Genomic DNA, 61,479 nt, shown 5'->3' on the forward strand with positions numbered 1-61,479 from the left:
AGCATGAAAGATTTGTTTCCAGGCTTTCCAAAAAGAAAGATCTTAATCTTTCATTTCTGTTCATTTGAGAGCAAGGATTTCAGAATTAGGTGAGTTATTGTAAGTTTATGGTTGAATGTTGTGGGGTTTTTTTTTCTTTTGTTTTGGCATGGATGAGTTATATATAGAATTGTTGGCTGAAACTGCAATTGCAGATGAAGACTTTATATGCCTAGATGGGCTGTAAAACTTGATTAAATTTGGTATGATAGGAACAGTTAAATACCAATTTAAAGATTGTCTCCTTGTTCTGAGCAGTGGGAAACAAACTATACAATTATTGCAAAATGGGATTCGTTTCTTAATTTGGAACATATTTAAGAAAGCAGACTCTGCTTGTAAATATACTGAGGTGACAGATGCTTGATAATTAAGTATATTCAATTAAGTATATTCTGTACTATAAACTTCTCTTCAGATAACACAAGTTAGGCAGACTTGCACTGAACGGCATCTGAAGAAATGTGCTGGCTAGTCACTGGTATAACATTTTGGAAGTATGCTGCTAGTTTTTTATTTCAAAATTTGCTATTGGAAGCAGATATCCTAAGGTATTTCAAATAAAATACATCTCAAACCTGTGCATTATAATTATTTTTAATAAGTGTATGCATGAATTGTAAGTCAAGTACCTGTTAAGGTTATTGGGTGTCAGAAGATACTTTCACTTGTATCAGCTATGCAGTGGTTGTTAGAACTTTTCATTATTGAATGGCTATCTTCAAGCTATTCTTTGCAATTCTTGCATTATAATTTTTCACACATGTGGAATAGTCTGTATGAATTTATTTATGTATAGTGTAGTCTCTTTACAGAAACTTTGAGTGCTGTGTTAGTTTAAATATTGTCATTCCCTGGTTACATAATTTTTTACAAGCCTCAGTATCTTTTGCAAAACAAGTACTTTCTTTTGCAGTTTGGGCAAAGTGTAAAAGTGTATTTTTTTTCCTTTTAGAATGTTTAGCCTGAAAGTAATTAAAAATAATTGCAAAGCGGGTTAGTTTAAGTGTATGAATATGATTTATAATAAATGTCAAATATGTTTACATTGATGAAAACTCAAAGTTGGAAACAAAAAATTACTATAAAGATTGAACTGATATTGTAAAAGGGTATTTCTGGCAAAAGAATGTTTTTTGAAACTCTGTTGAGGGTAAAGTATGTACAAGTTATAGCCAAAATGCATTATATAAGCATTTCTTCTTTAATTAAACTTAGCCTATATCTCAAGCTTGCAGTATTTTTAGTTATTCTCTGCACTTTACTTTTTTACAATCTTGGTGTGCTGATCTATGAAAACTTAATGTTAGAGAAAAAATGTGATTCCTGATCCATTCACTGTATGACATGAAGCTCTTTGTTCAAGGTCAAGAGATGTAAAATTATTGAAGATCGATGGATTGCTGACAAGAAGAGAAAATGTTCATTTAAAATATTTGAATTTGGTCTATGCTGAATAATACTAGTGAATCAATTTTTGCTGATAGATCTATAAAGTTCCATTAAATGAATGAGTCAATAACTGTGACTCAAAATCTATGTCCAGTAAACCAAGAGCAAAAGAGCAATAATTGATTCAGATGTAAGAAGGGTGTAAAATTAATACAACTGGTACTCAAAACTGATATTGTAAAGCCACCTTCAAAAGAGAAAAATGCCCTTAAATTGAGCTCAATTCCAGCTACTTACATGGATTCAGCAATGCAATTTTGGGGAAGAGTACAGAAGCATTTTGCCACTCCAGCCTTTGTGGCAGGAGTGAAGTCTAAATTTTTTTTGCTACCGGTTCTGTGGGCGTGGCTTAATTAGTGGGCATGGCTTGGTGGTAAGGTGACAGTGGGCGTGGCCAAGTCAATGTCACTTCTTTGCCCTTTTCTAACCTACAAAACAACACAACTGGCTCACCCACAATGTAAAAGCAGCTGTGCTAGACTCAAAATGGCCCCGCAACAAGCAGGAACCTCACACAGCCACAAAAAGCCCAAAAAAACAACTTTCACACTTTACACACACACAACACAACACAACACAACACAACACAAAACAACTGGCTCACCCACAATGTAAAAGCAGCTGTGCTAGACCCAAAATGGCCCCTGCAACAAGCAGGAACCTCACACAGCCACAAAAAGTCCAAAAAACCAACTTTCACACTTTACACACACAAAATTCCACATAAAGCTTTGTGAGATTTTGTGTGTTTGTGTAGTTAGAGTGCAACACTACAGAAACACATTAAATCTCAGAAAGCTGCACAAATGTTATTTTATTTTAATTTATTTTTATTTTTATATAAAAGCAGCTAAATTTAAAACTTCCTAAACTTTAAATGGCTAGGTCTAAAAAAAGAACAACTAAAAAAAACCCCAATTAACTATTTTAAAGCTATTTTAAAATATTTTAACTATTTAAAGCTATTTTAACTATTTTAAAGCTCCAAAGGGGGAAAAAACTTACCCAATAGAACAGGGGTCACCAACCTTGGCAACTTTAAGACTTGTGGACTTCAACTCCCAGAATTCCTCAGCCAGCTTTGCTGGGAGTTGAAGTCCACAAGTCTAGGCAGGAAGGCAGAAAGAGCTGCTCACCGATGAGCTTGATTGCAGGCAGGGAGATTCAGTTGCTTGCTGATGCATGGATTGCGATCGTAATGCGATTAGCAGCCAAGGTAAGCAAGCTGGAGACTGAGTGGGGGGTGGGGGGGGAGAAAAAAAGAAACCTTTTTTCTTTTACATGGCTCTGGTGATCCAAGCTGAGTTGCCTGATTACCAGGCAATTCAGCTGGGATGTCAGAGCTTGGCTGGTCAGAGCCATTTAAAAGGAAAAAAAGGCTCTGGTGATCCTGGGGCTCAGCTGGGCATGGGGGGCGGGAGCAGGGATTTTTGCTACCGGTTCTCTGAACTGCCCGCTGCCATCGCTACCTACTCGCCCGAGCAGGTCCGAACCGGGAGCATTTCACCCCTGCTTTGTGGGTATTAACTTGCTACAGCACTGGTATCAGTCTCTGATCCAGATATTAACCAGGTCCACCTGTGCCTCTAAGCTCAGCAAAGTGCTGCCATCCACAATACCTTTGATTAAACCAACTGTTGGGACCTGGAAGTACACCTTTTCTGTCATAGCATTTGACTTTAGGTTCCTCAAGAGATTTGAACAGTCTCTATTCTTTTGTGTTTGAATGGCCCTGAAGCCTGGCTTTTGGCATGTGTGATTGAAGCTTCCTTTAGATTGCATTGGTTGTTTTTCTTTGTTCCCATCCAGGTTTATCATTTTTTTTGGGGGGGGGGTAAATATCTTTACTCTTTTTGCTTCCTTATTAATATTTTAAAACAATTTGCAAACTGCCCAGGGTCAAATTTAATACATTTACCAGTATTACATTTATATGCCCTGGATGTATGTATGTGTATATGTATGTATGTATGTGTGTGTGTGTGTGTGTGTGTATATATATATATATATATATATATATATATATATATATATATATATATATATATGTATCCCGAATAACCAAAGACATATATATATATATATATCTCCATGTTAATAAAAATGTGAACACCACATTGTTGTGATTACAAAAGAAAAAAAAAGCAAACAAAAGCAGTCAAATATCTGGGGAAATCAAGTAGCATTAAATAGTCCCACGCCACTTTTGGTGCTCAGCAACTTTAAGCTGTGGACTTCAACTCCCACTATACTGACTGAGGAATTCTGAGAGTTGAAGTCCACATAACCTAAAGTTGCTTAGGTTGAGAAACAGTGGTCTAAGTCACACTTCTATAGAGTAGGTATTGCAATTTGGATTTTGCAGGAGAAAAAAATACCGGTGTGCCCAAAATTGTACAATAGAGCGCCTTATAAATAAAGTCACAAGGCAGCTAGTATAGGGAGAAGCAATTCTAAACTCTTTCAAGTCTTAAGTCATATTGAATTTTAAAGGAAAGTGCATCAGATGGGGTCAGAAACAATTGGTAGCATGTGCAGCTCCCTTCAAGGAACAGCCACAACTGATGAATTCGCCCAAATGCCCTAAACTACATAAGTTAAATTAGAGCAACTAACTCTGCATTTTTTTCTCCAGAATAAACTCTAAGGCCTGGTCCAAATTGATACTATACATGGAGAAATAAAGAGGCGTTATCAATTTTAATTTAAAATTTATGTCATCCTAGAGCCTTGGTGGTGCAGCAAACTAAAGTGCTGTTAAGTAGCACTTAACTGCCAGCTGCCTGCAATTACTGCAAGTTCAAATCTCACCAGGCTCAAGGTTGACTCAGCCTTCCATCCTTCCGAGGTAGGTAAAATGAGGACCCGGTTTGTGGGGGCAATAAACTGACTTTGTATAAAAAAGAACACCACTTAGGGGGGGCCAAAAGCCCTACTAAGCAGGTATATACAAAAGTATGAAGCCATTGCTTAGCGCATTGTAAGCCGCCCTGAGTCTCCGGAGAAGGGCGGCATATAAATCAAACCAATCAGTCAATCAATCAATAAATAAATAAATAAGGCAATCAATGCACAATACTAAAGCTGATGCCATACTAAATGATACCATGTAAAATGTAAACGTTTCCTTGTTGTTTTAGTTTCATATTATTGGCCTTCATCCAGAATACAAACACTAATTCAGCATCTGCATAGATATATCATTTGACTCTGATGATGAAATTGACTTAAGCATTGTCAAAATATTGACTAATATGTTCTATTTGATTTCAGTGGGGCTAAAACATAATTGAATTTAGATCCAACTGATTGATAATAACGTTGAATTTTCACTTAAAGATGAATTAAAATGTAGTTAAACAGCTGTGAATTTCTTAAACTTCATTCCTCCCTTGCTGCAGTAAAGGTACATATTTATCTCTTTGGAAATAGATGTCCAGGTGTTCTATTCAAGAGAAAGCAATTTTGCATTAAAGCAATTCAGTGGTTTCAGATTGGATCCTAAAGCTTGCTGGAGACACATTCAGTTCCAAATGAAGAAGCTGATCAAATTTGTACATTAACAACTAAAGCAAGTCCACATCTTTTTCAATGCAACTATAGATCTCCATGAGTAGAGACATTTTGTAGGTTTCAGTTCTGCACAATCTCAGGAACAGTGACAAGGAAGAAGGTTAAAAATAGTTTAATTTTCAACAAGGTGAACTTTAATACACCACTAATTAGAGCAAACTTCCTAAATTGTTAATGCACAAATTTTCTTGATACATCTTGAGGTAGACTCAAACTTAGGAGAGCAGTCTTAGATGACCCAGTGCTTCCTTTATGAACAAAGGGCATAGTTTAATAAGACAGAAGTTTCAAGAAATAGCTAGAGGCCTATAAACAAAATAAGCTAGTGCCAGGAAAGTCAGAAAAACTCCCACATATTATGAATAGCAAAGAGGTTAGGGAATTCGAAAAATGTCTAGTTAAGTGCCAGAAGCTAAGATCAATGACATTATGCATTTTTAGAACTCTGTAACTGCCCAAGGAATAGTGGTAAATAATGAGAGGTAAATAAATGTTACTGATAAAAAGATCAGGCACCACCTGTTATGTCTGTTTTAATTTCTTTCTTTCAATTCACAATTTTATGGCAGAGGAAAACTAACTTTTGCAACTTGGCTTTCTCTTTGTTGGATTGGATTTGAATTGTTGTGACTGAAAAGCAGGATTTCTTTCTTAGCAGAATCCTGTTGAGTGACACTAATGAAATGAAACAGGTTGTTGCATTTTGCTCAGTTTAATTTCCTGGCAATCTTTTTTGTGAAGTGAAAAAAGCATGAGAAGCATTACCTTCTCTTTATAATGGCCTCTTTTTAACAGAACTATAGGTTCAAATAATTCTACCTAATATAGCTTATTTGAATTTATAACCATTTTCATACCTTCTCTCTCTCTCTCTCTCTCTCTCTCTCTCTCTCTCTCTCTCTCTCTCTCTCTCTCTCTCTCTCTCTCTCTCTCTCTCTCTCTCGATACACACAAACACCACTCACACTATCTAGGTACTTTTAAATGTAAAAGTTGTGATGCTTGTTTTTTTTAAATGCAATTTTATTTTAAGAAAATAATTATTGGAATAAAATGTATCTAAAAGTTTGCAGTGGTTTAAAGTTGTTTAAATATTTAGAAAGGGGGGTTCATAAATGCTTTTTTTCAGCCACATTTTCAATGCACATTTTCATCTTATTTTGTATATTATTTTGAAACATAGGTGACTTTAGTGTGGCTTTTTTTCAAACCGTGTTGTCTTAATCTTGTTTTCTTTTCACTTTTATTTTTTCTTAATAAATAAAAACCTTAGACCAGAGAAAAAGTCACTGGGAGATGTTTACCCATATCTAAAAGTCATCTTTACTTGAGTGAATGCAAAATGTAATACTATATTTAAATGTAGACATGATTACAGGTAGACATGATTACAGGTTTTCTTAAACTTACAGGGTATTTCTGTGCTTAAAACAAGAGTTTTCAGTATTGCAAAAAAAAAACAAAAAACAAAAAACAACCCAGTATTTTATGGAAATTGGAGAGAGAGAGGGAGAGAGAAGAAAAGAGAGAGGGAGATTACCACTATATTGCTAGGTTTTGAATAAAGTCCGAGTATACTGTTGATATACTTTTAGAAGTCATTAGCTGGACCAGTTTATTAACCTTCCTTTAAACAAATATCTCTAGCCATATTGATTCAGGAAAAGCTGGGGAAAAGGCCAGGATATCATCAGTCCAAATACTCAGTAGGAACCAGACATTTCCATCCTACTCCAGGGGAAGGATATTGCAATATCCTTATTCCCTCCCCACTCTGAGGCCAGTCAGAGGTGGTATTTGCCAGTCCTCTGAACTGCACAAAATTTCCGCTACTGGTTCTTCAGAACCTGTCAGAACCTGCTGGATTTCACCCCTGATTTTCCCCTATTAACTTTAGGCCCTGAGGATTCCAAACTACACCAGCTTTGTGAAGCTGCATTGATGTTTCTAGGGCAGCTTTCCATTGTACAAAACACCTTGTGCTCAGTATTCATGATTGATCAATTCAGTATTTTTATGGCTCAATACCAGCAGTTATCAAACTGTTCACCAGCAAAAAGCTAGTGCTGAAAAGTTCTTGAAAGGCCCATGTTTAGGTAGCAGAGTTTCTCCTTCAGATCCTGCTCCATTTTGATTCCAGTTTTGCTCTGCCAAACAGTAATCCTCTCTCCAGCTCAGGGGTGAAATGCTCCCGGTTCGGACCGGATCACCTGATCCGGTAGCGATGGTGGCGGGTGGTTCGGACAACCGGTAGCAAAAATCCCTGCGCCCCTCCCCCCACCATGCTCAGCTGAGCCACACCATCATCAGAGGCTTTTTTTTTTTTTTACTTTTAAAAGCATTTTTTCTACAACCTCTTCCAACGAAAAAATGCTTTTAAAAAGAAAAAGAAAAAGCCTCTGATGCGGCTCAGCTGGGATCGTCAGAGGCTTTTCAAAGCATTTTTTTCTGCAACCTCTTGGCTGAAGAGGTGGTAAAAAAATGCTTTGAAAAGTCTCTGTTGATCCCAGCTGAGTTGCCTGATCGGCAGCTCCAGTGTGGGTAAACAAAATGACCAGATCCATCCCAGCTCTAAATTCTGGAGCTAAGACCTAGCTGTTCCTAGCAACAAAATCCACCTCATCTCATTATTCCCCTTTCTTTTATTCCTCAATACTTCAACAAGCGTGTTGTTATGTTAACACTCTGCCTTTTTTTAATTTAGGTTTTTTTTTTCCTTCCCAAAACTTTACAGGCTACCAGAATTTTAAAATATGGCTGCAAGCAGCAGAAGCAATGAGTTTGTAGTTCTGAGCAATGGCAGCATTCCATTTGGAGCAGCAAATCCAGATCTTCTTGCGACCAAGGATGGCACCATCCTAGTCTACAATCTCCCATCATCAAAAGAAACTGTAAGAAGAAAAGTGACTGCAAATGGATGCTTTCACGTTAATGGCACACTCAAAGCACCCTTCCTAGCAGCGGACGAGCCAAGGACACCACAGGTGTTGCTGCAGTGTTGTCATCCTTGCCCATATCGTCAGGCATTAAGTAACCAAAACAGTCAGCAAGAATGTCTTTCAGCGGCTGGTAATGCAGCATCACCTCCATTGCCTTCTGGTTCGCCAGACCTACACACTGAATATTCGGCAACTGCTTGCCAGAAGCATACACCTTTGTATCAGACTGCTTGTTGCCTTCAGTCCTTGCCCTCCTTCTGCCTACATCATCAGTGGCCTGAACATTTTCAGCACCAGCCTGTGCAACAGCATATAGCCAACATGCAGTAAGTAGAGATTTCATTTCCTGTAGTGTCTAATGCAATCCTATATACAGGTCGTTTTCAACTTGCAACAGTTCATTTAGTGACCATTCGAAGTGACAAGTGACTTATGACAATTTTTCACACTTATGACCATTGCAGCATCCCCATGGTCACGTGATTTACCCTTGGATGCTTGACAAATGACCCACGTTTAGGACGGTTGCAATGTCCCAGGATCATGTGATCCCCTTTTGCGACCTTCTGACAAGCAAAGTCAATGGGCAAGCTGGATTCACTTAGCAACTGTGTGGCTAATTTAACAATTGCAGTGATTCACTTAACAAATGTGGTAAGAAAAGTTGTAAAATGGGACAAAACTCACTTAACAAATTTCTCACTTAGCAACATTAATTTTGGGCTCAATTGTGGTTGTAAGTCAAGAAGTACCTGTACTATGTGTATCATTACATGTGCAGATTTTACAACAGACAATTGTGGCACTATAACACCAACATAATTTGATCTTGCTGGTTAAGGCTTGTTGGAAGCTGTATTCAGTAATATCAGTAAATACCCAAAGGTTCTACTTCTGCCAGGCATAATGAACACAGTTTTTCTTAGTGTTTTTACATCATATATGCTTCATGTACTACATATAAATGCATAATTAAAGTCACAGGCTAATAGGTGGATATTTGAAGATCTCTTACAAAAGTTAAGGCATCTCTAAAAGCCCTACCCTTAATAGGACATTGAAAGAGTGTCTGCATTTCCAGCCTCAATCTTGCGCATCTATATTGACGTAGAACTTATTTTTAAGCCTATCTTTATGTTACGAAACCTAATGCAATAACAATAGTGAAAACAGTGTAATGTATTTTGTGGTTAGATTGATAAGGAAGTATTGTACTAAGCATTTAGAAGGACGTGTTTTGCTAAAGAAGGGTCAGCATGTCTGGCCCATCCCTGGACTCTGTAGCTTCATCCTGTAAACCAATGTCATTTTTAGAGTGGCCACAATTGATTGTGGCCTCTCCAAAAATGGCACCCACGTGAGCTCTGAAGCTCCAGAGAACTTCCAAAGGTAAGTGCACAATGGGAGTTGAAAAGTGGAGAGCAGTGAGTGGGCTGAGACGGAAGGGAAAGTAGACCAAAGATCTCCATGGACCTGATGGGATAGGATTGTGTGTGTGTGGGGAGATAGTTGGGGCCACTGCAGCGTCAATCATAAGAGCAAATGATCACAATAGTGCTGCAGCAGCCATAACTTCAAAACCTGGTCATAAGTAGCTATTTGGGGGGTGGGGGTCTGTTGTAACTTCAAACAGACACTAAGTGACCAATCCTAAATCAAGGCTACCTGTAACTAAATAAAGAACATAAAATCAACAGCAAAAACAGAAGGTGAGTCTCTTTACAAGAGAAGGATAGTGACAACTGGAAGGATTTCCTTGTGATCTGCTTTTTCAGCTTCTCCATAAATTATGTGGAGCTAAAAATGGTTAATAATGTGGCTAATTTTTCTGGCAACACCGAATTGTTTAGGATAATTAAAATGATGCAAAGTCATTTCCCCACACTGGAAATAGAAGAATGGACAATAAAATGGCAAACATAGTTTAGTATAAATGACCTGCGGTATACAGTACTATCCATTTTCACAACTATGCAAATAGAATCTGAGCTAGCAATGTCTGGGGTAAAAGGTAAAGGTAAAGGTTCTCATTGCACATATGTACTAGTTGTTCCCGACTCTAGGGGGCGGTGCTCATCTCCCTTTCAAAGCTGAAGAGCCAGCGCTGTCCGAAGATGTCTCCGTGGTCATGTGACTAAACACCAAAGGCGCATGGAACGCTGTTACCTTCCCACCAAAGGTCCCTATTTTTCTACTTGCATTTTTTACATGTTTTGGAACTGCTAGGTTGGCAGAAGCTGGGACAAGTAACAGGAGCTCATCCCATTATGCAGCACTAGGGATTCAAACCGCTGAACTGCCGACCTTTTGATCGACAAGCTCAGTTTCTTAGCCACTGAGCCACCACATTCCTTAATGTCTGGGGTAATGATGAATAATTCTGTGAAAAAAAGAATGACAAAGTTGTGGCTGCTACATAAGAAAGGAATTTCATGTTGACTATTGGAAAGGGAATGAAACAATAAAAATTAGGAATCTGATTAATCATTTATTCAAACCTGTAGGATGGATTCAGTGCAGAAAAGAGCAGCCGAAATTATCAAAGGGAGGATGGGTTGCAATATGTGGTTTGTTAGCTTAGGAGAAATAAATGAGTGAGGAGCACAATAGAGAGTTATGTATCAAAATAGTTGTGAAAAAAATATCTTTGTGTGTGTATTCCAAAATGAGATTGATACATAAGACTGTTGTGCTCTCCCCTCTTGTCTTGCACACATCATGCGCACACACACACACACCCAAACACAGATGCTATTTTATGAATACTTTTTTGTCAGATTTTTCAGGGGAGTATACTGAGGATATACGGCATGATAAACAGTATGTAAATTTTTTAAATAAATACTGTGAAAATTCCATTGAACTATATTTTTAAACAATTCCTTGTTAAAAGGACATTTACCACACCATTCAGAATATTTTATATGTGATCATTTTGTTTGACATTTTCTACAGTTTGTACATAATATTTTACAATGTCCATTTCATCATGTGTTAGAGCATGGAAAGCTGTTAAAAACAGTGTGTAAAACAGCCCTTGTTGGAAGTCTTACAGCATACAGATTTTGACAGAGTAATATTAAATGCAGGTGTTTTCCATTCTAGTGTGACCTGTTAATTATATTTAATGTATAAATGAATCTGTCTTTCATAACTGTGTGTCCATATTGTTAAATTTACATGAAAAACTGAACAAGAAAAAAACAGTACTGTGAATGGTGAAGGATCTCTTCCCAACTAAAAACTGAGCTTTGGCATGTAACCAGATCAACATAACAGGTTACTGCAAGGTTCTCAAGCCTGCAAAGTATAAAATGACTTCACATTAAAAGAATGAAATGTTGATACTTGGTGTTATAAATTGGTTCTTAAAAAGCAAAGTAACATTTTGCCTTTGGTTTCAAAAGTTTGCAGTGTTTAGGTTTGAATTATGGAAATTATGTTGAATTTGAAATAAAAATATATACACTTCAAATCAGTTTCACATTTTGCAGGAATGTAGTCAGATACATTTAGTTAATACTTCGGAATTGTGAGTAAAATAAATCTTGGGAACTATTTTTTTGTCTTTTTCAAAAGCTGAACTTTATTGCTTTTCATTTAAAAAATATAATTACATCCTTCAAAGGATGCTAAAGCAGAAACAAGGAATCTGTAGTACATGTGGGATTCTAATTCTCATCAGCCCAACCAGTATCAGCAGTGACAAAAAGGTTTGGGATAATATCTAAGAGACAACAATTTCTTTTTAAAAAGTAAATGTAAGCCGTACAGCTAACCTAGAAAAGTCACAGGTTGTGTTGCGATTTCTCAGTACAAAACTATGCATAAGTTTATACTGTTTTTTTTTTCTTGATGTGTTTTGGAAAATTACTAATTAATATTTGTGGTTTAGGATGTTGGCTATGTAATCATATTGCTAATGAAAACAAGACGGAGGTATTAGGCTAACAGCTAAATCTGTAACAGTGCCCCATCCACAGTAGTTTTCAGAACAGGAAGTCACGTTAATAGCATTTATGTCCCCCTCTCCTCATTTCCTCTAATGAAGAAAAACTTACTTTTCCTTGGAAATCCAAATTATTAGCATGTTTACAATATCAGAAATCTTGGGTGGGTTTTTGCAGGCTATGGGAATGATTTCTTCTCCATGGCAATGTTTTTTCAACATGCTTTCTGGAGCCTGAATCCAGGTTTAGAATTCTTCATTCTTGGAGCTTTCAGGTCCTAGTGCTTACAATGGATCTAATTTTATTTTTCATTTGGGACTGCTTCATTCAAAGGCCTTATGTAACACCACTAAGTTGTAACCATTTGGAGGTGCTTCTCCCAGCAAATTTCACCACATCTTGATTTTTGGAAAGATTAGTTGTACAACAGAGATGGGTTTCAGCAGTTTCTGACCAGTTCTGGAGAACTGGTAGCAGAAATTTTGAGTAGTTTGGAGAACTGGTAGTAAAAATTCTGACTGGCCCCACCCCCATCTATTCTCTGCCTCCTGAGTCCCTGGGAGGAAATGATTGGGAGGAAATGGGGATTTTGCAGTTATCTTCCCCTGCCACACCCACCAAACCATGCCATGCCCACCAAGCTACGCCCACAGAACCAGTAGTAAAAAATTTTGAAACCCACCACTGCTGTACAACTATTGTATCCAGTGGCATTTAGCTGCATAGTTAGAACCAATCTTTTTTGTTACCATTGCACAAAGATTTTTATTGCAAATCACTACACAAATGTAGACAACTGCAAATTTCATAGGGGTTGGGAGGAAAATGTCATAATTTTTTTTGGGGGGGAAGAAAAGTGATAAAGGGAGGAGGGCCCAAGCCAGAGGGAGGGAGGGAGGCAGTGAAGGAGCAGCAAAGATTGTCATTTATTGGCCAGCTTCCAAACTACAGTGATTATTGTTGGTCATCTATCAACTCATTCTACTGTCACATTGCCTCACAGAAAGTACTATGAGAAGAAATGCATAGATATAGAAACCCATGTTTATAAAGCTTGATAACTACCATACCCAAAACTGTTTCATGAGAACTGAGTGTGCTCAGTAGCTACCAAATGCTACGAGTAGCTCAGATTTGACAGCAGGAAGTGCTTTGGAATGGGAATGAGTGCACATTTTTAAATAAGTCTTTTCCAAAGTGTAGAAAGTAGCCCTGGAAGATGGCAGCAATATTCTGAAAGAAGACATAGCTGGCATTCACCTCTCTTCTCCTCCCCCCCCCTTGTTCCCTTCTAGTTGGCATTTGAAGACATGCTACCACCAATGCAGAAATAATACTGAGTCTTGAAAAACAGTCCTGGCCTCCATGTAGTTGTCCTTTTAAAGAGATCCAAGTTTATGGTCACCACACGTGACAATGAATTCCACAAGTGTGCAAATAAGTTTTTCCTTTTGTCTTTTTGAAATGTTCTTCCTATCAGTTCCAGGGATTGTCTTCAGTCCTATTAGTTTGGGAGATGGAGGAAAACATATCCCTATTCATTTTCTCCATGCTGTGCATTATTTCATACATCTCAGTCATATCTCTTCTTGCATGTCTTTCTCCAAAGCTAAAAAGTCTTAAAACATTCTAGCCTTTTTATTTAGACCCCAATCATTTTGGTCCACCCAGCGATCCTATTGGCCCCAACCGTGTTAATCTTTCACAAAGCATTGAAAGTGTGACTATCTTCCCAGACATTTGGGTCAAAGGTAGATGAGTTGTGCTATTATTGATTGTGAGTGGGTTAACTATTGATCCCTTGTGCCAATAGGTTGTTTGGTGGGTTGGTTTATTTGTTTTAAGCTTGTATGTCCTCAGCCACCTGAGTGAAATGGGCAGCTATATAAATCACATAAATAAATGTAGTATTAAAAATATGACCTCTACTCCACATTCTGGTGCATAGATCTATCTTAACTTGTAATTAGGCATTTTCAGATGGTGGTAATGAATTGTTTGAAAGTTATTTCCCATGCTCTGTGACTCACACTTTGTAAGTCACAGCAAAATACTGGTACCCTGAATAAGCAATGAGCTTCATAATTTAAGACCAAATTTGGTGTTTTTGGTGACATAAATTAATGTGTTCTTTTTTCCAAACTCTCTATCAAGAAAATATTAGACAATAAATAAAAGAATGTTCTCTCCAACAAATCCCTGCTTTTGGGAATGTGTTTACAAGTGTTCCATGCTTTTTCTGAAATTTATGGAAGATTGAACTGGAATACTTGTTCGCGGATGTATATTAAACAATTAAACTTGCAAGATTGCTTATAAATCTGGACCATTTAATCTTAATAAAGTTGTTACTATAATAAATAGTTTATATATTTTCCTAATCAACCAAAATGACCACATGCAACATTTACTAGCACTATTACTTGCTTTTGTTTCCTTTATTCTGTTTATAGGATCATGACGTGAAAGCAAGTAATTTATTTGTTTTTCAATTAAACATCCAGTCAGTTGAGATTGTTTGAAATCAAGAATTGAAGGAATAATCTTGATCTGGAAATAAAGTGTAGATCCATCTCCCTCAACTTAGTATCTACTAGAGCTACTGAGACTACAGTTGCAGTTTCAGTATATCTGGAAGAGATTAGGCTGTAGAAGATTGCTGAAACTACCTGATTAATATCTGCGATTTAAGCAATACTTTTTCTCTCAAAGGCTGTCTTCCCTCAAGGCTATGTGTGGTAGGTAAGTGAATTTCCTCAAGGCTACAAGGGAGGTGTGCTGAAACAAATGATGGGTCAGGCCACTCTGAGTTGTTGTTTTTTCTTCTTTTTTTTTCTTTCATCTCTCATGTTTTCCTTCTAAAATCAACTTCACAATCAGTAAGATATAGGGAAGGAAAGGCTTGTTCTTACTATACATAGAGCTCCTGACAAAGCTTTTTCCCTCCCTTTCCTTTTTTAACTTGAAAATGTTATAAATTTTTTTAAAAATATAAAATACAGAAAAAGCAGAGCAGTTAGAAAAAAAGGGGAATGGAATAACAACAGCAACAAAAATTAGGGAACACAATTTTTGAAATGTGGACAATTTCTAGCCTAAAGTTTTTGCTGTGGCATTGCAGACATTTTGCTAATTTATTGGTTAGTAAACAACTCCTGATTTGATTCAGAATTGACTTGTGTTTATGAATTTTTTCACTGGGGATGTGAGGGAGGCTTGTCATGGCTTCATTATAATAACTCTGTAATCAGTAGTGTTTAACTGTTGGACAAAAAATAAACTTAAATCAAAAGCACTCTTTGTGTGCATGCAGGACCCCATTTTGCATGATGAGTTATAGCACATTTTCTTAAGCAAATTCCATTTGGAATATATGCTATATACTTGGATATAATAGACCAGGTAGAATTATGTTCCAAGTCAGATAACCACAGTTTTTGACAACATTGTAGTGTAAGACTCTGCAGAAACATCTGTCTGGCATATTGGACCTCTTTCCTATACTCTGTGAAGCAGTTTTACTTAATGCTGCCTTTACTTTAATGTACATAGAAACTCAGAACCCTGGGGAAGATTAAATTAATACCATTCTCCCTGAGTGTGAGAAGATTCTTGAAAACTACCTCTAGCCTGAAATTGTTTCATCTTTCCTACTATAGCGAGCAATTGAGAGGATAAAGTATATCTATGGAACACCCTACCAAATCTCTAGCTCTGTAGATTTTTAAGAAGAAGCTGGACAGTCTTCCATTGAAGATGGTTTAATTGGTTTTCCTACTTATTGGGGAGGACTGTGATGAATCCATATGCTTGCTTCCAGCTTCACAGTCCTGTGAGTCTATGTTTCTATAAATGGAAGGTATGTGCTCAGTATCTTACCTAATACTCCTATACAAAGGAGTGAATAGCTTATAAATAGGGCAACTGTAAATCAGTGTTTGATTTTTTTTTTATTTTTTTTAAAATTGATTTATATGTCGCCCTTCTCCGGAGACTCAGGGCAGCTTACAATGTGCTCAGCAATAGCCTTCATCCTTTCGTATATTTATACAAAGTCAGCTTATTGCCCCCACAATTGGGTCCTCAATTTATCTACCTTAGAAAGGATGGAAGGCTGAGTCAACCTTGAGCCTTGGTGAGATTTGAACCTGCAGTAATTGCAGGCAACTGGTCTTAATAACCAGCTTAATAACAGGGTGCCTTAGACCACTGTACTACCAAGGCTCTTGATAGGATAGCAGAGAAATGTAAATAAAGCGTGTATTTTTAGTTTATGGCTTTAATGGATTAATTTCCTTCAATATTTTTTATTTCTTTTGCTTAAAGAAAAAGTAAAAATCAAATCTTTCTAATAATTCTGTATTCCATTTATTTTAGCTTAGTCCTTCCAATTTTTTATTCTGATTAAATTATTTTCCCCAAGAAAAGGAAAACTGGCATTTTCTTTGGATGTAAGATCAATCTATTCATTTAATTTATTTCTAATAAAGACATTGGATAGAATTAAAGAGAATTTTCCTCTTCTCTGGAAGAAAAGAAGATGTCTAAACAAGCTAAAGATATTTTAATAACTAGGTGTGTCAGCAGTGAATCAAACCTATTACTAGGTTTATAAAAAACTCGCTTTTCAGTACTGCCTTCTGATGAAGTGCATTTTTTATGCTTGAAAATAATCTTTATTGTCAGTATAAGTCATGTTTAGAGAGAAACAATAACAAAAACAGGAAAAGAAGAGAGGAAAGCATATAATTTTATGAGCAATATTACACAAACCTTACTTTCCAAATGACCAATGTGGAATTTTTAACTATATTTGAACAAAGAAGAATAGTATTTACTGTGATTTATTGACTTAGACCAAAAGAATAACATAATTAGCACTGTAAACTGGTTTTTAAGTAAAATTCTAATGGACAGTGGATGTCAGTTACATTTTGCATACTTATTATTTGTGGTGCATTGAATTTCTTCTTAAATGGACCATATGTAGCCCAGAGCTTGAGACTCATTTTAAATGTCATGTCTTAAATCTTTATATGCCAAAGGAGAACAAAGTCACAGAGCAGACCTGTTTGAATAATTGGGATTCCTTTTAGTTCTTGCCTTGACAAGTTAGAGTTGGAAGCCACAGTGTGTTCTTGATAAGCAGCCAGGGGTCCTGATTTAGTCATAAACAAAGCAAACTTTTGAAATTCCATAGTTTGTTTAATAACCCTGTCTAGAGAGTTATTAGGTGGACAATCTTGGACTGATTGACCAGCAATGCACCACTGTGCCCTTGCTTGTGCTAAGCTAGAAATCTAGACCTGAGGTCAGATGTGGGTAACTAAGGTAATGCTTGATTCATTTTAGGTATGTGGCTGTTTGTAATCTTAGATATTATGCTGCAGATTGATAATGTTTAGCATATTTTCACCAACAGTTCTCTTCATTTTTTAAAATCATCATTTTAGATAATGCCAGAAAACATTCAGTTCACCTTTAGTTATCAAAGTTGTCATTTCGTTCATCTATATGTAGAATAAATGGCACTAAATTTTTAATGTGCCTATGGAGGTTTGGAGGAGTTTGGTAATATCTACCGTGTGGTTTTGCTGAATCGTTCCAAAATCCTCTTGAATATGTTCTAAACCCTTGGAGAGATGTGGAGAAGAAACACAAAAGATGTTGCGTATGAAATATTTATAAGTACACTAGAGAAATTGGACTGTTCTCAAATTGTGATTCATGATGATACTAAGATTTTTATTGCCTCTTAATATTTGAGAACATTTTGTTTAGCCTATCCACCAAACTATATCATCCCATAAATAACCTGGAAAGAGGGCAAAGGGAACAATGTATGTAAAAGCTTGTTCAATAACAACAAAAAGCTTAGAACAAATTAGATTTGGATGAAAACAGTTGGACAAAAAAGGCAATGAGATGCTTTTTCTCAACTCTGTTCCTCCCTTCCTCCAGCTCCAGCTATTTCTGTCATCCGTCACTGGACACAATAATTTAATCTTGCAAATATAAATTTATGACTGATAAATGAGGCTTCTCCACTCCCACTATAGTAGCTATGCTGGCTGAGGTTCCACACCAAAAAACAGCCACGTGTGAGAGTGTTGCAAGATCAGAGTGATTAAAATGGTTCACCATTTGGGTCCAAGCTTTCTTATTCTTGTTGATGGGTAGCATGGTTTAATAAAGAACCAGGTTGTGAAAATATAACTTAGCTATTGCTAACCAATAGCAGTAATGTACTTCACAAAAATTATAATGTTTAGCATAATATGAGCCTGATTAGACCCTCATGCATAATATTGAAAAGCTGGTTGGACGTCCCTTACATATTGTGTCTCTTTAACTTAAACTGATGAGTGATTCCAGGGGGGGAAATGTCTGAGAATGACTGTAGGATGCACAGGATTCTTCTATTCCATGCATAACTTTCATTTCAGTCTCCTTGAGATTTCATCAATGTTCTCTTTCTGCTCTTGTGTCTCCTTCAGTGGCAATTCCATGCAGGTAAAAACTTCACAAACATTTCATGTTGTGCACATTCTTCTTTACTTTGTAGCTCTTCACTTCTACATGTTTCTCCTGGGCTACCACAGCTTTCCTTGCCCATGACTCCTCGTATAGGATAGCCACTTGATTTTTCAGAGTAACCACCTTGAATATTTACCAAGTTCAGTATGCAAGCTATGCCTCAAGAATGTGGGTGGTGAGTTGATAAATGCTGTACTTATGAAAGAGATCTTCTGCGTTGGGAACATTTAACTATCACTGTCTAAAACCAATTTCAAGCACTCCCTTATGGCAGTTTGGGACATTTATTGCCAGTATAAGAGCCTTATGTTTTATAATTTTGCTCAGGCTTGGTTGATTGAATCCAAATGGCCACTTTTCTATTAGTAAACATTTCAAGGTATGATGCAATAATTGTCAGTTGTCTTAGTGTTGTCAGCTCGTAGTTACATCTTGTTTTTGATTTGTATTGGTTTTTATATTATTTGTGAATCACTCAGAGTCACATGGAGTTGGGCAGTGACCAGTTTGGTGCATACCACATGCATAAGCGGGTGGGTGGGGGGGGTGGAATCAAACTAGCAGTTTTTCATTTGATTTGTGGCGTGCCTTTAAAATTGCCTGGAGGAAGATTGCAGTAAATTGTGAAATCAGGAGTTCCAGATTAAGACAGTGGGAGTATGGGTGAAGCAAGAATCCCCACAAATGAGGAAATGGCCAGTTCTCCAAACTTTGTGCAGCTCTGAAGTCACAAAACAAAAACTGTGTCATAGATAAACTGGAATAAAATTGTTTTGGCTGCCCAAAAAAGATACTGTGAGTACATGGCAACATAGTGCTGATGCCATTTTGGCATAAAGGTTCATGTTGAAGGTCTATATGTGATAACAAACAAAATGGAAACTAGAATCTTCCCCCCCACATCTTTTGGACAGGAGAAGGGTCAAACAAGAGAACCACAACCTAGAGATACCCCAATGTTCCATCCACTCTCAGCTGATGACCTCACCCTTCTATCTCTTTAACAATGGACCTCCCAGCTCTGCTGCCCTCCTGAAAGGCCCTTTATACCTAACAATAGAACTCACTCCATATACCCTCACAAAGACCTACCTAACTGGTTCCCCAAACTGGTCAACAAATCAGTTCCATAGAATTTTCTGACTTGCAGACCTCAACTTCTATAAAACTTCTTTGCTTTCCTGAATATACTTTTTATTAACTCTTATAAAAAATTAAAAAATAATACAAACTAATGTAAAATAAGGAAGAAAAGAGAAAAAAAAGCAAAGATAAAGAAAAAAGAAAAAGATTTTTTTAAAAAAATTTAAAAAAGGGATACAAAGTGGCTTATGATATTGTTCACAGCAGCTATATTATATATTTTAACATCTCTGTAAAGTTAAATCATAATACTCTTCTTCGTAGTCTGTCTAATTAGCAAAGCCATGAATCATGATCATTTTTTTCATTTGTACACAAAAAGTCTATAACATGTTTCAGTCACTAATAAATATAGTGTCTTGTCTCTAATCAAAAAAGTCAGCTTATCTCAGCAAGATCTATCACTTTCACCAACCACTCTTCCATAGTGGGTTGTATTGAATCTTTCCATTTCTGTGCATATAATAATCTCACCACATTAATCATATAATGAAATAATCTAAAACTCTTGCTTTTCCATTATTCAATCATTGTTATAAAACAGGCGCTCAAAGATCATTGTAGTAAACATGGTTTTTTCTCCTCAGCATTGCATTCCTTCAGCAAAACTCCATAATATCGTAATGCTCAAATTGAGCCTATGATTTCAACAATACAGAAACCATATTCAAACTTATTGAGTATAACTCTTCTCTCCTGATTGCTATGCCACAGTCCCTGCCATATCTGTACACAACATGGAAGATCTGCAGGAAAATAAGTTGTATGCACAGATCCAAACAGAAACTCTGGATTCTTAATTTGTTGCTTGGGTGAGATCCTTGTTATGTGCTGTGAGATTCCCCTCCCCACATATTCATGCTGTGTGTGGTCAGGATGATGTCACCTACGAGAAGACTCCATAGGGCTTGAATTCACTTTAAACAAAGTTACCTTTGTAACTTGAGAATTGACAGGTATGTTTTAACTCCCAGATAATCAATTTCCATGGGTGTTTTTTTTTCCCAGAAATAAAATTTCAGAGTTCAAGAGCAAGAAGTATTGTCAGACAAACAATATAAGTGTCCTGTGGACAGGGGGACCCATAAATAGAAATAGTGTTAATAATATTATTATCTAATGATCCTTTCATAACTAATCATTGAAAGGTAAGATTAGGTCTATCTTCTGAAAGATTTCTAATAAACTCTATTTGGTACAAAATCTAAGCACTCAATGAATGCTTTCAATCTCAGCAAGGTTTCATCCATTTATTATTAATCCCTTATGCCAGAGTTTAATGGTCCTAATATTTCAAGGCTGCCAGAGGAAAACAATTTTAAACCTTGCAGTTGTGTATAGAGAAATTTAAGAATAGCATCTCTAAGGTTAAGTCCAATAATAGGAATGAAAACAAATTGTTTAATCATCAGTCTATAGGCACTTGCATAAGGAATGCAGGCTTTAAGCAAGATACCATATAGGCAAGAAGTACTAATAAAATCTTGGATAAGAATGGAAGCAATACCAGCAAGATACAGATTCCAACAGAGCTGGAGTACATTTTTGAGAATCTAAACAGCTCTGAACTTGCAGTTAACTTAACTTAGCATGCTGTGTTTTATTTAGGCAGTGGCTGATCTAGGACAACAGAAGCACGTGAGAAAAATGATTTTTGAAAACCATGAGAAGAGGTGCTAAGTGGGGAAAGTACAAGAGGTTTTATTCTATTGTTCTGTTGGTGTGATACCTGGCTTAGCATAATCATTGAAAGCTATATGTATCAAATACAATTAAATTGTAATGAATAAGACTCTATATGCACTTTCATTGCAGAATGAATTATATGGACCAAAACTTTGGATCTGACATTTGCACAATCAAAATATGGTGAAAAGTTTGTGCTAATGGAAGGACCTTCTTGGATACGTTTTGGATTTTTTTTTTTATGAGGACAGTTATGATGCAATAATTAGATGAGGCCTTTGTTTTTTTAAATACTTCTATGGAAGGAGATTGAAAATAATATGCAGACTATTTATGTCATGGCCCCGTCGTAGCCAGGGTCTGAGGCAGAGGAGGACTGGGAGCCTGGGCCGATGGAGGGGGATAACACAGTCCCTATGGCCCATGAGGAACGACCTGGGGACAAGGACAAAGCAGTCCCAGGTCCCTCGTGCCTCGGAAAAGTAGGCAGAGACGAAGAGAGGTTGCAGGCTGACGGAGGAAGTGGGGAGGAGATGGAAAGGGTAGCAGAGTAGAGGAGCAGTGGAGTTTCAGAGATGAGCAAATGCCCCCCCCCCCCCCCGCTTGATCCTCGAGCGCTGAGAATGGAGATGAGGCAGAGTCAGCACAGGGCGAACTGACTACTCAGGAGGAGAGTGCCCCGCGCCTCCTCATGAGATTCACCTGGAGAGTAGAATTTAAGGAGACGCCATGAGGGGCTTTTGCCAGGAACAAGTGTTTGTTTCAGATTACATTCCCCTGGCTTTGAGGACTGCTTTTGCCTTGCTTTGAAGACTGCTTTTGCCTTGCTTCAAGGACTGCTTTGCCTTGCTTTGAGGACTATTTTTGTCTTGCCCTAGCCTTGAAAATTTTGCCTTTGAAACTGCCTTTGTGTTATGCCTGGATTTTTGCCTTGTGGATTTTCCAGGTGATCTATGGGCTGTTGTTTGGGGGACTGAGGGTGGAGCTTTACTGGTCGGTGGAGGGCCATTTGTTTAACCATTCCCAAGACTAATAGAGAACGCTCTGGAGGCCTGACTAACAGTGACCACCTGGGTCATAACGGTTTATATCTTTTCATTGATAAATTTTTATAATTCATTATTAATACATCACCCATGTATCACTGGCACTTGCTATAACCTCCTCTTTTATCCTAGAGCAGGTTTTAAGTGCTATTTTTAGTGGGCAAAGGTGACTTGCCCATTAGTGGCTGGAGTGATGAAAAAGTGGGCAGGGCCATGCCTTGTGCCTAGGTTGACTTTGTTGGTTCTTTTTTATTTTTTTTTAAGGGAGGAAGGAAGCTTGCTTTTCTTAGAGCAAACAGTAGTCTGTGTTTTTTAAGTGAGGCAATACCTTGTCAAACTTGGCTGATCTCCAAAGAGCTAAATATCAGACCACCCCTGTACTTGGGTTAGTACTTAGTACTTGGAAGACCATCAAAAAATCTGAGAACCATAAATTAAACTGCAAAATCCATAAAGCATCCCAGAAGGCAATAGACAATGACTTCCATATTATTGCCCAAACATTCCGATAAAGTTACCCCACTTTAGGGATGGCACTATATTTCATATGATTTCCATTGTAATATTAATTTCTATAATTACAGAACAGAAGTTTGGCAGCACAGTTGAATGGGGTTCAGTAGGCCACAAAATGTATGGGGATAAGGATTCTAGTCAGTTCCCCCCATATTCTCACATGGCTTTCTTGGGAGTTTTTTGGGAGCTTTCTCATGGTGCCTCATTGCATATAAATGACCATCCCCAAACAGCTTTCAAAATGATTTGTGTAAGAACATCTCCTGTGTGGCAGAAAATGCTGGCGTTTGAAGGCCAGTATTAAAGTATAAAACCTGATCTCCCATTAAGAAAGTACACCAATATCCAGGTTAATAAGGCCTAAATCTTTCCTTATACAAATAATTATGCTAGTAGTCTTCTCCCTCTAGAATATAGATTAGCTTGGCAATTTGCGCTTCATCTTTCTCCATTGTATGTATGGGATCTGATAATACAAATATGAATTCATTAAGAAGAAAGAAAATTCTGTTAATAAATTGAAGTGGTGCTTCAAAGGTAAAACTAGCAGTGAACTTTGATTTCATTCTATAGTAATGTGTAAATTGGCTTGAGGAAGAGAGAGAGAATGACCAAGTTTAGAATATAAATGGCAGAATTCAGAGAATATGAATGCTGGAGTTTGTTTTTGCTCTGAAAACAACCTTACTTTACTTTTTACTTTAATTTAATTTAATTTAATTATTTAATTTAATTTAAAATTTAATTTAATTTAATTTAATAATTTAATTTAATTTAATTTAATTTAATTTAATTAATTTAATTTAATTTAATTTAATTTAATTTAATTTAATTTAATTTAATTTAATTTAATTTAATTTAATTTAATTATTTAATTTAATTTAATTTAATTTAATTTATATACCGCCCTACTCCCGAAGGACTCAGGGTGGTGAACAGCCAACAATAAAATACATACATACAAAATTTAAAAAACAGAAATAAAATCGAATTAAATAGTTTGGCCCAGACAGATTAAAACCCCAATCAATTTAAAACAGATTTAAACTTTGAAAATTAAAAAATATTAAAAATATTAAAATTGTTTAAAAAGAGGGAGAAAGTTAGGCCAGGCCCGCCTGGTGAAATAAAAAGGTCTTTAGAGCGTGGCGAAGGTGCGCAGATCCGGGATCCTCCGTATCTCGAACGGGAACTCGTTCCAGACAGTAGGTGCCCCCACAGAGAAGGCTCTCCCCCTGGGGGCTGCCAGACAACATTGTTTGGCCGACGGCACCCGGAGGAGCCCTTTCTATGAGAGCGTACCGGCCGGTGGGAGGCTATTGGTGGTAGTAGGCGGTCCCGCAAGTACCCAGGTCCTGAGCCATGGAGCGCTTTAAAGGTGGTAACCAAAACCTTGAAGCGCACCCGGAAGACCACCGGGAGCCAGTGCAGCTCGCGCAGGAGGAGTGTTACATGGGAGCGCCATGTCGCTCCCATTACCACCCGCGCGGCTGCACTCTGTGCCAGTTGGAGCCTCCGGATGCTCCTCAAGGGGAGCCCCATGTAGAGAGCATTACAATAGTCCAGGCGGGAGGTGACGAGGGCATGAGTGACCGTGCGTAAGGAGTCCTGATCCAGAAAGGGACACAACTGGCGAATCAGGCGAACCTGATGAAAAATCCTCCTGGTCACGGCTGTCAAGTGCTCTTCTAAAGACAGCCGTGAATCCAGGAGGACGCCCAAGTTGCGCGCCCTCTCCGTGGGGGCCAATGATTCGCCCCCAATAGTCAGTGACTATAACTGACCATATCGGGATGTTGGAAACCACAGCCACTCGGTCTTGGATGGGTTGAGCCTGAGCCTATTCCTCCCCATCCAGATCCGCACGGCCTCCAGGCACCGGGACATCACTTCCTTAATGCAAACTTTAATGCAAACCTTAATGCAAACTTTAACATGCAACAAAAATAATCTTTCTAAGGAATGGTTTGGAAAAAAAGGATGTTTTTATTTGATGTGACCGGTTAAGATATAAAGTTTGAGTGTGCATATGTTTAATTAGGGTGTGCTTATATGTTTAAACTTCCTGGGTGCATGTCAGCCTTTGGCTGTGGTCTAAAATAGTCTTATGATTCAGGCCATTTTTGTTCTATGTTCTGCTTTAGTCCTTTTAAGTAAATTTTATCCTGCACAAAAGAATGATAGAATCCTTCATATTTGAAATGTTACATACCAGCCATCAAACTGTTTCATTTCTAAATGCATGCTTTTAAAAAAAATAACCCTGTGTCAAAATGAGTCCTAGCACTGTAATTAGTTGATTGCAGCTGATTATGACAATTTTATTATGCTGTGGTTTAGAATTAAAAAATCTTAATTTCAGCAACAACAAAAAATAGTTATGCTTCCCAAACCAGGGTAAATTACCCAAAATAGTATTAATAGTAATTTTTCTTTGGGTAACAACACACATACTGACACATACCTACTGACAACAGGGACATTTAAATTCACTCAAAGGGTTTTATCTACATTGGGTGAAAAGAACATCTGATAAGCACTTTTGGGTAATGAAAAATTTTGGGAAGCACTGCTTTAGAATACATAGCAAAATAGAGCTTTCTCTTTCAATTAACAGGGATGAGGTGCTGTTTTGATCTCTAGACCTTTTCAAGGGAAATGCTCTCCTCTCCACATGAAAGAATAGTAATTCTTCATAGTTAGTCCTTATATCATCCAGAAATGCAGACCAGGAAATGGTATGGGACTAATGCAAAACAAATCCAAGAAAGCACCTAAATGAAATGAGTCCATGAGTCTACTGTTTATTGTTATAAATGTAATAAGTAACTTCTAGAACTGCTAGGTTGGCAGAAGCTGGGACAAGTAACGGGAGCTCATCCCGTTACGTGGCACTAGGGATTCAAACCGTTGAACTGCCAACCTTTCAATCGACAAGCTCAGCGTCTTAGCTACTGAGCCACCGCGTACATCATGTTAAACATGATATGCAAAAATAGGGAAAGTGGCCATCTCCATGTTGATTATTTTCAATTATCCTTAGTTGAAACAAAGCAATTTCAAATTATAGTTTTTCAAGCATTATTGTTTTAACAAATGGTATGAAGTATTTGCTCTATTTTATATTTTGGAAGCAATATGAAATCAGAAGGAAAATGTTTGATCTCTTAATACTTCAAAAGGAGGTAAATCAATACTGCAACAGATAATATTTTCCCACTTTTTTCCAACTAGTAAATGAACTAAATTATAATATTTCTAAATTAGAAATAAAGAATATTTAGATGATCTTTTTCTTTTTTGGTATACAAGGTTAAAATATAGGACCAAGGAAAAAGAAAAACAATACAAAAACAGAAACAAAGAAAAAGTCCATTAAGCAAAATTCAAACATATACACTAATGATTTCCCTGATTGAACACTGATAAATATAGTTTCAGCGACAAGAATTGTCCTGTCCCTCCCAAAACAGGTCCACAATCTATAAATTTCTCCATTTATATTTGCAAAATTGCTATATAACATTAAAATATCACAATTGTAGAAATCTATTATCAATCAACCAATTTGACCTACCCTCTATCTACTAAGGAAAAAAAAAACAGTTAACAGGGAATTCCAACCAGAAATCTAAACTTTAAGGCCCTCTATTAATAAATCTGTTGTTAGATTTAACTCGCGGAAGGTCTACAATCAGCTTCTATTCTCTCATAAACTCACTTGTTTCTGATCCATTCAGGATCAAATACCAGGACTGGTTCTTGATCATAAAAATAATTCCCAGTTTATCATAATTGCTTTTTTAAAAAATTATGAGTGGAATGGTTCCAAACAACTGCTTCTGACTCTCAAAAAAAGAAGGTCTCCATTGAGAATACGTCTATAATATTTGTTGTTCAATAAATCTTCCCACAAATTATAAGAGCCTTGGTGGCGCAGCAGACTAAAGTGCTGTTAAATAGCACCAGCTGCCTGCAATTACTGCAAGTTCAAATCTCACCAGGCTCAAGGTTGACTCAGCCTTCCATCCTTTCAAGGTAGGTAAAATGAGGACCCGGATTGTAGGGGCAATAAGCTGACTTTGTATATAAAAAAAGAACATCACTTGGGGGTGCCGAAAGCCCTACTAAGCAGGTATATACAAAAGTATGAAGGCTATTGCTTAACGCATTGTAAGCTGCACTGAATCTCCGGAGAAGGGCGGCATATAAATCGAACCAATCAATCAATCAATCAATCAATCAATCAATAGGACCTAATAGATTGTGACAGCCATCCTCTAATTGCATATGATGTCTCCATTCCACAAACTCCATCAGGCTTTTCTGGGGAAGTCAAGTTCATTAAGTTCAACCTCCTCTAACAAATATCAGTTTTCAAACAAAGCTCCTTTTCTTTTAAATCTATTAACGGCAAATTAACTTTCAGTCCATCCAATTGCATAGCTGATTTAGCTACTGTTGCCTGTGTCTTGAAGTGTTCTTTAGGATGATTTACGATTATTACAAATTCATCAAACATTTATCCAGTTTTTCTTTTAAAACTTGTAAATTAGCAAACTTTTCCCCCCAAAATTTTCCACCAAGAAGGCTTTAATGTTAAAACTTCTGAGTCCCATCTCTCTTTTGGGGGGCATTATAAAGGATATATAATATTCAAAGTCCTTAATTTATTGTTGCTTTGCTCTCATAGTCTAGTTTTCACAGCAAAGTGTAAGCAATTCCCTTTTGAGGCACAAAGAAGCTGAGATTAAAAACTATCACAACAGAGTAGATGGAGAAAAAAAATAATAAAATGAAACAACAGAGTTATTTTAAGAAAACTAGTAAAATACAAAATCCTTAAAGTAAAAATCCAGCATAGATCTGTATTGAATCATTTTCACTACAAAGAAAAAGAACCTTCACTCCCACTGTAGTGAAAGAGGAAGTATTTTGAAGCACCGAAATAAAACAGTAAAAGTTTATGATTGTAGGCAAGTAAAAGGATATAAGATAAGTTAGCATCGAGCCAGGCTAGTAATCGAAAGTGATGTTAAAAACAGAAGGTGCACTTAAAAATACAAGCAGTTGCAGGAAAAGATGGAGACCCAGCCACTCCGGCCGCTCTTATTGAGAATTGAAATCCCCCAGATTTCTCTCTCCAGGCAAGTGCACGTATAGTCTGGGGTTGTTGAGGGTCATTAACATTACTCCCATTCAAATCTGGAGAGGTTGCTGCCCAAAAACCAGTGTTGGCAGCAAAATCAGCAGTTTGTTGGCAGGGAGAAAAAATGCCTCACCATTCAGCATGCCATTTTCTGGGAACTCTCTAGATAGAAGATCTTTTTTGTGAAAAAAATAGGAGTTTAGAGAAGTGATGTTAAAAGCCAGTCATCTCTTAAAAGATTGTGTTCTTTCTGAAGCAATGACTTAATTTACTATATTTGATGTTTCCATTTATTTGATAAAAGGGCTTGCAGCTTTTCTTTAGAGGGTCTGTGAACTGATCAGATTTTGGAAAGCAAGACCTTCTTTAAAAAAAATAAGAGTGAGATCCCTCCCTCGTTTATTTGGAGCAAATTGGTCAGAACACATCCTCAGGTCTTCTACAAAAAAAATAATTATGCACTTAACCACTGAGTTAAATGTGCCTATGTGTGTGCAAAATATGTTAATAAATAGGATGAAAGGAAGGTAATTAAGAACAGGATTTCAAGGCATAATTAAGAGTTGGATAGATGTGCTTCACAGAACAACTGATCAAGAATTCTGTGTGATTTTCTTCCCTCAGAAAAAAAAGGAAAAATGTGAGTGTTCTGGCTGGAGATGATGGAAGTTGTACCAAACATTTGAAAACTGGGAAATGCTGATCTAAATAAGTAGGCAGGAAAAGAATATTTGAGTGCTGGCAGAACTTCTCCCTCTAAAATAAGTTTGTGTTTAATTTTCAGGCCAGCCAGAGCAGTAACGTTGCCAAAAAGGTAAGAGCCCATTTCCAGTTAATGTATTTCTTTTGGGTTTTTTCATGCACTTATCAGCATTAAAAATTATTGGTGATGTCATCTGAACGGAAGGGATAAAGAAAGTTTAATTTTATTTAGAACAGGTGGCCCTAGTGAATGAGCTGTATGCTTTCTTTGTGTTTTCAGGCCTCTGGAAATCCAGAGGCAGCTGGGATACCCGTTTGCTGCCAGGCAGCTGGTGTGCATTGGAGCCAATTCCCATGTTAAGGTTCATGTATGAAACCTCAGAAGCATCCCCTTCCTACTTGAGTTGACATCCCCTTCCTACTTGACCCCCCCCCCCACAAGTTCCTCCGACAATTGGGAAACATATTTTGATCAGCAGCTCAAATTTTCTTGGATTCAATTCAGTTAAATAGATATCCTTTTTTATAACATAGAATTTAACAATCTGGCCTGGACCTTTGGCCTTTCCCCCACCCCCTCCTTAAAGTTATCTAAAATCATCCAAATTCAGGTGGTTTATAAATTGGGGGGAGAAAAAATACCCAATTTCCCCCAAAATAAGATATCCCCTGATAATAAGCCCAATCGGGCTTTTGAGCGCATGGCAATAAGGCCAAGCACTTATTTCAGGGTTCAAAAAAATAAAGCAGGGTCTTATTTTCGGGAAAACATGGTAGTGTTCCCTTCATCCTTCTCTTGATTTCATATCCCAAGAGAAACAGGAAATAGGCCTCCAGGGTAATGGGCCATAAAGTCCTAGAATGATCCAAGATGGGCTCTTCAGGGGCTCTTCTAGTCTTCCAAAACAAGAAAGGATTTTTATACTCACTTTTCTGGAAAAAACTAACTGGATAAAATCCTTTTTACCTCTCTAATTTCCAGTAGATACTTAACAAACTTTTGAGATGCCAAACACATTATCAATTAACCTACTGATAATCTTTGGTTTGCTGGTCTTCTTCAATTTGTTGATTGAAAGCTGAAACATACCACCACCAATGCAGAAGGGTGACATGCTGTTTTGTTTTAGAATGGATCCATAGCGTTTCTTTTCACTGAACCTTTTGTGTGCCTTAATTTATAATTTTTGCAGAAACAATGAATTCTTGCTTTAATATTGCATAGTGTTTAAAGAGATGAATTTGGAAACGTTCTGACCAGACCAAATATATGGGCTAGTGGTAAAAATGAAAAAAAAACAAAAAAATCAGCAGTGGGTCTTCAATCTAATAGAGTGCTTGCATTTGAAATGACATGGCTTTTCTGAATCACAGGTGCCAAATGATTCAAGTTAATTATATACCAATTACCATTAGTATCCTTCGAGCCAAACAAATAGTGAATAGATTGCAGTAGAAAATAAAGGAGAGAAAAATTAATTTATTCTTTTTCATTATACCTGAAGGACAAATCTGTATCGACTGTTTTAAACATCTTGCATGAAAAAATGCTGAAGAAGGAAGAAATGGGTGGCGGATCTGTTTTTTATTGATTGGAAAGTAATATTAGAAATACTGCTCTCCACAAAGTTGGGTATTTTCCAGTTTGAAGATTGGCAGAATTCAGTCCCCTTTAAACAAAGATGGTGGTGATATTTTTAAAACGATCTTAGTTTTTTTTTTTTTTTTTTTTTTTTTTTTTAATTTGATTTATATGCCGCCCTTCTCCGGAGACTCAGGGCGGCTTACAATGTGCTCAGCAATAGCCTTCATACTTTTGTATATTTTATACAAAGTCAGCTTATTGCCCCCACAAACTGGGTCCTCATTTAACCTACCTTAGAAAGGATGGAAGGCTGAGTCAACCTTGAGCCTTGGAGAGATTCGAACCAGCAGTAAATTGCAGGCAGCTGTGTTAATAACAGGGTGCTTTAAACCACTGTAGTACCAAGGCTCTTTCTTATTAAAAGAAAAAGTATAAATGAACCTCCTGTGTCCTGATTTCTTTTTCTCTGCTAGCACCTTTTTCCTATTCATGTTTGTTTTCCATTTTGTTCTAGCTATGCGGCTCTAATAGCAGACTGGCCTGTGGTGGTTTTAGGCATGTGTACTGTGTTAATTGTGGTGTGTGCATTGGTTGGAATTCTAGTCCCAGATCTTCCAGACTTCTCTGATCCTTTATTGGTGAGTAAACTTTACTATCTTCTTCTGTCAAAGCATTGTGTTGGCACATCCTCCAATCCCCACCCCCCGAAATAATGATAAATAGAGAGCTGTGGTAAATTATGGGTGAACATATTGTATTGCTTTCAAATGCAGATGTGTCCAAATCCAGACCCCACATCTGAATATTTATAAAGTACTTGAGGCCAGATGTCTTTAGCTATATGGGTGTAGCTGCTGAATATTTTCTTAAAGAGCAAACATTAGAAGAATCCTCTTCCAGCAATACCTCTAAGTGATTTCAGCTTATTTACAATAGAAATACTGTACATCAGTACAATACAGTACAGCAACACCAGATATCTTAAATATCCTGTTTCCCCAAAATAAGACATCCCCTGATAATAAGCCCAATCAGGCTTTTGAGTGCATGGCAATAAGGCCAAGCACTTATTTCAGGGTTCAAAAAAATATAAAACAGGGTCTGATTTTCAGGGAAACACGGTAGTAACTCAATAAATAGAAAATTACTTTAGATAATTGTTCTACTCAGGCATCATGTGAGTGGTGAACAGTTTTGCCTGCAATATGTCTGATTTGCCTTTTCACCCAAACGTTAATGGATGCTATCACAAGAGTTTGCCAAGGAGGGGTTTTGCTTATTCAGCAGACGCTTTCCTATAGCTGGAATGTAGTAAGGTCTTAGAACCTTAGAGTAGGCTTCATGCATATACTCTATGCATGATGGCTGCCCCTGCAGATCAGAAGGCGGTGATGGTGATACTGGTCAGAAGTCTTCTATACATTGTGTTGGGTGACTCAGTAAACTAGAAACAAGTTGCTTGTTATTTGCAAGCCATGTTATTTGGAAGATGTAGTTAACCATAAATTTTCCCCTTTCTTTCCAAGAATGATAGTTTGTCATATTTATCTGAAAGCAGTTAATGCATGGTATAAATTACTGTCCTGATATTACTGTCTTAATTTTTTTTACTTGTGTTCAATTTTGTCTCCTCTCTTCATTTGCTGCCACTGGCTCTTGAGAATTGGGATGCATAGTAACATGGGGATGCTGGCTAAATTAATCCATGGAAGGCTATGTTTCAACTTGTGTCATTCTGTCATCAGAATATGAACCAATTTAAGTGTTATCTGTAGAAAAGAAAATTTTAATAAAATTCTTCCATTTTAATTTTTGTCTGCCTGTTCAGTGAAAGAATGGCATGCATTAAAAAATATTCATAAATATTCTGCTGCAGGGTTTTGAACCAAGAGGAACTGCTATTGGGCAGAGACTGGTCACTTGGAATAACATGGTGAAAAATACAGGCTACAAAGCGACTTTAGCAAACTACCCATTTAAATATGCAGATGAGCAGGCTAAGAGGTAAAGGCTTTCAATCAAATTATCAGCTATTGGTGCTAGGTGCCATTTATTGAAATAACCAGTCCTCCAAATGTTTGAATAACAAATGTTTAATAAATATTTTTCCTGCCTGCCCCCAAAATAAACAGCATTTGCATTTTACATCTTTTTTATTTGTAAGTTAATAATAGGGTGTTGCAGAAGAGATGTTTTGGAACATGCAGAAGCAAAAGTGCAGCATCTGTTTCTGATTACTTAAACTATCTGATCCTGAAAACAGGCAAGGTTACATAGCAGGGAATTCTCTGTTAATATTCATATCTGAAGCTTTGCACAACCCTAATAAACAATTACCGTAGGTCGCAAAAGTCTACAGACTTTGTGACTTTTTGTCTGTGATTGGGTTACGTGTTATAATTTTTAAGTGTGGCTGTCATTATCACTGCCATTAATCCTTTGGTACTCTGTTTTTGCCATTTTGTAATGTTTCTGCATTTCTCATATAATTGTCAACTTTTTCTTTGAAATTTTATAATAGTCGAATGACTATGCATTCCATTTTATAGTAAGCTTGAATGCAACCTGCATTAGTGTTTTATCTTTTGATTTAGGATAACCTTCTCCAATTTGACAGCTTTCCAGAACTCCTCTGTCTGCATTTTGTTTGCTTGCTTTTCTCTGATTTAGAAATCTATGTATTGCTGGAATAAAAATGACTATTTGAAATTTATCATCTCTTTTAAAAATTGTTCTCAATAGTCATCGAGATGGCAGATGGTCTGACGATCACTATGAAAGAGAAAAGAGGGAGGCTGACTGGAATTTCCAGAAGGACAGCTTTTTCTGTGACATTCCAAGTGAGTTGATTAATATTTCAGCTGTAAAATAAAATTGGCTTTATATTCGCAAGCATGACGAATTTGACTGAATAAATCTCTTTATTTGCAATTTTTCATTTCCTAGGAATTGGTCTTTTCTGTCTGAGAGAAAGAATGCTGGCTTCTATGGACTAAGCTAAATGCATTTCAGTATTAAGATTGTAATAATTGCATTTGTGCAGTGGCAACCATTTGCTGAGGACACTTTAATTTGGATCCCTGCACCAAGCAGGGGATTGATCTAAATGGCCTCTGTCACCCCTAAGATCTTTTGCCTTTCCTTTTTTATCATAAGTGGGACAAAAATGATAGATTTCCACTTTCTTTTATAACATTTGGATTACTGGAAGAAACAATGTTGTTCATAGTTGTTAGAAATAAACAGGAGATTTGTTGCGTGTGTATGCATTCATTCTCCTGTCAAAGTATAGAGAATGTTTTAGAAAAATATTTTTAGCGGGGTGTGTGTGTGAACATGATGCTCCCCCTTCATTTTAGTTTCATATAAACCTACAAGCTACATTAGGCTAAAAATTGGTTACTACTTGGAGGTCCTGTGGCCCACTCTTCTATCTGCCCCGTTGTATTGAGTTCCATTAATTCCAGAGTTCTGTGATATCTGTGATCTTCACGATATATTAATCACAATTTCAGGTGATCGTTACTCCCGAGTGGTGTTTGCATCAGTAAGTGGAGATGGCTTGTGGAATTTACCAGCCATAAAGTCAATGTGCAATGTGGAAAATATGCGGGTAGGTAAAAGTATTAACTTCAATGTGGTGGAATGTACATTGGAAATGTTGACCTCTTATCTTAATCATTACTCAGCTGCTGACATGCTGCAGAGTAATCTGCTGGCAAGCATATAATGCTACTGCCTGATATTTCTTTGCAGACCCTTTTCAGTCCCAACAATGCCATCTGTTTCTTTTGGGATAGATTCTCCAGAGTTTGTTTGGGGCAATGCTGATATAGGAACAAGAATTAGTTCAGATTTTCAAAGCAGGATTTCACTCCTCTCCGCCTTGTCATCTCTTTCCCAAAACTCAGCCAGAAAACACTTCTTTGCCTTTTAAAATAGTTCATCTGCATAATTCAGCGTGATTCTCTTGCTGATTGGCTACATCTAAATGGTTGGTAATAAGAACTCAAGCATATGTATAGTAATTGATGTGGATATACAAATATGCATCTATGCTCTGAGAAAGGAAAGTTTTCTTTGCACCCAGAGATGAAAAAAAGACAGTCTGGTCTTGATTGATTGGTTCTGAACAGGAGAAAATGTTTTCCATCATCCAAATAGTTGCAGCTTTTAAAAAATTCCCTGAAGAAACCAGAACGTAAAAAGTAACAGGCTGCTTCAGGGACGTCATGAGTTCTTTTCCCATGTGGTAGATGTTAACTTTGCCCATAGCTGAGACTGAGGTCTGGTTTTAACTAATGGCCTTAACTGATGCAGGATCTGTGTCAAAATGAAAGACCAGCGTTCATGTGTATGTATTTGGGATGATGTCTGAGGCTGACACTCCTTGGGACCACAGTGACTAGTATGCTTCGACAAGGTGCCTCTGTTTGCTCATTCTCAGCAAGCAATTTAGAATAGGGATGTTGGCAGAATTTGTGGGGAAGAGAAAAAAAAAGATGATTATGGTATTATGTCGACAGTGCAAGAAAAGAAGCCAATTAAGATGTTGGAGAGGTAATTAATATTTAGTTTCATGGTTCTAGATCAGAGGTCTTCAAACTTGGCAGCTTTAAGACCTGTGGACTTCAACTCCCAGAATTCTCCAGCCAGCATAGCTGCCAAGTTTGAAGACCTCTGTTCTAGATGAAGGAATCAGTGGGTAAGAAATATAATTTTTATTTGTCCCAGATTTTTCATAATCATCCATGAGTTCACAGATTTGGTTGCTATGTTCAGTCAATTCTTTATCACAGTCATTGATGACAGTGTACACTAATTAAAATGTTATTAAAATGTTCTCAGCTCCTTCTTAACTTTCTACTTTTGAAATAAGATATTTCATATTGCATTTTATATTATATTAATATCAATTATACTATAGACAATTACTTTGGAAATATTTAAAAATATTGGTTGTTATTGTGGTTTTAATAAAGTTTCCAGAAAGGTCTCAACTGAATTACATAGAATGTTTTTATGCCAGGTGACAGCTGTTAAGATGATTTGTCTCTATGTAAAGTAGCAGTATTGCCCACATATGAAGATACATGACTTCCTTTTAGAAAAATGTATGGTTCTAAAAGGCTCACTTCATTTTGCTTATTATCTTTTCTATAGTGTCTAAATCATATTGAAGTGTTATGGTCTCTTTGACTGGATGTTATGTTTAGAAAACTGCTGTGCTAAACTGCAAACTTCTGGTTTTTTTAACTACTGCCATTTGTATAATAATGAGAAATGTACATTTTCATTAATCTTTTATCTTTATTAGAAGAAGGTCTTCTTGGCTGGAGTCCATATCTCCTTCCAATGCATAATCTTAGTGCACAGAGGTTTGAGTTTTTTTGTACTGAAGTCATTGCTGTCTGTTCCAGTCAAAGCAAGTTGAATTGCTGTAATGGTTTGACTGGTTTCAACTTTTAAGTCTATTTTAAGGGTTTTTTTCTTTCCTCTATTAAAGGAAATTTTAGTTATGCATTCCCAACATGACCGTAAGAGAGAGGAAAAAAGCTAAATTGTTAAGCAATTTATTAACTAATAAATATTTAAGCACAGATTGTCTTGGGCATGCTGTATCAACTCCAGCCATCTGGTTTTCTTGTTCTGAGTCTTGTAGCCTGCAACTGATTCACATATGGCACCCACATAGCCTTAATGGTAATAACATATATGGCATGGCTAATTAGGAATTGAATATTTAAAACACCCTACCCAGTTTGAAATCTTTCTTCAGGTTAGGGATAACAGAGTTAGTCCAAAGGGCAACAGAATAAATGGTAGACAAAGTCTTCTAGAAAGACGGGCGGCCTGCCATTTCCCTTACAAGAAAATATTGAGAGGATTTTGGGAGACATGGGTGCATAATTCACATATGAGAGGAAGATGTGCTCTAGATTTACAGTACCCTCAAAGCTCTCTGCAGTACACAAGTTTTCTTTGCTAAGCAAATCCATGTGGTATGAATACGAAATCTGAAAAACATTTCCAAATAATATAAGTGCTGTGTTTTCTTTAGAAGTTCCCAGACAAGTGGAAAACATCCTGCTGATACTTCAAGCCCAGCTTGTGCAAATGCCTTTTGATCAAGCAATAAAATAGACCCTGGCCATCTTTTCTAAAGGCTGTTTTTAGAAGACATTTGATAAGTTCCAGGCTAAGTCTGATCTTCCAAGTATGAGCAGCTAATCCATCTTTATCTTCAGTGAAGGTGACTTTAGCAGCAAAGATGGGCAGCCTCTAATGTGCTGAAGAATAGCAGATAGAGCATCATCTCAGCCTGAATTTGAATAATTGAAGCACATAATCTTCTTTTCCTCTGTTGTCTGGGTGACCCTACAGGGCTTACATGCTGCGTATTCCTTATAAATCTGAGCTCTGTCATGAAAAATAAGAATATAGTATTCCAGTTTTTATTGGGTTGCTCGTTTTTTTTCTGCTAAGCTTGATTGATATTTTTATCTGGAAACAATCAATGCTAACTTATCCTTTTCTTCTTGGAATGTGGGGTGATTTCTTGTTCTAAATTTGTTTAACAATAATAAGGCCATACTAAATCTGTTATAATATCCAGGCAGCGTTACTCAAAATCCTGCTTATGTATGTATGCACATGCTATAAAAGAATTGCAATTGAGGAGCGAGGTTTGTAGTGAATTTATTGAAATGCACTTGGCTTAGAAAGGCTTAAGCAGATGTATAATTCAATCAATATAAATAAAACTGCTAGTAGTTTTGGGAAGTACACAGACTATATCAATATTGGCTTTTTGTTATGCATTCCAACAAGAAGGAAAATTTGGTTAATAAACACCATGAAAGAAATATATTAAAATTCCATTATATAATATATCAGTGTCAGCCCAATTAATAGAATGATTTATGTAGAAAGATTCTTATGTCTATCAAAGTTGTTTCTCCCATTTTTGTGCACATTTCAGTGCTCATTAATTGGCCCCAGGAATGTCCTATGATGTCTATCTTAGTAAAGGACAAGTGGGGAATGGTGCATAGTCTACTTCTTGCCATGTTTGAAGATCTGCAGTTTAGTAGAAGATTTGATCAAGTTGACCTTCAGCCTATTGACCTGGGTACAAACAATACTGACAGTACTGACCCTTGAAACAAATGGAGGAGTTACTTAACTAGGCAGAGGAACCTCTCTAGAGCTTTTTCCTGCAAGATTGAGAATAGAAAATGGCATGAATGCCCATTTCAAAGGCTGAGAGGTTTCTGCATATTGGCTATAATTTGGGCAAATTCGTCAGAATTGTCTCTGGAGTTTGACAGCTACAAATTTTACATAAGCTGTGAGCCCAGCCTCCAGGCATCCTGAAAGCATTATAGCCTGTTCTTGATTTTGTGCAGTAGAAACTATAATCAGTTTTGTCTGCTATATTCATATCATTCTGATTTTTCTTCATAAAATAAAGTGAAGAGAGTTGGTTCAACCCCCAAATGAAGTTTGCTCTTGGATAAGCATAATTACCGTATTTTTCGGAGTATAAGACGCACCGGAGTATAAGACACACCGGAGTATAAGACGCACCTACCATTTTTGGTGAGGAAAAGAAGAAAAAGAAATCTCCCTCTGCCTCAGCAATTTTGCCCCGTTGCAGCAAACAGCCTGCTTTACTTTCATTTTTGTTTTCAGCATAGCTTGATTAGCACAAGGGGAAAAAAAAAACTGCTTCAGCAATTTACTTCTTTGCAGCAAGCAGCAGAGCCCTGCACAAAGCAACTGAGAGCAAATCAGCTGAGAGCAAATCAGCTGAGAGTCGGTAGGCTGATCTTGTGCTAATTAGGCTGTGCTGAAGCTGAAAGGAGCTGTTTCTTCTTGCTGTTTGCTTGCAAGGAGGTAACTGCTGCAAGGCAGAGGCCAAAGGGTGGGGGCCAGTGGGTGGGTGGGGCTACATTCGGTGTATAAGACGCACCTAAATTTTCACCCCCTTTTAGTGGGGAAAAAGGTGCGTCTTATACTCCAAAAATATGGTAGTCAATGTACTACTTCATTATACCTGAAGGACAAATCTGTATCAACTAATATAAACATCTTGTCTTCTTGTTTCTGGTAGTTGACTAAAAAATGTCCATTGTAAAATCCAAGGATTTTGGCATGGAGCATTTGCAGCCAAAGACAGAGGACTTGTTCTGCTTACTAGAGGCTGGCTACAAGCACCTCTTGTTGCACATGGTCTGTGCTAAAATCCTGCTTGGATTTCAGGACAGACTTTTTTCAGTCATCCACCAGCAACCAGAGGGAATCTTCTTGGCAGCCAGTAGCAGCTTGCAGCCTTCCCTGATGGCTTCCCCACTGACTTTCCAGAAGCGGAGAAGCGGCAGGGAAGATTGCAAAAGGCAATCACATGATTGCAGGGCCCGTCAAGGATCTCTCCCAGTGTCTGGAGATTGTAGGAGTGAACAGATTTAATCCAAGCAAGAATAGGTGGCAGAGGTGTTTAGATCCAGTGACTTCCACCCTTCCACACTGGATGGGGTTTCACTTCCCCAGATAAAACTGGTATGCAGCTCTTCCTTGAAGATGGAGGAGACATGGCCAAGAGGGCCTTTGCACAACTTCTTGTGTGCCAATTGCACCCATTCCTGGATTGTGATGCCTGCTGATGATCGCTCATAACTTGATTATCTCCTGTTTGGAATATTGCAACAGACTCTACATGGGGCTGCCTTAAAAACAATTCAGAAACTACAGTTGATCTAGGGAATAATTAGTCTAGGGAACAAGTAGCAACAACACAGGTAGTTATAAGCACATGATGGTATCTCCATGTAACACCACAACTAGTCATTTAACATTGGTATTCAGTTATAACTCTCAATTTTCTTCTTCCCACAGATACGATCCCATGCTCAGTTTGGGGATCTCTGCCAGAGGACCACTGCTGCTTCATGCTGTCCCAGCTGGACATTAGGCAATTATATTGCCATTTTAAATAACAGATCATCATGTCAAAAAATAGTGGAGAGAGATGTTTCTCATACTTTGAAGCTGCTCCGCACATGTGCCAAATATTATTATAATGGGACCCTGGGGCCAGATTGCTGGGATACGGCAGCCAGAAGGAAAGACCAGCTCAAGTGTACAAATGTGCCACGCAAATGTACCAAGTACAATGCTGTTTACCAGATACTTCACTATATACTGGACAAAGATTTTCTAAGCCCAAAGACCTTGGACCACGGCTTACCAGCTTTAAAATATAGTATGCTTTTTCTACCTACTGAAAAGGGAGACAGTATGATGAATATCTATTTAGATAATTTTGAGAACTGGAACTCGTCTGATGGAATCACCATCATCACAGGGATTGAGTTTGGAATAAAGCACAGCTTATTCCAGGACTATCTATTAATGGATACTGTGTATCCTGCTATAGCCATAGTGATTGTTCTGTTAGTGATGTGCTTCTATACCAAGTCCTTGTTTATCACACTGATGACCATGTTTGCAATCATTAGCTCCTTAATTGTTTCTTACTTTCTCTATCGGGTTGTATTTAATTTTGAGTTTTTTCCCTTTATGAACCTTACTGCACTGATTATTCTTGTAGGTATTGGAGCCGATGATGCTTTTGTCTTGTGTGATGTGTGGAGCTACACAAAATTTGACAAGTCGCATGCTGCCACTTCGGAAACCATGAGCATCACTTTGCAACATGCGGCTCTTTCCATGTTTGTTACTAGTTTTACTACTGCTGCTGCCTTCTATGCTAATTATGTCAGCAATATTACAGCAATCAGGTGTTTTGGTGTTTATGCTGGCACTGCCATTTTAGTGAATTATATCCTAATGGTGACATGGTTGCCCGCAGTTGTGGTCTTACACGAACGGTATCTCCTCAATATTTTTACTTGCTTTGTAAAGCCACAGTCAAGAGTATACAATAGCAAAAGCTGCTGGACAGTGCTGGGCCAAGTGGTCCGTAAAGTATTTTTTGCAATCTCAGAAGCATCTAGGATATTTTTTGAAAAAGTGTTGCCATGCATTGTGATCAGATTTCGATATATTTGGTTGGTCTGGTTCCTAGCCTTAACACTTGGGGGAGCATATATTGTGTGTATAAATCCAAAGATGAAGCTACCCTCTTTGGAACTAGCCGAGTTTCAAGTGTTCCGGTCTTCCCATCCTTTTGAGCGCTATGATGCTGAGTTCAAGAAGCTTTTCATGTTTGAACGGGTCCATCATGGAGAGGAGCTTCACATGCCCATCACTATTATCTGGGGGGTCTCTCCTGAGGATAACGGGGATCCCTTAAATCCTAAAAGCAAAGGCAAGCTGAAGCTGGATAGTACTTTCAATATTGCAAGCCCAGATTCACAGCTCTGGATTTTAAAGTTTTGTCAGAAACTGAGGAATCAGACATTTTATTACCAAACAGAAGAGCAAGATTTCACGAGCTGCTTTATTGAGACATTTAAGCAGTGGATGGAAAATCAGGACTGTGATGAGCCAGCTCTTTATCCCTGTTGTAGCCACTGGAGCTTCCCCTACAAGCAGGAGGTCTTTGAGTTATGCATCAAGAGGGCCATCATGGAACTTGAAAGAAGCACAGGCTACCATTTAGATAGCAAAACTCCTGGCCCTCGCTTTGATATAAATGATACCATCAGAGCAGTGGTACTAGAGTTCCAAAGCACCTACCTTTTCACCTTGGCATATGAGAAGATGCACACGTTCTATCAAGAGGTGGACACCTGGATTTCAGAGGAGCTCGTTTCTGCTCCAGAAGGTTTAAGTGGTGGCTGGTTTGTGAGTAATCTAGAGTTTTATGATCTCCAAGATAGTCTCTCTGATGGTACTTTAATTGCCATGGGTCTTTCTGTCACTGTTGCATTCAGTGTAATGCTGCTTACCACATGGAATATAATAATAAGTCTCTATGCAATAGTCTCAATAGCAGGAACTATTTTTGTCACAGTTGGATCCCTGGTTCTGCTGGGTTGGGAGCTAAATGTCTTGGAGTCTGTTACCATTTCTGTGGCAGTTGGCTTATCTGTGGACTTTGCTGTCCATTATGGCGTTGCTTACCGCTTGGCTCCAGATCCCGATCGAGAAGGGAAAGTCATATTTTCTCTAAGCCGCATGGGCTCAGCAATCGCTATGGCTGCATTGACTACATTTGTAGCTGGAGCAATGATGATGCCTTCTACGGTTTTAGCCTATACACAGCTTGGCACCTTTATGATGCTCATAATGTGCATTAGTTGGGCATTTGCAACCTTCTTTTTCCAGTGTATGTGCCGCTGTCTGGGACCCCAAGGAACATTTGGCCAGATTCCTCTGCCCAAAAGACTACGGTGTGGTGCTTTCTCCCAGGCATTGTCAGGAGGCCAAGGAGATGGAGAACAAAATAAAAAACAGCCTGCCAATAAATACCAGTTTGATTCAAGACCTCAGAAAGCAGATCTAGAAGAAGAACATGAACACTATGAGTTACAGCCATTAGCAGGCCGCACCAACAATGAAACTGCAGTAGAGAAGAGAACCTGTGAAGAAATGCATATTTGCCCTGAGCTCTTCAATGGCAGGCTGTCAAACCCACATGCTCATCACTCAACATACAACACAGAACTGAATGTAAACACTAAGCATGAATCAGGTTCAGCAATGTCATCTTTGGCTGAGCAGGATCCCTCTTGCCATTTGTTGAGTCAAAACGAACAGTGTCATTGTCTAGAGTCACAGCAGCATACAGGCATGAAATGCTCCCATTTGCATCAACATATAAATGAAACATTATGCTATTGCTGCTCTCATTCATCTGGGAACATACAAGTCCAGAACTCCCTAGTTCCCATCAGTGCCTTGCTTCATTCTTCTGATGGCTATGTGAATACTGTCCAGCATGTTCTCCACTGTGGTTGTCTACAGGGCAGGTTCCAAAGACCCTTGCTTCAAAATTCTCTTCCCCCAAATGTTTTTCTCCACTCAGTGCCTCATTTTCAGTCCCACAGTCCTCCAGACACTGAAGAGAGCTCAGCAATTCTTCCAAATGAAATAGGTTCATCCTCCTCTCTCTGCAAAAGTTCTGGATTGCTTACAAAACCTCTCTCTGAAACAGAACAAAGATTGTCTAACAATCAAATAGGGCTGTGTAGTAACTACAGATCCAAAGGAGACAAAACTATCACTGAAGTGAATGGGAAGGAAAATAAAACTTCTGCATCTAAGCCAAACAAGCAAGCTCAAATGGAGGGTGTCCAGGGTTTGCCCCAAACTGCTCCAGGGATAGAAGCAAAGAATCAAAGTGAGCAGAAGCATTTAGAAAATGTTACAGTAGTGGCTGACCCTGAGTCTTGCTCTGAAAATTTAGAGTATTGTAGCCGAACCATAACAAGAAAGTGCAATTCTGTTGAATGTCATGTGCCAAACACTGAAGCCCATGTGCCTACTCTATTAGCGCACCCTGAACTTTCCAGTGAAAACTTGCTAATAAAAACACTTTAATAAATCCTAGCTTTGATTTTTTTTGTTCCTATTTAAAAATATTCAAAATTATTCCAAAGTTTGAAGTAGATTAGACTTTTCATTTTCGAAGGTCAGCTCATGTTTAATCCAGATTGTGTAGATACCCAAAGCATGTGAGCATGGAATAGCTTTTCAAACGCCCTTTTCTGGAACTTCTGGCAATAGAAGATGAAGATGATACTAGATCAGGGGTCTGCAACCTTAAGCACTCAAAGAGCCATTTGGACCCATTTCCCACAGAAAAGAAAAGACTGGGAGCCACAAAACCAGGGTGGGTGTGGCCAACTCAATGTCACTCACTTCCACCAGTCACAAGCCCCCCCCCTCAGCCACACCTACCCAGCCGGTCATTAGGGCAGAGAAACAGTTGTTAAAAAACACCGGGAACCACAAAACCCTTTTGACATATCTCTCCTCTCCCTCCCCACTCTCTCTGTTTCTTTCTATGTCTCTCTCTCTCTGTCTCTGCCCTGGCCACTTCTCCATCCCCTGTGGTCACCCTTACCTTCTCAGGCCAGGAGGGGAGGGGAGGGGTCAGCCAGTGGTGGTATTTATTTATTTATTTATTTATTGGTTCGATTTATATGCCGCCCTTCTTCGGGGACTCAGGGCGGCTTACAATGCGTTAAGCAATAGCCTTCATACTTTTGTATATACCTGCTTAGTAGGGCCCCCAAGCGGTGTTCTTTTTTATACAAAGTCAGCTTATTGTCCCCACAATCCGGGTCCTCATTTTACCTACCTCGAAAGGATGGAAGGCTGAGTCAACCTTGAGCCTGGTGAGATTTGAACTTGCAATAATTGCAGGCAGCTGGTGTTACTTAACAGCACTTTAGTCTGCTGCGTCACCTGACGGAGCCACAGCAGAGGGCACAAAGAGCCGCATGTGGCTCCGGAGCCACAGGTTGCTGACCCCTGTACTAGATTCATCAGCATGCTTCTCTGTTCATACCCACAAGAGAGGCAAAAGGCAGGACATACCTGGTAAGTTCTCTAGCAAGGGCACTTCATGAGGCAAATGAGAAAGGAGAAGCAATGCCATTCCATATCTTACCAATTCCATCCACTGTATGGAATGGCAATCTGCTCAACATTGTAAGGCAAAAAGTCTGTCACTGAGTGGATAAAAACATTTACGTGGCATATAATTTAGATGTTCCACTCAGAATCAAATCAATTGCAGGCTGGGGTAAGGATGGAAAAATTGCCTTTAAATAAGGAAAAAGAATAATAGCCAGATTGTGAATCCACCAGGTTTTTCCAGATAACAGATTTTCCACAACTGCCCAGGAATACCTGCAAGAATAGGCCTAAATGAATGTAATCCATCCCCCATGGACTTGGTGTTAAGAACCATTGTCAGCAGACATGTTCTCTGTGACTAGTAGCTTTGCCACATGCAGAAGTGGCAAAAAAAAACCATTATTGGTTAGTTATAAGGCCTTGTGAACCCATCACTAGAACTCCTATGCTCCAGTCTCCCAGATGTATCTTCTGGGGGGGTATATTGGGAGGGTATCTTCCCAATATACCTATCCCACAGGAAATTTCTAAGGCCAGGGCTGCCACCAGGGACTTAGCACTACCTTCAGAAACATTTAACCACCTCCAGAATTCCATGCTCATTTTGGATGATGGGAAGCCTGTGATGGAGATGCTGGTCACTGAATATAACTAGGACATGAAAGCAATTCCATAGTTCAAGCATGCTGCAGAGTATTATTTGCTTATACTGGTATAAGCTAATGTGGTCAGCCTTCATCTAAAACACACACACAAACACAAACACAGAGTATTCCTATAGATGAATTTATAAGGATAAAATTCTATGCATGCAGGGTTTTTAGCTCTGCTTGGACCTAACACTGGGGAGCAACAAACTTCTCTTGGCTTACCTTTACTATGAGAGACCTAAGAAAAGCTTCTCTACAAAGTCTATCTACACTTTACTGATATCCATTATGGGACCTCCAGCTAGTGCAGTACTCCAGTCCTAACACATACTCCTTTCTAGACTTTGAATGAATCATCCATTTAGCCCCCAACATCATCATTCTATACCTAGACTTAATATTTATGCCCAAGGTGAATCCAGTTTTTCAATAAGTTCAGAAGTTCCTTCTGCTTCAGTGCCAAAACCCAAGTAGAGAAAGATCAGTGACCCAGCAAAAACTATCTGAGAACAGAGGAGCTCTTTAGTTTCAGATGCTTTCCTAAAATTTATAAGCTTAATTCTTATCCTCAATTGACCCATTCTTTAGCAAGAAGGATGTCCAATTAGTGCCCAATGACAAGGGCGCTCTAGATGTAAGAACTCATTCTAAAAGATAGCATTCATTTTTCTCACTGTAGAATATGCTGGCACCACTTAGGAAGATGGTATATTGGGCTTGGAACTTGGAAGGTCCATTCTCTATAGCAGAGCAAGGCATCCAGCCCACCCAAATAGTGGCAGAAAAGTGGAAAATAGGTACTAGACAATACATCAATATCTGGCCAGTTTTAGGGAGATTCTCATATTTTTCTTTTGTTTCTACCTTTATTGAAAATACTTTTGAATTCTTTTTCTGGCTTGTGGTTCTGAATGTGGGAAAGGAACTGATCCCTGTCATTGGTCTTAGATACAAAACTGTGATGTAATGTATATTTATAAAATTAAATTACCCTGGTCCTTGGCTACCAAACAAAGACAGGAATGTGTTCCTTTCTTTCAAACTTAGGCATTAACATTGCAGTTGAAATCTTAAGAATCTCTGCCAGAATGTTTCTTTAATGTACCCTGAAATGTATTGCAAAACTAAAAGACATTTAGTTCCATAATTCAACACATCAGAAATACAAACTGTTTACTCAAAAGTAAATATGCAGCTTATCCTAAAAACAATACTGCCCCCCTTTTTTATTCCATTTTTCCATTCCAAAATAAAGTAGGCAGGTAATAGCACCTACCAATGTTATTTGGAATAGAAAGAAGGTGAATGTTCTGCCAAATTATAATGGTCAGTTCTCTAGTATTTGAAGTTGGGCTTCCCCTTGCTCTAGTGAATGGTTGTCCAACCTTTTGACTTGCCTGGGCCGCATTAAGTGAAAAGGAATTGTATTGGGCTGCATATAAAATATATAATATAGTTCATGTATATGAATAAAGTTCCTTTATTTTTAAATAGCTTTTATAATCTTGTGGAGCTCCATTACTAGCTGTCCAGGGCTGCATGCAGCCCATGAACTGTGATACACCTTCTCTAGTGCTTTGCACTTTCTTTTATAACCTTTGAAATAAGAAATGTTATAATCAGGACTTGCGTAAATAAATAGGACTTTAATATTCTGCCAGCAATTTAATATCCTGAAATGGATCCTGACTAAACACATGAACAAAAAACAGAGCAGAGAAAATACTAGACACATTCTCTTTGAGTACTCTATTTTTATTATTAATATGTCTCATTTCAAAATGTCCTGCAAGCAAAAGAAAAGAATGAAGCTATTAAAACAAACTGGATGCAAATTCATGATGACTAATGAAATGTACATTTGACTGTCTTCGTAATGTCTGTTCTAAGAAAAAACCTATTTCAAGGGACGATGGGTGATTGGAGAGATAATAATAAGAGAAATTTCCATGTAAACTGCCTTGAGATGATTATCATAATGCTGCACGCTTTGTTTTATAGCATGCCAGCTTCTAATTGATTAATATTTAATTATATGAATCTAAATATATTAAAGTCGCATAGAGTAAGGAGAAAGAAAAGTACAGATAAGATATACAAAGGCATATTAGCTCCCATAAGGCTCTGTTCCTCTAAGTATTTGGGAACAGAACAGAGAGACCTGGTATGGCTGCTTTCTCTTATAATTCTCAGATAAGCCATAGCATGGCAACAGCATCTGTATTGATATTTCTGGGATCAATTTTTTAAGAAGAGGAAGAATGGTGCATTGGCTCCAAATGATCGGTTATCTAGTTATATTACAGTCTTGTCAAATGTAATATATCCTGATCTGTTGGCTGGCTAAGAATCCTGGGAAGTGCAGATTTTAGCAAAGGCTGGATAATATGAATAGTAGAATACTATTATACTCATGACTGGACTTCTGTTTGGCCATTGTGGAAACCAAATGATGGGCTTTTGGTCTGAATGGTTGAGCTCTTCTTATTTTTATATATCTTTTATGCAAGAGATAGAACATACTTTTCTAATCTGATTGCTTCCTGATAGTTGGATATCAGTTCCCTAATTCCAAGAAAGCAAAGTCCATCAGCCATACTGGATTGGGAAGACACTAGGTCAAATAAGGCTAACCTGGAAAATTTGGAGATCAAGTCTCCATCTTACAGGAGTCTCTTTATCATCCTGACGAGCCACAAATAAACTCATTCTAAAATTAGCTGTTATTCAGTTTAAGACCATTGAAATTAAAATGAAGGGGGATATAGCCAAATGTTTGCTTACTTTCTTGTCTTTCCTGTGTTCTCCATCCCTAACAGAGGGATTAGCTCATGATTGAACATCTGGCATGAACTCCAGCTTGCATTTGATTAAATTAGAATGAGGATGTTCCCTTGAAGAATATTTGGAGTACAGCATATTCTGCCAGATGTTAAATGGGGCAGCCTGCCCAAGAAAAATATCTCTGTAATTTCATATATAGTACAACCAGGTAGATGTTTCCTTTAAGATTTTATTTTTAAATATCTAAAATGTTTTACTGTAGGAAACATTTACTTACTAATTTGCTTGCTGATATATAAGAAAAATATATTACAGGATTGAATGGGCTGTTTCTGTGTCCCTTCCTCTTGAACCTTAAATGTAGTTTTCATAAATAATAAAAACAGAGGTAGGTTTTAGAATTCTAAAATTCTAAGAAGGGTGCTTTTGTTTAAAATTGAAAGGAAGAGGACACATTCATATGCTGCTTTTTCTAAATCCACCATTATAGAAACAACAGACCATTAAATTTGCAATATACATTTTTAATAACAAGAACCTTTGAAACTATGCAATGAGCAGCTTCCATCTGTACAGCAGATTGGATGGAGGGGGTGGGGGAGAGATTGAACAGCCAGTCTTGACAAATGCTATTTGAAACAGCCTAATGCTTCGACATATACAAATATATTGTAGGTTAAGGGTCAAGGGTCATAACTGCTGATTCTTCGAGTCATATGGAACAGGCATTTAGCTACCTTGCTCAGAATAGAAATCCAAATTAAACCATCTCAGATAGATGGCTATTTAGCCTCCAATGGCATACATCTAGCGAAGGTGAGCCTATCACCTCTCTGGGTAATTAATTCCACTGAGCAACTGCTCTTCCTACTAGTGAAGGGGGAAATTCCCCATGAGTCAGTCTGTACATGGAGGCCACACGATTCCGCCAAGTTCACTTGAATTTTTTCAATAATTTTTTCAATCATTCAATTGGAACGTCTTCTTGTAACTTTTAGAAATTAATTGGTTAATCATTTAATTGTATTTATATCTCACCTGTTCTCAGATAATCATGTGAGATACAGATAGTCCTCAACATACAACAGTTCATTTAGTGACTAGTCAAAGTTACAACAACACTGAAAAAAGTGACTTATGACCATTTTTACATTTACAACCATTGCAGCATCCCCATGGACATGTGATCAAAATTCAGATGCTTGGCAACTGACTCATATTTATGACGGTTGCAGTGTTCCAGGGTCATATGATCACCTTTTGTGACCTGAGAAGCAAAGTCAATGGGGAAGTCAGATTAATTTAATAACCATGTTATTAACTTAACAACTGCAGTGATTCACATAACAACTGTGGCAAGAAAAGTCATAAAATGGAGCAGATTTCACTTAACAAATGTTTTGCTTAGCAACAGAAATTTTGGGCTCAGTTGTGGTCATAAATTGAGGATTACCTGTACTGCAATTTGGGATTAAAGAGTGATTGGCCCAAAGTCACCTAGTGGCTGTGCAGTTGAGTGGAACTTGGGTCACTCCAATTTAAATTCCTAGTTTCTCATTTCTAGCCTCCTTAAAAGGAATTTGTATTCTAAATTTTGTATACTAAAGAGGTAAAGCATACATAAGTCATGTAGGGCTTTTTTCTCAATATCCTCTTGTATAGTTTTGTGTCTGAATCCTTGAATCCTTTCCGTTCCTTTCCCACATGTACTGTTCATACTATTGCAATCACTTGGTATTTATTAAATATGGATGGTAAAATAGGTAGATTTCTCCTCCACTAAATTGTTTGTTGTTGTTCTTTTTCTTTCTCTCCTCTGAACAAAAGGAAAGAATCTTGCATTAAAAATACAGGTGGGAGGGGCAAATAATTACTTATACATAATTACTTATACTATAGAAATAGTATAAGAAATAGTATCAGAATAATATAAGAAATAGTTTCAGAAATAGCTATGTAAGCACACAGAATCTGCTATGAAAGCTTGAAGGGGAAAAATAAGCTGAATATTGGAACTTCTGAAAATTAGCAGCCAAGATTTGAGAAAGTTCAGTCATTCAGTCAGTCGTTCAAGTGTATCTTCCCAGAAGGTAAAATATCCTAATTAAGATAACTCTCCAGTTTCCCTCTACTGCTCTCATTTGCCAAGGAAAAGTGAAATATGGGTGGGTTGGTCCCTTAAGCAAGAATTGGAGACAGCTTCGTGGGTGACCCAAAGAGCTTGTTTCTACAGCCTTCCATTCTTAGGTAATCATAAGCAAAATGAGCTTTGCCCCAGAGTCAAGCCCTTGTCAAAAATGCTAATGAAGTATAATACATATTTAAAAGCTAAATTTTCTCTTTACAGTTGATTAAATGCTGGATGCATTTAATCAACTGTAAAGAGAGAATTTAGCTTTTCTCAACCTGATGCCCTCCAGATGCATTGACTTGCCCCATATTTCAAAGGCTGTTGAAAGAGTATGAATTCCAGGCAGATAAGAGGAGTTATCTCAGTTTCAGCCCATTCTTTGCAAGGGCTGGGATGGGGTGGAGGAGCTGCAGGGCCAACTCTTACATGTAGTGCAAATGAAAAATATAACATGCTAAAAAGGTAGGTAATCTGCTTTCAGATGTGGCACATTGGAATTTTGTGGGCATGTGAGTGAATGACTTCCATTGTGAGCATGATCAATCACAAAATATCCTCAGGCAAAAAGTGATCAAGCAATCCAGGAGAATTTTGACCATTACATTAGAATCTTTGTGGAGGTCTCAATATACTGTTGCAAATAAACAGGATAGTAGAAAATGATGCCAGATTGATTGATTGATTGATTATAATCTCATGAATTAAATGTGACAGATAGATGATGGACAGAGGTGGTATTCAGTTGGTTCAGACCAGTTTGGGCGAACCCATAGCGGAAATCACGGGTGGGCCCGCCCACCCACTCCGGCTCTATGCCATCCTATTTAGGCACGTTTTTGAGGCTGGGTTCCTGCATGGAAGGTGCAAGAGAGAGCTAAGCGCATGTGCAGAAGGCCGGGTGCATGCATGGAAGGTACACGTGTGCATGGTGAACCAGTGGTAACAAAATGTGAAACCCACTGCTGATGGTGGAGATCTTTGGGAGCAAATTGTTGCCTATAAGGACAACAACAGACCTGCAACAGATATCCCACCCACCCACCCCGTCGAAAAGTTGAAAAGTATATTTTAAAAGTTTGAGATAATACGTCATGATCCCTAAGAAGTATGATCTTGATAAGCCTCTCTGAGTAAATCATCTGTAGAAGATCTGTTTAAAATTTTTAATATATAGTAGATACACTGCAGATGACCTGCACTGTCAGAATGAATACAGTAGAGTGTCAGCCCCAGCCCTGCGATGGTACTTGGGGCCGCCATTCGTGTGGGGATCGCCATTCTGCTGCTGCACTCTTTCGCCGACGACCCTTCCTGTGTGCCTGCTCTCCTGGGCCATCAGCCTCTCAGGCATGCTTCTTGCTTCGACTTCCCAGCCACATGCTAGACAACATCAGGGTCATGCACTGAAGCAGTGAAAGACGGAGCAGCTGGAACAACTGAAGTGGCTTGTGATGGATTGGGGAGGGAAAGGGAGGATACAGGTTAATTGGATAATTGAGTGATTGCACTGGGGTGGAGCTGTATGCTGATTAAAAGATGATGGGGACCACGGAGCATCAGCTCCAACAAAGATTCCTTTCTGTAACACTTTAAGGTGTCAGTTTGTACTGATATCAGGGTAAACAAACTTGGTTACTTCTTTTGCGTACTGAGGTTTACTTTTCCAGTCTTTATGGAACCTGACATAGAGCAAATTGTGGAAGTAATGTCTATCATAGAAAATACACAATGTTGTGAAAAATCAGTTTCATAAACAAGGCTTGAAACCAGTGGTGAAATCCAATTCTTTTTACTACCGGTTCTACGGACGTGCCTTGATAGGTGTGGTGTGACTTGGTGGGAGTGGCTTGGTGGGAGTGGCAGGGGAAGGATACTGCAAAATCTCCATTCCCCCCCACTCCAGGGGGAAGGATATTGCAAAATCTCCATTCCCACCCCACTCTGGGGCCAGCCAGAGGTGGTATTTGCCGGTTCTCCAAATTACTTAAAATTTCCGCTACCAGTTGTCTGAACTGCTCAAAATTTCCACTACTGGTTCTCCAGAACCTGTCAGAATCTGCTGGATTTCACCCCTGCTTGAAACCTTATCTGTGCTTCCTTTTATCCTCCCCCCCACTTCAAAACTAATCTTTCTTTTTTGTTTTAAATTTGCCCCTGAATTTATGTACTTAACGCCCTGTATTCTTACATTCCCATCTTCTACATTTCAATCAAAATCCTCTTCTTTTGGTCATCTTTAGAAGAAAAGGACAGATTCACTGGCGTTTTAAATTCATAGAAATCTTCTGCAAGGGATGGTGATGCTAAGTGAGGTCCAGGGTTAGTACCAATTGAGAGACAGGATATCCTGAACTCTCAGTCACTTTTGAATCACTTGAAGGTGAAAGGCCATTCAGAGGCTAGTAAGGAAGTCAGTATTCAGGTCAGGAGTACAATGAGCTATATTTGAACTGACCTCCTTCCCTTTGTGTATACTGCTAAGTCAGGCTAATAAACATATCTGTAGAGATCATGTGTGTTCTTATGTCATTTTTCTCCCAGTGCATGTATTTTCTTAGCAAGTTTGTTGCACTAGTCATTACTATTAGCACTTGGCACTAGCATTTGGAAAATCCCTTATTTGTCAATGTGTCCCCAATTGGTTATGCAACAATGGTTTGGATTTTGCATTTAATTCAGCCCCCATGCCATCTCCCATGCAGTTCTGCAGCACTGTTACTTCTTTGAGTGAGAAATAGTTTATAGAAAAGCTCCATTTCTCTGTATCAAAAGACTTCTATTCTTCAGATAGAGTATTTTAAACTACAATCTTATCATACTCAAGAAATGAGTAGAGACCGGGCAAAACATTTGAATCTAGAGCTCTGGAAGTTGCCTGACTGACTCTATTTTGTTCATTTAACAAAATAGTTGGATCCGATCTGGAACCTGAATTTGAATAGTGATTGCCAAAGATGGAATTGCTGTTTCTCATAAGGTACAATGGGAAAATGTATTCCACCCCTTTTCCATCAGAATGGGCTTTCCACAATTTCAGTATATTTTTTCTAGACTATCTGAAGTACTTGTTCTATTCTGATTAAGATTTTGATTAACAGACTAATTGCCATTTCCTGTACTTTTGAAGAGGAAGGTATATTATTTCATTGACCTAAAAGAATCGATCAATCAGAATAGACCAGGAAGGGACCTTGGAGGTCTTCTAGTCCAAATCCCTGCTCAAGCAGGAGACCCTATGCCATTTCAGACCAGTGACTGTCCAGTTCCTTCTTAAAAACCTCCAGTGATGAAGCACCCACAACGTCTGAAGGCAAGGTGTTCCAAATCTTAAATCGCTTTTGGTTGTATATAGGTGGAAGATACTCTTGCTTTTACTGAATTATTTTTACAGTGCAAGTGGGACTACACTGTACCTCCATAGAATCCATCTGATAATTGTCTGTCTGATTGTCTAGTTACAATCACAACACCACAAGTCTCTGTGTCCCTTGCAGTTTGTTGTCTTAAATGAGACCAATTAACTTTTCTCATAAAGGGGAGGCAGTGATTCACACATCCCTGGCTAGCATTTTGCAAACTGAGTGATATATTTTTCTTTCTCCATAGGCGTTTGCAATTTCTGTGAAATTCTTTCAAGTCTATGCAATATTAATTACCCATGAAATATCAGTTGTTATTTTTTTGAGACATGCCTAAAGATTCATTTCAATATTCTCTTTCAGGGCAGCAGATCATGCTACATGTTGAAAATGACAAAGAATGCAGCTCTAATCACAAAGCAGTGGTGTTTTCCCCCTCCTCTTTTTTCCTTCAGGGGAATTTCAAGCTTCAATCTAAGGGATCTTGCAGGAGTTTCTATTCCTGACATTGCTCTAATTCTTTGTCCTCAGGATTGCTAGATCCATCAGAGCAGCAAGTAGTGTCTGCACTCCAAATCTCTTAAGGATTCTTTTTTCATCACTGAACTCCATTGCCCATGAGGCAGCTTTTGGCACCTTACTTTCTGCTCACTTGCTGGCAGTTGTTCTTGTCCATCATGGCACCTTCCTGGTTTGCATTCCAAAACGCTCACATACTACACTGGCCCTAAAGTGCTTGGCGAAAGGGGGGAGGGCTTGCAAAGGCTGTGCTTCTGACAGCCTTCTTGTTGAATGCAGTTCTTTGTCCTGTGCTGCAAACTTTACCGAGCTTGCACACATCTTTGTGGACATCAGTCGGCTCACACAATACTTCTGGGGAGCCTGTGCCATCTCAGAGAAATATGTAGCTTTCATTAGTCATTGCTTCTAATGAACAAGATTCTTTTTCTCCCAAGGTTAACAAAGAGAGCTGATGTGTGCACCAGCTGGATCCTGCAGTTCTCACACTTCTTCCAGTTTCATAATTATAATTTGGGATTAAGAGATCTACCACAGACTCATGTTACCCATGCTCTTCTCAGCTCCTTTGTGCAATTTGCATTTGCTTTTTATGAACTACTCTTCTTTGAAAATTCAAGGAAGTTTATTCTAGTCTAAGAAAAGGATCTGGCCTTGTTATTGGCCTTATAGGTATTTGGTAGAAAACTTCAACTGATCCACAATGCTTGACTGGGGATTAATGGAGGGAGCAGCAAGCTTCTTCATTCCTTCACTGGCACAGTTGAGGAACAATACTATTTGAAAGTCCATATTTTCTCCTCCCTCATGAACCGATCACTGAGTTCTTTAGGACAGGGTAATGCTTAGCTCTGCCACCATCACAGATAAATCCAATACATAAGAAAATACCTGCTTATATGGGACTACTTATGAAGAACATCTGGAAGCTGCAATTTATAGGTATATCTTGGTACACTCATGTTGCATCTCTGCCTTGTGAGCTGTTCTGGATCCTGGTATGCTTCTGAGTGCAGTTCAAGATGTGATCACTTATAAAACAGTTTACAGTATGGGACTAAGGCTATTTTAGGGAATGCATTACTCTAATAGTTTCTACCTATCCTATTAAGTCTGATAGGATGGACATGCTCCAGGTTCAGTTTTTCAAATCTGGCAAGACCATTAAAGCAGGCCCATTCTGTTGCAGCATCTACCCTCTGGAAGACCATCTTCTTGACTTAGAGACCACAGGAGATATCTGGGCTGTAGACTAGACTGGGAAGTTTAAAAAAACCACCATAAAAATAGTCAATGGGAGGCTACTTTCATTTTGTAACCAAGAAATCTCTAGGAATGCATCCACCAGGAGCCCATACTGACAAGACTTTACTTGCCATAACAGAAAGCAGTGTTTGATTGATTTGGCTGATCTTAAAATAAATGAAGCAGGGTTTGATTTGGCTAGTAATTAGCTGGGAGGTTGCCAGGGTATTTATGCCTTGGCCAGTTGAGGATAATTAAGGGTGGCAACCTTTTTAAGGAAGGACCAGAACCTCCTAGAGAAACAGCGAATTCCATACCAGTGAATCTGGCAGGCACAGGCCTGCTGAAGAATATTTTATCAAGTCCTCTCCCCACATTTATTGTGGGGAGAGGACTTGATATATTTGCCTCTTCTTCATTTTGACTTTTAGAGCATTTGAGGGAAAGGAAAGGGAGATGAACACACACGCAACCCCTGTTAATGTACGAGGATCTAGCCCAAGAAATACTCAGGGTCAATGGTATGTTTCAATCATATTTATTTATCCAATCCTGCTCTCTTACAGGTGGAGCTGTGGAACTGAACAGCGCCTCGTGTATGCCCTTTAAGTACCACAGAGGTGTGGCCAAAAGGTAAGGAGGAGTGGTGATGGAGGTGAGAGTATGGGTGTTAACCCCTGCAGTACCAAGCAGGTGGTGGCATGTGAGTTAGGCATTTATATGTGACAACCCCTTATGTCTTTCCTGTCAGTAACTGATGTTGCTTCTTCCCCAAAGCGAGATAGTGCTGTTTGAGGCCTCAGCATTTGTTGATTACTTTTCCCACCAGGAGTGTGGTAAATGGAGCTCTCACCTCTTCTCTCCCTTTTTTAAGGTTTGAAAAGCGCTTTTGAAGTCCTACCACTTCGACTCAGTTTGGCTATCCTGGTCTTAACATGGCAATCCTTTCTCTTGCCAATTAAAAGAATAGCTTCCTCACCTGCTCATGATTACTAATAAAAGATTGAAAAACATCTCACCTTAATTCCCAGAATTTAACAAGAATTTTGAAAAAGGCTACAAAAAATCTCAGGTGGTTGGAGATTCCTTTTTTGGGTAAGATCTTGAAGATTTGGGCCCTGGTATAATAATGGGTTAAAAATGGCTGTAATAATTTGTCAAATCAAAGGATTGTTTCCTTTTTCTAAAAAAATTGAGGCTAGCTTTGGGTGGACAGCTTATTGAGTGAGCTTATTTTCCTTTCTAGGTTTACCTCCCTATTTCTAACAATAAATACAAGCTATTTAATCTCTTTAACCTCAGATGGCATTGTTAGAGTTTATTGTGATTCTTGCTTCCTAAAGTGTAGATATTACTTTTCCTAATGCTTAGATGATCTTTCCCATTGATTCTATATAGGGTAATATAATTAAACTATGCCTCACACCATTTACTTCTTGTGCAACAATTTGTACAGTACATTAATCTTTAAAAGTGATGGGAGCTTCATGTAATACAAAAAGTGTTTTAATTAACTGGAAAAGTCCTTGAGGGAATGCAGTATTTTCTTCGGACTCTTTTTCCAATGTACTTTGTCAATCACCTTTAACCAAATCTAAGGTCAATAGGTATTATGCCTTAAGGAGGTGACCATTTTTGGGTGTTGTAACCTGTCAAAAATAATTTGGCTGTGTTGCCTAATGTCAATGCAAAATTAAACTTCCTATTGAGCTTTGATGCCAAAATTGTGGTATGTGTTGTGCTACATTCTTTAAGGCTTCTTGACATGACTTTAGCATTCCCAGTGTCATTCTTATCCTAGATTCATACTTCCTAATAGGTTTGTAAAACTTTCCTGGAAAATTTACAGAAATTCTTTCAAGTCTTCTTTTGAGGTCAACTTCTTCAGTTTTATTGACTACTTTCTGTGGAATTCCAAGCTCTCCTACACTTGGTTCATTGCTTCAGGATCTCATATGCCAAGGATTTCTAGGATATTATTTCGTTAGCAAATCAATGTACTTTTGATTTTATTCTGCCTTCCAGAATAAAGTTAGTCAAGACAAATATGTGTGATTAGCAATATGTGAGCTTTCCCTCTCTCTGGTCTTCCTCATAAGCTATCTAACTTGACATTCCTTAGGCAAGTTTGAGCTATAGCTCTTGTAGCATCAGCCTTGGATTTGGCCCCAGCAGAAGTGACCAAACCATTGTGAGTAGATTTTTTTTTCCAGTGCTTGTTTTTGCACTCACTACCTTCATAGTTGCAATATTAATTTTTTTAAAATCATTTTTTCTTAATAAGATGCTCCTGTAAGCCCTAGTGAGTCCCTTCAGCATACACCTTGAAGGATAACTTGTCTCCTTAAATTTGAAAGCAATTGCATACCTCCTTGTACAGTAAGGATCAGTGCTGACCTTAAATATTATGGCCTTTTGGCTCATTATTTAATTGGGCTTCAGAGAGCTGGTATAAAAGTAAGCAAGATTTTTTCCCTTCAGTCTTCTGGAATTCCCCCCTCCCCCATTATTATAATGCTTGCTTATTAATAAAAACAAAAACCCTTTCATCCCAGAGATACTTTATCTGTCCTGTGCAAAAGAGCCTTTCCCCTGGATGGACTGAGTACTCTGTTGTCCATGGTATTAGGAGGGAGACACAACAAGATTGCCTTACAAGATCATCTTTGCCCCAGTTCAAAGCAGGGAACTAAATCGGTCTCCCACATCAGACTGTAAAAGTGGACCATGGCTGGCGCCTTGACCTACTAATGCTTTGCTACTCAATCACTTACTAGGTTGGACAAGGTGAATGCAGTCTTTCTACTAGCAGATCAGGTGACTGAAATTTCAGGGGTAGTTTGCCAAATTCTGTTTGATTACAGTTACTGGAGGGAGGCTTGTTGTCTAGCTTTGAATCATTAATCAGTTAGCACATTTGCTGCTGGATTTCGGAGTAGTTTTTAATATCTTATTGCCTGACTAATTTTAATTTAATTATATTTTATCCTCTTTTTGGATTACTTTGCCTTTTTTAAATCTAGTGTATCTGTGAGGTTTTTTTCCCTAAGAATAAAAATATAAAATATAAATACACAAGTTGCCAAGCTAATCAAACAACATTATGTCTCAGCATGGTGCCACTCTCACTCTCTGCCTAGAGATTAATTGTGCATGTTTAACAAAGCTTGCTTCTAGCATTTTAGACATCAGCTGAAGGAATGACTTCTAAATCAAGCAGAATCTCGTTTTCTTCATTACCCTTGGAATCCTCTAAACTGATACAAGACAAGGACCTACAAAAGTGGTAGGGCTCCAGAAAGTGTGCCTGCCATCTGGCAATTTTTGACTCCCCCCAACATCCTTCCTTTCCTTTCTGTATCCTGGAATATACATTCATGAGGGTTAGGCCTATTTTTACAACCTGTAATATCTAATTATTTTACAATGGTTTGTTATTATCCTATCACTAGTAAATAGAGTTGCTTCATCAAGGACAGTGGCACCTGATATTTTAAAATTGTACTTCCCAGGGTTTAAGAAATAACATAGCTGGTATACAAACTGAAACTCGGTTCAAATGAAGCTTAAACAAGATTTTATATGATGTTAAATGTATTTCATTTATATTCTGCTTGTAAACACATTTAGAAGAAACTGTATCTGGACTTAATAGATGGTTTTTGAAATTTGGGCAAGGACTAGTGTGTTTTCATTAAAATGCAGACTGTTTTGGCTCTACCACCACCCAAATGGCCTCAAATATACAGTCATTTGGTTATGGGAAATGAAGGAACTATTTTATGATCCCGAGGCTATAGCAGAAGCTATTTCTGTCCTGCTTCACTTGTGACAATAAGGACAAATGGGTCAAAATTTAAGGAATGTGTCTGAGAAAGGTCCTTTCTGGGTCATGTAATTCTAAGTTAAAAACAAAACTTTGACTTGAGCTTAAGAATAAATTGATGGTGTGATCAGCATTACTTATTCAGGCATAACCTTCCATCAAGAGTCCATGAATGGTGAAGGAACAGAAGATTGGTGGTGTAATTTATGAGGCTTCTCCCATTATCTACTATGCATTCCTTAAACCTTTATAATGCAGGTTTACAGTAATTTAGAATACTTCTAAGTTGTCTTTATAGTTTCCAGAACCATACTGATATTCAAAACATTATAATCATGGGCATGATTTTTTTAAAGAGAATCCAAGCTTACAAGGAACATCAGCCAGTGTTTGCCAGTACTTCCAAACTGAGTGACTTTTCAGTCTGATAGGATCCCTGTATCAGGAATGAACAAAAATCCTTGTTCACAAAAAGAAACTAACCTAACTGGTTTGTATTCCGCCCCACTCTCCAAAGCTACATTTCTCTACATTTATGTAAAGATTTGCAATTGTGATGATAATAATAATTTTTAAAAAATAGTGATAATATCACTTCAGAAAGGATAGGAAGTGGTAGTAGAAAAAGAAACATTTGATGTAATTAAATGTTGCTTGATATAATGTTTTCATGGTAATATAGCAAAAAATCTTTATCCCAATACTTTTCCAAGGTGGAATGGCCTTGGTAAACGTTCATTCAAAGGATATAAAGAGTCGCCTTGTGGTGAGATGGATGGCAAACAAATGTAATAATAAAAAGTAAATATAAATACAGTATACAATTGGAACATTGGAAGCACCATGAAAATGTTACTAATAATAAATCTTCAGAATAATAGTGGTAGAGTTGGATTATAGATGCCATCCTATTTCAGGTGGGAATAAAATGCTGTAACTGAGTGCAGATATCAGGCAGAAAATATAGTGTAACATTACTTCAAAAAAGACAAACAACAAACAAACAAACAAACAAACAAACAAACAAACAAACCAGACCACCTCTTTTGATTCCAGAAGCATTACAAAGACTCCTCATGGTTGAATGTTAACAACATAGTCCAATTTAAAGGATTTTTTTTTTATTTGGGTAGGGTGTATGGTAAGAGAGCCTTGCTGAATTATGAGAAATGGGTTAGTTCTCATACTATTAAAACACGCAATGTATAGTGCATTTTGCTTTCAATATTCTGAACGTGTATATGTAGACAAATTTAAGGAAAAACATTGTAAAGCAATTCATCAATATCTGAACTACAGCAATTATTTGGGAGGAAACAAAAATTACTTAGGGGCCCTTAAGGAAAGGACAAGAAGAAACAGGTTCACCCAGTACAACAGATTTATGTATGTTATCAGACAACTCTTCCTAGAGTAAAAATGGATAGGCAGATGAATATATGTTCTGGAATTTCATTTCCTGAAGGGCTTTGAAAAGAATAGAAGAGCACATGCTGAGTACTTTCACTGAAGAAAATCCAGCTGTTAACATCCAGGTGATTGAAGGAGATTGTCCATAATATCTTCCAACTCTACCATTCTCTAATTGCTGTCACTGAAATCATTCCAGAGGCTTTATATTAAACTTCTAGATGCCCTTGGGGTTATTTATCTATTTTGTCTTTTACAAAAAATAATGTATACTTATAAAAATATGTCTGCATATCTTTTCTACAGCCGCCATGATTTTAACAGTCTGAGAGGCAGTAGCAGCATAAGTTTCTTATTTATTTAATTCACTTTATATTGAATTGCCCATATCACTGAGGCAATTCTGGGTGGCAAACATGTTTAAAAACATCAGTATAATAATTTTAAGGAATAGAAATATAAACATAACAAGAAAATGAAAAAGAATGGCAGTCAAGGAGAAACCTCTCATAATATCTCACTAAGCTTCTGATTCCAATGCTTAGGGAAAAAAGGCAGGTTTAAGGGCTTTCTGAAAGAAAAGCAGAATCAGAACTAATCTACCGTATTTTGAGGACTATAAGACACTCTGGACCGGGGTGAAATGCTCCCAGATCGGACCGGATCGCCTGATCTGGTAGCAATTTTTCCCTGTGGTTCGGCGATCCAGTAGCGATTGCCACTTGGATGTCATTACTTCCTGGTTTTAACCAGGAAGTAATGGTTTTTTACCTTCTGCGCATGCACGTGACGCACGCGCGGCTTCCGAACCAGTAAGGAAGGTAAGTAGATTTATCCCTGCTCTGGACTATAAGACGCAGCCCCAGTATGTGCCTCGTCAGGGCTCCATTCCATTGCGCCCACCACCGGTCAACTGAGCTGAGCTGCTGCTGCTGCCACCAGAAAACACTGCAGGTTTCGCTGCTGAGCAGCTGATTGGTGATTGGATTTGCCTCCCGGAATACCCCCGATCAGCTGTTCTAGGTGTCAGGGATTGTCTATTTGCCGCAGCGAATGTTTGAAAGCTGATCAGCACTGCACCAACCCCCCTCCTCGCCGCAATATTTGCTTTATAAGACACACAGAGATTTCCACCCACTTTTGGGGGGCGGAAGTGCATTTTATAATCCAAAAAATACAATAATTTCAGTTCTAATATCGTCAATGGTCCTAAAAAACCCTCTCAGTGAGTATCATTTCACTATTTCTTAATTGATGCTGCTGCCATGTCTTCTTCCTCCATGATCTTCATTATTGGCTACCTATGGTTTTTTTTTGCAGACTTGATCTGAGTCATAGGTGTATATGTAAGCAGCCTATTGTATGCTTATTCCATTTGGATTCCATTATTTGGAAGGTTGAGACTTCAATCCTAGATAGTGGCAGATGTTTTATTTCTAGGGTGCAAAAAAAAAAAAAAAAATTGTTGCGACTCCATATAAATGTCAGGAAGGGCATATGGCCAGTAAATGCTTTGCTTCATTCAGTCATCCCGACTCTACTCCAAAACGTAAAAAGGGAGTTTGCTATATGTTTGCTCCATTTTTTTCCCTAGTCAATGAAAGTATATTGGCAAAGGAAAGCAGAATGTTAGACAGGAACAATTGGCTGCAAAAACATCGCCCATGAGGGATTTGGTTTCTGG

General features: G+C 38.0%; 1 protein-coding gene across 1 annotated transcript; it reads left to right on the forward strand.

Annotated features, from left to right (window-relative positions):
- Positions 1 to 7,817: 7,817 nt before the first annotated feature.
- Positions 7,818 to 42,831, forward strand: DISP1 (dispatched RND transporter family member 1). Its single transcript, XM_070932407.1, has 7 exons — positions 7,818 to 8,329; positions 28,815 to 28,844; positions 30,832 to 30,955; positions 32,194 to 32,321; positions 33,060 to 33,157; positions 33,833 to 33,930; positions 39,216 to 42,831. The coding sequence occupies exons 1-7, from the start codon at positions 7,818 to 7,820 to the stop codon at positions 42,825 to 42,827; spliced, it is 4,602 nt and encodes a 1,533-aa protein (XP_070788508.1). The 3' UTR covers positions 42,828 to 42,831.
- The last annotated feature ends 18,648 nt before the right edge of the window (positions 42,832 to 61,479 follow it).

The sequence above is a fragment of the Pituophis catenifer genome, unplaced genomic scaffold, assembly GCF_029215685.1.
Source record: "Pituophis catenifer annectens isolate HBS135680 unplaced genomic scaffold, rPitCat1.0.hap2 SCAF_1, whole genome shotgun sequence".
In the NCBI taxonomy this organism is placed as follows: Eukaryota; Metazoa; Chordata; class Lepidosauria; order Squamata; family Colubridae; genus Pituophis; species Pituophis catenifer.

Bases quoted from the DNA above. Each gene is read 5' to 3' on its own strand.
- DISP1 (XM_070932407.1), top strand. From the start codon at position 7,818: ATGGCTGCAAGCAGCAGAAGCAATGAGTTTGTAGTTCTGAGCAATGGC. The intron at 32,322-33,059 runs GTAAAGGCTTTC...TGTTCTCAATAG, and splicing joins GCAGATGAGCAGGCTAAGAG to TCATCGAGATGGCAGATGGT. The intron at 33,158-33,832 runs GTGAGTTGATTA...TCACAATTTCAG, and splicing joins CTTTTTCTGTGACATTCCAA to GTGATCGTTACTCCCGAGTG.